The sequence below is a fragment of the Lynx rufus genome, unplaced genomic scaffold (assembly GCF_022079265.1).
Source record: "Lynx rufus isolate CCGP_SWC_20201006 ecotype Redwood Valley unplaced genomic scaffold, mLynRuf1.p SCAF_19, whole genome shotgun sequence".
Lineage (NCBI taxonomy): Eukaryota > Metazoa > Chordata > Mammalia > Carnivora > Felidae > Lynx > Lynx rufus.
The window spans coordinates 14,678,996-14,750,515 of NW_025814833.1; the positions used below are offsets into that span (position 1 = coordinate 14,678,996).

Here is a 71,520-nt window from a genome sequence, read left to right on the forward strand (position 1 = left end):
CTGCTTTTCACATCAGGGTTGTAATTTTCTTCTCCTTCTACTCGTTCACGTTATCTCTAGAGTGCAGGGTATAAATGTGTTTGCTTTCTGGTTTTGTGACTTTTCTTCACGTGTGATCTGCCGCTGTTGTTTCCTCTCATTAGGGTCCCAAAAGGAAACGACTAGTCAGGTGTCTAAAAAAAAAAAAAAAAGCAGGGGGTGGGGACGGGGCGAGGGGAAGGAGGAAAGGGGAAAAAAACCAGATGCTGGTTAAAATATAAAGGGTAAGAACTCATGGTTACCATCTTAATTATGAAGTTTAATGATCCGATTTTATTTAGGATCCGGTCTTAGTATCGATTTGGTTTTTGTTTCAGTGATGATTCTTTTTCTAGAATGTCACTTATAAGTTCCGATAGCCCTCTCTTGGGTCATTCATTTTCATAAACATTGTGCAATAATACTTTCTTTTAATTGTAGGAAAAAAGGGTTGCCTATTATCGGTATCAGTGGAGTTTGATGCAAAGAGACAGGCGCATCTCTGGAGTTAATCGTTACTATGTGTCAAAGGTAAGATAGCTCTGATGCTAGCCATGTGTCAGTTGAGATGGGTTCTAGTAATGTTTTGCCAAATGTCTTACAGTGCTCATTTCCTTTGTGTCTTTAATTCTGTGGATTGTCTGCCTGTGCCCTTTGCTTGTTCTTTTTATACACGCACCTACACATATATGTTATTTACATGTAATGGCTATTAATCTTTTGTCTGTTGCATATGTGGTAGATATTTTCCCCAGTCTGGCTTCTTCACTTTATGATGTCTTTCATCAGATAGGTTTTAATTTTGGTGTTCAGTTTATCATATTTTGTCATTCTGGATTTTGGCTCACAAATGGCTCTCCTACCCAAGATTATTTATATATTTTAAAAATTCCTCCAAAATATATATATGTGTGTGTGTGTGTGTATGTGTGTGTGTGTGTGTGTGTGTGTATATATATATATATATATATATATATATACACACACACACATATATATTTTTTTTTACATTTGGTGCTTTGACCCATCTACAGGTCATTTGGGGGTATAATGTGAAATCAGATTTTAACTGTACTTTTTTCCAAGGGATAGCCAGTTGTCACAATTGTCCATTTGTAGAACAGTCCATTTTTTTTCTTAACATTTATTTTTGAGAGACAGAGAGATAGAGCATGAGCAGGGGAGGGGCAGAGAGAGAGAGGGAGACACAGAATCCAAAACAGGCTCCAGGCTCTGAGCTGTCAGCACAGAGCCAGATACCGGGCTCGAACTCACAAACCTGTGAGATCATGACCTGAGCCGAAGTTGGCCGCTTAACTGACTGAGCCACCCAGGTGCCCTGAACAGTCCATTTTTTTTTTTTTTTAATTTTTTTTTCAACATTTATTTATTTTGGGGACAGAGAGAGACAGAGCATGAACGGGGAAGGGGCAGAGAGAGAGGGAGACACAGAGTCGGAAACAGGCTCGAGGCTCCGAGCCATCAGCCCAGAGCCCGACGCGGGGCTCGAACTCACGGACCGCGAGATCGTGACCTGGCTGAAGTCGGACGCTCAACCGACTGCGCCACCCAGGCGCCCCGTGAACAGTCCATTTTTTAATTTGAAATACCATTCTAATAAACTAAATTTCCACGTACACATGGTCCTGTTTCACAAATACACTCTTCCGTACTCCATTAGTTTGCCAGTTCCTGCACCCAATGCCATAGGTTAAAGAATTACTCTAATTTTAAATTTGATTGAATCCTATGGAATTGCAGTTTTTTGTAGATACAAAATGGCCAAGCAATAGCATTTTAATCTGATAAACCTAATAGTATATTCCTACATCTTGTAGGAGTTCATCTCCCATTATTCTTTTAAAAAATTGTAGTTACTTTTTAATATTCTCTCCTGGCTCATTTATTCTTCACAGTGAACCCAGGTTAATATTAGTTTCATTTTATAGATGAGAAAACAGGGTCGGTGACTATAAATAACACTCTAAGGACTCAAGCTAGGTGATCTGCCTGTCAGTAGAGTGCTATTTGAGAATCTAATGTAATGAACGTGACGATCGATCTCTACTCAACTAAAGCAGTATTTCTCAAAGCACGGTCCAATAACCATCACAGTCAGTTGGCGTAGGAGATAAAATGAAGATTCCTAATTAGAATTTCTACAGGGTGGCTCCCTGGGCCGTGCAGTTTTAATTTCTCGCAAGGTGATTCTTCCCGCAATAGTAAACAAAATACCTGGACTGTGTTATTTTAACACTTGGAAGAAATGTCATCGCTGATTAATCTTTTACTCTATGGTTTCTGAGGTATTTGGTTGTGAGCTAAGTTAGAAAGAGTGGGTCTTCTGAATAAACAGTGTCTTGCTTACAGAGCAAGAGTTCTGGAGGTGGGGGTCCCTGACCTTGAATTCTGGCTCTGCCACTTTCTTACTGACTTAAGCAAGAGACTTTTAAGCAGTCTCCATTTGTCCATGTGTAAAAAAGTAGAATGAGGTTGACAGTATTTTCCTCACGTTGGCTGTTATTATTTTTTTTTTAAATGGTTTTACCTTACTGTCCTCTGACTCTCTGAAGGATCCAGATGGTAAATAGTTGCTTGACTTTAGTTCTGATGGGGTGGGTTGGGGCGGGGGGGGGGGGTCTTTTCATATAAAGTGATATGTTTGCTGCTGTCAGAAAATGAAAACTAGACATCCTTAATAGCTTACTCTTTTTACTTTAGTGATTATAACATTCAGTTCACTTTATTGTTGCAGTTAGAGAAATAAGGGATGTGCAAGTACTTTCTTTAATAAAATGCCATTTGGGGACACTGGAAGTAAGGGTACAGGCATACCTCATTTTATTGCACTTATCGATACAGTACTGTGCTTTTTTACAAATTGAAGGGTTGGGGCGGCCCTGCATCGAGCAAGTCCGTCAGCGCTATTTTTCCAACAGCATCTGCTCAGTTCGTGTCTCTGTATCACATGTTGGTAATTTTCGAAATATTTCAAACTTGTCATTATGAATATATTTGTTACAGTGATCTGTGATCAGTGCTTATGACTCACTGAAAATTCAGGTGATGGTTGCATTTTTTAGCACTAAAGTACTTTTTAATAAAACATTTTTTAGCACTAAAGTACTTTAAAACTAAGGTTTGTACACTGTTTTTTTAGACCTAATGCTATTGCACAGTTGAGACCACAGTATAGTGTGAACATAATTTTTATATGCACTGGGCAACCAAAAAATTTATTTGACTGACTTTACTGACGTGGTCCGGAACCAAACCTTCAAGATCTCTGATGTATGCCAGTACATGCACATCTTTGGTGGGAACAGAATTCTCACATTTTCCTTTTTATACTGTTTTTCAGGGTTTGGAAAATATTGATTAAAGAAGCCTTTTCCTGACCGATGAAGATTAACTCAGTTATGCTCATCTGCCCTTTCTAGAAGGTTATGCAGTCTATCAATGTAGTACATAATAAAAACAAAAAAGCAAAACTAAAGGCTTTCTTTACTTTTTTTTTTTTTAATAGTACTAAACAATCTCAAGCAATCTACCCAGTGTAGCTTTATCACTTTAAAAAAAACTAGGGGCGTTGGCTGGCTCAGTCCGTGATCTCACAGTTCATGAGATTGAGCCCCATGTCAGGCTCTGCGCTGACAGCACAGAGCCTGCTTGGGATTCTCTCTCTCTCTGTCCCTCCCCTGCTCGCTCTGTCTCTCTCTCTCTCAAAATAAATAAACTTAAAAAAAAAAGGATCTTTCCTCTTAAAAAAAAGTAGAAGGCAGCTGAGGCTTAAAATGATAGATGTAATGTACACCAAGCACCTGTCAGTGCCTAATGTGTCATAAATGGTAGTTGTTACTATTGGAGTAGATAGGAATACATGAACAAAGACCTCATTCCTTCAGCGGTTGCTAGTAAAATATAGTTCCTTTCTAGTTCCTTTTCTGGGTGATTCCTATTGTGTTAAGTTCCAGGTAGAATGCTTTTATATGAAGTTTAAAGTGTTTAGTGATCTCTACACCCGACATGGGGCTTGAACTCAGAACCCTGAGATCAAGGGTCGCACGCTCTTCCTACAGAGCCGGCCAGGCGCCCCCAGGTAGGATGTTTTTAAAGCTGAGCTTGCACCTTGAACTTCCATGCACTCTGCATCTGACACATAGGATTCACTCAAGTGCCGATTGTTGTCTTAGTGGGGAGCAGCGGCAAGACTCGTCATTCTATTAAAATGAGTACACTGACTGCTTGAAATAAACACTTGCACGTTCACCACTAAAGGTAAGCAGATAATCTGAAAAGCTGTAACCCCTAGAGACATGGTGCTGTCCCGTGTGTGTAGATGTGTGTGTAGATCAACCCCCAAGGCGGCCACAGGACCTGTTCTCTTCTCCATCTTAACGTCTGACGTGACCTGGCCCGCTGTCGCACTGTGCGCTTTCCATTGAACTCCTGCCACCGGGCAGGGCTTACGGAGGAAGCAGGTGGCGGCGTTCGTGCTTCGAGCGTTATTCTCTATTGTGCTGCCCGGGGATGAGAAACTGTTCAAGGAAAGCCACGGCCCCGATGACACGCTTCATGCAACCTCTAGTCCGCATTTAGCACCACACAGGCCTCACTTTGTTGACTGTCATGAAAACCATCTCTGGGACGGAAGAGGCAGGGAGTAAGGATGGGGATGTGGAAGACCTTGACAGCATTACTAAATCCATTGCTAAGTCTCTGGATTTTTAGGTCTGTTCTGTCTACTGTGCCTCAAGGTGGGGATCATCCACTAAGGGTATCTGCTTAGATGGATTCAGGGCTGTTCAGTGGAGGGCCACAAAATGACAGGTAGAAATCAGTCGGTCAGGTTCAGCATGAGGGTCTGAATCCTTCACCTCCTTCTTTTCTGGAACCTGCCATGAAATTTCACTTCATCATTATAGTCTGCGGCCAGGGAGTGAACCAGGTGAAAACACCGTAGGTAGAAGATGACAGTCGTGTTCGGTAGCCTGCGTCTCCCTCGATTCTTTGCAGGTGCAATTAGCCAGAAGTGTTTTCTTCCAGCAGCTCTGACAGGTGGTCAGGGCACTGACCCCTCTCCCACCCCTGGTCCATAGCCATCTGCTCTTCAGGTTGAAATGATGCTCGGGAAATGACGCCATTCATTTGGTTTTATTCACTATCTTTAATTTTTTAAATACTGTAGTCACACAGCTCAAACATCTAACAATATAAGGTATTCAGTGAAAAGACTTGTTCCAACGCCCTGCCCAGCCCCTCCCCATCGACACACCACCCTGAAGGGTCTCTCTGTGTGCGCATACATACAAACACACGTCGGTAAGCGCGTAACAGCTGACACACAGTTTACCTTTACGTCACTTGTTTGGAAGAATGGTTCTTGCTTGAAATTACATCTGCCAGGCTGCTGTAGTTGTTTCTAGGGTCAAATAACAGTCGATAGGAAAAGACTTTGAAAAAGGTTAAAGGTCCTACACGTTCAGAAGGGGAGGAAGAGGATGATCCTGCCCTTTGGGAAGCATTTTTAAGTGGAACATTTTTGAGAAAACCTTCTAGAATCAGCAGTCCAATTCCTTTTTCTTTTTTTTAAATGTGTTTTTTTTTTTTTTTTTTGAGACAGAGCGCGTGCGCAGGCGTGGGCAGGGGAGGGGCAGAGAGAGAACCCCAAGCAGGCTTTGCGCTGTCAGCGCAGAGCCGGATGCGGGGCTCAGGACGCTTAGCCGACAGCCACCCAGGCGCCCCAGCAACCCAATTTCTAAGGACCCTTAGACATTTCGTCCAAACTCCCGTTCCTCAGAGGAGGAAACAGAGGCTCAGGGGCGGGAAGCAATCACTTAGCTGGGGCGCAAGTGGGAGCAGACTCCTGGTGTTCTCACTCCCAACCCAGCGTGCTTTCATCTGTTCTCGGGGGTTCGCGTCTGTAAACACCGCTGAGTAAATGCTGCCTGCCAGGCACTGTGCCTCAGACTCGAATAAGACACAGCCTCGCCCTTCAGGAGCTCCCAGTAGCGTGAAGCGCAGTTGATGACAGGATGGGGTGAGGCGTGCTCGGAACGGAAGCTGCAGAAGGTGCGGGAGCACGGAGGTGGGGCTTGAGGAGGGGGAAGGGAAAGGCCACGGGCTTAGGGTAAGTTTCCGGGCGATGCCTACGCTGCTAGGCACGTCTTGAAGGTTGGGTAGGATTTGCGAGCTAAGCAAGCGAGGGGGAGGGCACGGCACGCAGAGAAAGGGCACGAGCGTGGGCGCACAGACTGGCACGGCCGTGTGGGAAAGAGCTATGAGCGGTTGTGCCCTGGAGCGGAGCGTGGGGCGGGAAGGAGGAGGCCGGCAGCGCCCAGAACCCGAGGGGCCTGGTCTCCTTCGGGCTGTCAGACTCCCTTCCTGGGGTAGCTGGGAGCCCCTGCAGGGCGGGAAGCAGGAGTGAGATGGTGACGGGCCCATTCCGGCCTGGCCGCGCTGCAGAGCGAGGGACAGAAAGCCGTGCTTCAGCCCCGCCCCCGCCGCGGAAAGTTTACTTTTCCTGGGGCGCTGCTGACACCTAGTGGAACGAGGCCAGCAGTGCTTCTAAACCTTCTAGGATGCACAGGACGCCCGACCCAGGACGGCTCCTTTCCCGAAAGGCTGACGTGTGCCGTGGAGCCTCAGCGCCGGGGATGTGTCAGGCGGCCCCACCGCCTGTCGGCTGTGTGACCTTACGCAAGTCACTTCACTGCTCTGAGCCTCAGGTCTCCCATCTCTCACGTGAGGATAGTATGTGCCCCGCACACGTCCCTGCGGATATGAGACTGCCACGAAGTCGTGTCCGTGAAATGGTTTGCACCCACAGCCCCGCACATGCGGAAGGGATCGTTGCCGGCACTGCACGCACCCCTCGAGTGGCTGGCCAGTCCACCCCTAGGTCCCCAAAAGTCACCCAAGTGTGGCGTCGGGGGCCCCTGAGGCCCAGCGTGTAACCAAGTGCAGGGAGCGGTCTGGGGGTTCCCTCTTAGAATGAGGGATCGCAACTAAGGTCTTTCCAGAGCACTGCAAAGACAACAGGTCTTACAAAGCTCAACAAAGACACTGATCGCTCTGAAGGTATTTTCTGAAAGCAGAGAGGAGAACCGGCTTAACGCCACCGCCACCGTGAGAACCAAGTGCTGGCTTACCCCTCTCAGCAGCTGCCACTCGCTCCCTTCCAAGGGAAGGTGACGAGTGGCTGGGATTGGAGCCGGCCATCCTCGACAGGAAGCTTCTGGATGAAGGTAGGGGGTGGGGGCTGAGCGCTGAGCACCACTTGCTTTTCCAAGATTTCCCCTCGTGCTGATACTTCTGTGACCCGAGAACACACATTTTTATACTCTCCTTTTGTGAGACACAGGACACAAGGAACAGTTACAGAGCTTTTTCTTCCCAGGTTATGTCGATGTGGACGTCAGATACCCAGAGTCTGGCTCTCAGCTTCTTGGCTGGGGTCTGTGTGTGCTTGTGGAACGCCCCTCTCCTCCCCGTAACTCATGCACAGCCCGCGGGCATACTGCGCTGGGGTTCACCATGCTCTTAGAACCTTCACGTTTTGGGTGCACTGTTGCTCAAAGACAAGAGAAGGAAATTTCTGTGAAGAAATCCAGGGCTGTGTTTGCACACTCTGATTGCTAAGGGTCTCCCTGGCATATCTGTGTACCCTCGGTGTCCGATGCTGTTGGCTGGAATACGCTTCCCCACCTGCAAAGGCCCTTTTGCAACAAAGAGCCAAATCGCCGCTTTGGGGATTTCCACAAATCTTCATTCGTGATTACAGCCCTAATTGTTCTTTTCTGGGCACGGCTTGAGAAAAGGGCCTAGCCGATCTTACTTGTGTAAACCCATGCAACTGGGAAGAAAAGGCCCTGTAACTGTTCCGTGCTTTATTAGTTGGGATACACTTTGTTTCCTCTGTTGTCCTGTTTCTTGGCAGATGTTCTTCAGTCCCAGAAGACAGGAAGATAAGATTTTGCCTTCTGGGCCTAATACCTTGTGTTTCTAAAGGCCCGAAAACAGGGTAGCCCCCTAGAAGCCCACTGCCCTCTCTTACCTGTAAGAGCCCCCGTCTTGGGGCGCCTGGGTGGCTCAGTCGGTTGAGCGTCCGACTTCGGCTCAGGTCATGATCTCACGGTTCGTGAGTTCGAGCCCCGCGTTGGGCTCTGTGCTTCGGATTCTGTGTCTCGCTCTCTCTGCCCCTCCCCTGCTCATGCTCTGTCTCTGTCTCAAAAATAAATAAAACATTAAAAAAATTTTTTTTAAAGAGCACTGTCTTTGGGGCGGGGTGGGTCAGGTCTCTACAGCAACCTTGGAATTTGTATCCAGGGCCTGTAAGAGCGGCCCACCGTACTTACGACCGTGGATGAGAATCAAGGCATCACCGTCAAAAAGTCCAGCGATCCGAGGGGTGCCTGGATGGCTGTCAGTTAAGTGTCCGACTCTTGATTTTGGCTCAGGTCATGATTTCAGGGTCGTGGGTTCGAGCCCCACATCGGGCTCTGCACTGGCAGTGCAGAGCCTGCTTGAGATTCTCTCTCTCTCCCTCTCTCTGTTCCCCCCTGCTCATGCTCTTTCTCAAAATAAATAAATAAACTTAAAAAAAAAAAAGCCCAGCGATCCAGAAACCGCTCTGCCACAGTGCTTTTGTTCTGAGCAAGGCACTGTTCAGTGAGGCACTCGCTCAATGGCAGACCTGTGTGCTCAGGATGGCTGGAACGTTCTGAGAGGTCACTGGGCAGCACAGTGCTCAGGGTCCCTGACCTTTAATGTTAGGGGATGGGCCTCAGCTGGGGAAAGGCCCTGGGCCTCCTACCTCCTCCTGCCCCTTCCTGGGACAGTCTGGTGGCCTTTTAGACTCGGAGCAAGAAGGTCATACAGCCATTCTGGCTTAGAACCTGCCCAAACCCAACGTGCCCTGCCACATTTGACTTACTAGTTGTCTCTCTTTTTAAAAATATTTATTTTAAGGGAGAGAGAGTGCAAGTGAGGGCAGAGAAGAGAGAGGGGGACAGAGGATACGAAGCGGGCTCTGCGCTGACAGCAGAAAGCCCGACGTGCGGCCCGAACCCACGGACCGCGAGATCGTGACCCCATCCGAAGTCGGACGCTTAACCGACTGAGCCACCCGGGCGCCCTGCTAGTTCTCTTCTCGCGTGGGCCTGCCTTATCTTCCCAACTAGACCGTCAGCGCGCCGAGGGTGGGGGCCTTGTCTTCTCCCCTTCACGCGCCCCCAGTGCCTGCCGCCGTGCTTCACAGATAAGAGGATAAATGAGGCAGAGGGTGACGAGGTGAGCGTGAGGGTATTAGCGGAGGGGAGGGCAGAGACTGAGCGGGAACGAAAATGACTGCAGGGACAGAGGGAAGAATCCAATTCGGGGCCCACGGTGTGGACTCCCTCGGAGCGGGCCCCCGACTTGAGCTCTGGCCTCTTCCCTGTGCTCTGATGTCACCCACCTCCCCCCGGAGGCCTGTCCCCACCCTGTGCTCAACTCGGGGAGAAGCTAACAGAGACCTGGGTCTCCAGAGCAACTCTCTCTCGGGAGCACCATATCCTTGGTACAAATTCACCCCCACTTCCCACACGCAGGGCCAGTGAGGTGCCTACCTCCCTCTCCGCTGCCGCTGTGTCCCGTGAGGCAGCCTCGGGACGCCCGGATGGACAGGGCGACGCCTGTCCAACAAGCTCTGCCCCTTGGTCTCCAGGGAAGGGGATGCAACACCCACTCACTGCGGACTGGCCTTCCGGCGGCCAAGAAGGCGCCCTTGGCGCGTTCTGGAAGAGCCCCGTGGGCTTCTGTGGCGGCACGTCTGTGGGCACGGGCTCCGCGTGCTCTCAGGTGAACACAGGCGCGTCACTGGACCGCACGCTGGTGTCCGAGCCGGGAACCAGGGCTTGGGGGCTCCGAGGAGGCAGGGCTAGGTGAGGGGAGGCCCGTGGAGAGGTGGGGTGGGGGCAGCAAGGTGCGGACTTGGGGCTTCCCGGTCCGCCGCATCCATCTGCTTCCTGGGGAACCAGGGGCTGGGCTGGGCTCGTCCTCCACCGTCCCGCTCGCTCCTCTGCGTCCGTCTCCGGGCCGCACACACCTGCGCCAGGGAGAGCGAAAGCATCCGGCGTTTGGGAGAACCTGTCGCCGGCACTGCCCGAGTCCAATCTGGAGAGCCCGGGGCCGGAATCTGTGGCTTAGGTCAGGGGCTTGACTGGGGGAGGAGGTCAAGTCCTGGCCCACGGAGTTCAAGCTCCCACTTCAAGGAGGCGCCTTCTCTCCCGGCCTCCCCCATGAAAGCATCTTGCCTACAAGGAGTTTCTCGTCACCTGGCCGCCTGTCCTTCTGCTCCGGGCGTGAAGGATCCCAGCACCCGGCCTCCTGGGTCGGGTTCTCACCGCACGCCTCTCACCAGCTCCCCCCACCCCCCCTGCTTCTTAGGAAAGGCCCTGCTGCCTTCGGCCACGAAACCTTGACACAAAGGAGGCCGGAGCTCTGCCCTTTGGGAACGCGGCTGCCGTGGATCCGGGCCCACCGTGGCCCTCGAAGGTTCACGGCGGTTGGTCTGGCGGGCCGCATGGGAGTCAGACCAGCGAGTGGCACTGAGGCCGGTCATCAGCACCGGGAGTGTTTTTGCTCTGGAGCCCGCGTGCTCACCAGCGACAGTGTCACGCAAATCCCTTCCTGGCTTGGCTGCTGGGCCTTGGGCCTAAACGGCGAGAGCTAAACACACGCATTTGTCCCAGGCAAATTCGCCCAGCGTTGGGGGAGCACTGGACTCGGACTCCTCTACTCCTCTGTCTCTGCCGTCACGACGGTGCTACCTACTGCCTGTTGCGCACTTTCGGTGTGCCTTTCCTTCTTGTTTTATTTTATGTTTTTAATGTTTTTACTTATTTATTTTGAGAACGAGAGAGAGTGGGGGAGGGGGAGCAGAGAGACACAGAGGGAGAGAGAAAATCCCAAGCAGGCTCCACTCGGTCAGCACAGAGCCCGATGCGCAGATTCATCTCACAAACTGTGAGATCACGACGGGAGCCGAAATCAAGAGCCAGTCGCTTGGGGCGCCCGGGTGGCTCAGTCAGTGAAGCATCGACTTCGGCTCAGGTCGTGATCTCACGGTTCATGAGTTTGAGCCCCGTGTCTGGCTCTGTGCTGACCGCTCAGAGCCCGGAGCCTGCTTCGGATTCTGTGTCTCCCTCTCTCTCTGCCCCTCCCCTGCTCGTGCTCTGTCTCTGTCTCAAAAATAAATAAAAACATTAAAAAAAAAAAAGATTCCCATTGCACACATGAGGCTCAGAGAGGTGAAACAACCTACCTAAAGTCACACAGCCAGTACGTGGCAGAGCTGGGACGTGAAACCCTCTGTCTGCGATCAGAGTCCGAGTCCCTGTAAGCCACAGTACCTACCCCCTCGTCCCTCCCCAGTCCCGTTGCTCTGCCTCCCGCACTATCTTGGGGGCAGGCTCCGTGCGTGGGACCTCGATGTGTGTGCCAGCTTCCGGGCAGTGAGCTGAGCGTTTCATCCTGGGTGAGGAGGGGACACTCGGCGAATCACCTTCCTTTCTTTACTGCGATTGAGACGGATTGTCCGAGGGGCGAGGAGCCAAGCACTTCATACACAAAGCACAGTGGTTAAAAGCAGGGGTTGTGAGACGGAGGGACTTCACAGATCAATCAAATTAATAAAACTGGGTCCTAATGTAGGGTCAACAACTTTTGATTTCACCGCGTAAAAAAACATTTTCTACTACTACCGCTATCAATAATAATGCTAGAAATAGTATCTAACCATCGTAAAGACAGCTTATGATGCACCAGGCACTGTTCTCAGTCTTTTTTTTTTTTTAAGTTTATTTATTTATTTTGAGAGAGAGCAAGCAGGGAAGGGGGGTGGGGAGAGAATTCCAAGCAGGCTCTGCACTGTGCAGAGCCCGATGTGGGGCTTGAAGTCACGAACCGTGAGATCACAACCTGAGCCGAAATTAACAGTTGGACTTCAGTTCAGGTCATGATCTCACGGTTCGTGGGTTCGAGCCCCATGTCGGATTCTGTGCTGATGGCCCAGGGCCTGGAGCCTGCTTCGGATTCTGTGTCTCCATCTCTCTCTGCCCCTCCTCCACTCATGCTCTCTCTCTCTCTCTCTCTCTCTCAAAAGTAAATAACATTAAAAAAAAAAGAAATTAAGACTCAGATGCTCAACCAACTGAGCTACCCAGGAGCCCCACTGTTTTCGGTCTTTACATGAATTGTCTGATTTGATTCCCATAAAAAACCTTACTCCATAGGCATTTTGTCGATGAGAAAACTAAGAAATGTTACGTCAATTGCTCCTGGGTCTATGCTGATAACCATTATGGCAGAAGCTCATCCTGGATTCATAAAGGGCATCTTTGAAAACAATCAAGCACACAAGGGAGGTCACCACCTCAGAATTTGGGTATAAAGAAGTAAGAAGGCACCCGGGTGGCTCAGTCGGTTAGGCGTCCGACTTCAGCTCAGGTCATGATCTCACAGTTCGTGGGTTCGAGCCCCACATCGGGCTCTGTGCTGACAGTGCGGCCCCTGCTTGGGATCCTCTCTCCCCCGTTTCTCTGCCCCTCCCCCGCTCGCTCTCTCTCTCAAAATAAATACATAAAAGAAGACATAAGGAGCTCAGTCAGTGTAGTCAGGCAGCACTGGGTTGAACCCTCTCTCTGCCTCAGTCTGTTCCCCTGTAATGAAAATATTAACACTTGCCTTATGGGTTGTTGAGAGAAATAAAAGACTTCACACATCCAGAGCCCCTTTGCACAGCAGCTGGCACATAAAAAGGACCCCTGTAGTTACCAGCCGTGAGGCTTATCGTCGCTGTTCCTCCTGGCACAGCCCCGCAAGAAGTACTGGGCACGGATTCTACTGTGTGGGCCTGCTCTGGAGGTCATGCTGTTGCGTGACCGACTGTCCCCCTCCTTCACTAACAGAAACAGCCAGAAATTGTTTCTCGTTGGTGGAAACTGGTGTTGCCCTGGCAGCATTTGTAAACATTCTGCCTGGGAACCCAGGGGAAAAGCAGCTGGGAATCTCTTTCTGAGGCTTCCTTGGCCAGTACTGTTCCAAACAAGGATGTGGCCAGTCAGGTACCTGGTGTTGTTAAGGGTGGGAGGGCCTTGCCAATGGGGCGTCCCCAGTCATCACCCAGACCCCAGACTTGACCACACCCTGGCCCTTTTCACCCACCCTTGCGCATCTGGCCTCTCGTTAGGAAGGGAAGGGGGGAGAAAGAACTAGGACAGGCCAGTGGGAGGGATGCTTAAGAATGATTTGTGCCCAGGGGCTCCTGGGTGGCTCAGTCGGTTAAGTGTCCAACTTTTGGTTGTGGCTCAGATCATGACCTCGCGGTTTGGGAGTTCGAGCCCCACATCGGGCTCTGTGCTGACGGTGCACACCCTGCTCGGGATTCTGTCTCCCTGTCTCTCTCTCTCTCAAAAATAAATACATAAGCATTAACAGACTAAATTTACCGGTTTACCAAAAAACTCCATTGTTGTCTTTAACTGCGGAGTTTATAGCAAATTGCTGTGGCCGCATTGGCACAGCCCTTAGGGTGGGGAGAGCCAGTTCTCCAGGGTTAAGGGCCTTCAGATCCCCTCGTCTGCCAGCCTCCAGTCTCTCCTCACTCTGGGACGGACAGCCTGGGGAGACTCCGTTCCCCCAGCACACGGCCTTGTCCACCCGCTGGATGCAGCAACAGGGCACCGAGGCAGATGCAAACGGAGCTCCAAATGCTAATGTGAAGACTCAAATGCACACGAGTCAGCATTATTACTGAATGTTTAAAAGGCCGCTCAATCCATTCCTGGGCTGATGGCCACAGCAACCGGGCTGCCCCACGCAGCACCCGCCACGCCCCGGAACCAACGATGACACTGAGAAAGGGAACAAAGAGTGACCCTTCTTGAAAGAGGCCCACGGAAAGCAACTGAGCCCATTCTGGACTTCAGATGGAAATGTGAGAACAGGGCCCCACAACCCTTTGTGAATCCTGGAGGGAGGAGAGCCGGGTGGCTAAGCGCTCTGGCTCTCGCTGGGACTGTGGAGCCAGATAGTCTGGGTGTGAACTTGGCCTTCTTCTTTTCATGTGGTAATGAGAGTCTCTCTCTTTATGACTCAGGGTCCCAGCAGGAAACTTGGCATACTAAAAGTAGGGCAGGTAGAGAAGGGTTAAGTAGAGGGAGTGTTTACAAAGGCGTGGGCAGAACTAGGGAGACAAGGGCAAGTGCAGCTCCCCGGGGGCTAGAATGGCGGATCCACTGGGCTGGGGGGGGGGGGAGGTGAGGATAAACTCCTTTCCGAGACTGAGAAGTGAGACAGCTACCCTGGGAATATATAACTTGCCCGCACTCTCCTCTCTCATCCTGGTCTCTACATTGTGCAGAATCTCCTGGAAGCCAGAGGACATGGGAGAGCCCACAGATGCAGTCCAGTGAGGTCAGCCTTCCAAGGCAGAGAGCAGGGTGCACGGGGAGGAGTGGATCCGAAAGGGGCAAATGAAAGGTAGCCAGTGCACAATGTCATGGGGCCGGGGGTGAGTTAAACGAAATGTACATTAAACACCCAAAATTGGGAGTTGCTATTTATAGAAAAATAAAGGGAGAGAGAGATCTACTTTTTTTAAATTAAAACAAATTTTTTTTAAATGTTTACATTTGAGAGAGAGAGTGAGCGAGTGAGAAGGAGAGGGGCAGAGAAAAAGGGACACAGAATCCGAAGCGGGCTCCAGGCTCTGAGCCCGTCAGCACAGAGCCTGACGTGGGGCTCGAACTCATGAACCATGAAATCATGACCTGAGCCGAAGTCAGACACTTAACCGACTGAGCCACCCAGGTGCCCCTGGAGAGATCCACGTTTATGCAGCACCCCACCATGTAAGGACTGCCTGCAGGGATGTTTAACTGTGCTAGAACTGATTTCTCATAACTGAAGAGACTTAAGTGGTAGCCAGGGAAGACAGAGAAGAAAAGATGTGAAAAAGACGGAAAATGTGCAGAAGTTCCTAGCGCTGTGAGGAAGCCTTGTTCGCAGGCCTAATAACTATAACTTTCACAATCTCCACAGATGTTAAAGACATATGGAAAATTTTAGCGATCATCTATGACAAACGTTGTACAAAAACAGAAGCAAACGTAATTTCTTGATGTGATAAATCTCCAGCCATAAACCAGCAACATACTTTGTGATGTAGCAGCAGAAAGCACGCGCCCTGAAGTCAGACGCAAAAGAAGGATGCACATTGTCTCCACTTTCACTTAACATTTGTCTGGTAGTGTTAACCAAAGCGAATACTTAGGAGAGGTATACGTGTCAGGAAAAAAAGATGGTAAAAAATGATAGTTCCTGATGGATGGTATAATTCGTACACCTGGAAAATCCAAGAGAAAAAACTGAAAATCCACCCCTCCTAGGCTATATTGCCTCTAATGACTTTAATTCACTTCATTTTTTTAATGTTTATTTATTTTGACGGGGTGGGGCAGAGAGAGGGAGAGAGAGAATCTCAAGCAGGCTCCACACCCAGCTCAGAGTCTGACATGGGGCTCGATCTCACGATCAGGAGATCAGAAACTGAGCAGAACTCAAGAGCCAGACGCTTAACCAACTGAGCCACCCAAGAGCCCCTAATTCACTTTAAAGAGCCACATGCCCTGAGTCACCTAAGTAGGGATTGAGACTCAACTAGAAATCAATATTGTTAGAACTCCAAAGAAATTAGGACTCATTCTACTACATATATATATATATATATATAAATTTTTTAAAGTTTATTTGTTTTGAGAGAGACAGAATGTGAGCGGGGCGGGGGCAGGGGGAAGGGGGCAGAGACAGAGAGGGAGAGAGAGAATCCCAAGCAGGCTCCGCAGGGTCAGTGCAAAGCCCAACATGGGGCTCGAACTCAAGAAACCGTGAGATCATAACCTGAGCCGACATCAAGAGTCAGACGCTTAGTCGACTGAGCCACCCAGGAGCCCCTCTACTACGTCCTGATGAAGGTGTTCATGATTATGGGAATCTGAAAATCCTTGGTTTTCAGGAAAAATAGATCTCTGAAGCCAGGCACAAAGGATAAACCACAATGCCTTATTCAGGGTCCTATCCTGAGCCTTAAGTCCCTGTTGCCCCCTAGAGGCAACAACCTTTTCCTATGTCTTGTTATTCTTCACGTGATGGTCCGTATTTAGAGGAGTGGGTTCATGCGCACATGCGTAAAAGGTGTCTTCTTGAGTTCCTTTTTTGCAGGCAAAAGAAAATGGTTGGGACTAAAAGAGTCACAATCCAGGAGAAAACGGATGTGACTGAAAGTTCCAGGCGCCAGAAGACGGACACAGAAGACAGCAGCAATGTGAATGAACTAGCTCTGGAGATAGTTAAGCGTGCCATTGCTGCTGCTATTAAGTTTGTGGAAGGTAGTAATCCTGTTTGGCTATTTGGAGGAATGTCTCATTCTACAATGGCACACTACCAGGCAACTGACAGACTCTCCCCTTTATTTCGCAGAAACTAAAAACCCCATCAAGAACATCCAGTGGCTCACCCATGGTGAATTCACAGCAGAGAAAGGCCGTAGACAAATTGAGAAGTTTGTTTTGGTAAGTTAGTTGACCACTCCAGGTTGGCATACGAGGGCAAAGAACAATGAAAAGGAGTGTTTTATGAAAAGTTTGAAATCCAGGACCCCTAGATGATCTCAAAGGTCGCTAAATACATAAACACTGTCCCCATCTGGGTTCCAAAACCAACATGGGATAGTCTTTGAAGGTGAAAGGCACAATCGTATTGCCCTGTTTTTATCGTCCTAACCTTACATTTCCGACCAGGAAAGCCTGATACTCCCAGTTAAGCAATTTTCCCACGCTGGTGCTCTAAATGGGGGCCTAGTGACCTAAGGAGGGAGCTGCTCTTCCAAAACAGGAGTTCTCCGTCACCAACCTTAGAAATCGCCTCGTTAACAAAGGGGCTGCCGATGGAACTTTTAGATTTAGTTTGGGAACATATTGCCCGCACGCTGTGATGTACCTGCCTGTGAATTCCTTTTTCTTTTCCGCCTGTGCCTGGCTCTGAACCGTTCGTGTGGCTTATCCTGGCAGCTTTGGAGAGAAGGCCCTGGGCTGCTTTGCCTAACTGGCAGGGTGGAATAAAAAATGGCTTGAAATCCCTACTCACTGTATTTCCTCAGAAGAGAGACGAGTCGAAATAGATGGAGGCAAGCTCCCCAGCCCTCGGAGAAGACTCCCCACTGTCTCTGTTCCTCTGGCCGGCTCCATCTAAGCCTACAGCCCCAAGGGCAGTTTCCTAGGCCCCAGGAAGGCCTGGTCAGGTGGAAACGAGGTGGCTCCACACCCTCTTATGTCCCAGCAGGCACAACTCACCCTTCCAATGACAAGGGGTATTTAGAGCACAGTGATGATGTGTGGTGCAAGGTACTACTTACTCTTGGACCTTCTTGCTCTGGAGAATGTCTCCATTTGGAGTTGGGCGAAAGCCTCCGCCTACTGCACCCGGGGTTTGTGAATCGGGCTGGAATGGGACACAGAACAGGCAGAGACACTTCCCCCCACAATGCCGCCGGTTATTCTGAGTAAAAGGCAAACACAGTCCTGACAATGGCCTAGAGAGCTTGATGGGATCTGAGTCCCCTTCTCCCTCCCAACTTATTGCTCAGACTCATCACCTATGACCTACTGCCCTTTCACCTTTCTCACTCCAGCCACACCCGTCTCCTTCCCGTTCAACTGCCACGCATGCTCCCACCTCAGGGCCTTTGCACTTGCAGTGCTCTCTGCCCGGAACCCTCTCCCCTGCGACCTATTCTCATGGTTCATGCCTTACCTCTCTTCGCTCACTCTGAGGACGACCTGAGGACTAGTAGAAGAGCTCTTCCGCAGCTAAATATATAAAGAAAAAGCCATATGAAGAAGGGTAGCAGGGACAGAGGCAAAGTCGGGAACTAAAACCACAAATGGGAGGGACAGCACAGGCGTGCAGGTCCTCCCTGGCCTGGGGGGGGGCGAGGGGGGGCGGTTCAAGCCCCACATTGGGCACCACTATCCACCCTGGAGATCTGCACCAGGAAGATGAGGCCCCATAACATCCGGCCTTGAAAATCAGCAGGGTTTAATCCCAGGAGCTTTGAAAATCAATGGGGCTGCTTAACTGTGGGAGAGCCAGACTGTTGTAGGAAACCAAGACTCTGCTCTTAAAGGGCCCATACACAATCACCCTAAGACCAAGCACAGAGGCGGTGATTTGAGTGGTGCCTGGGCTAGAGGTGAACCTTTATCGACTAATTCTAGGGTTATGTGCCAGAGGGGCGGGGATCTGTAGGAACTTCCTCCGGGAATGAAAGTATGGGTGGGTACCAGTTCTGCCACTCTCTATCTACCTTGCTAGCACTGCTGACCCCACCCTGGCATTGCCCTGCAGACAGGCCCTGGCAGCCGCCCCTCTAAAGCAGCTCCTGCCCCACCACAAGTGGCAGGCAGCCTCACGCGGGACCAGCATCCCCCCAAAGCAATTACCACCCTGCCCCACCAGGTGGGGAGCACTGGCCAAGATCGGTGTCCCCTCCAAAGCAACTCGTGCCCCGGGGAGGGGGCGCCTAGCCCCATCCACTAGCACACCCACAATAGTCACCAGGCATTGCAGCCAGCAGGGCCGAGGGCCAGCCCGCTCACCAGCGCCTCCACAGCAGTCACAGCTGAGTCACAATAGGACCGTGCACACAGCCCACACGTGGGACACCCCCCTGGAGTGTCTCTCGTTCTGGTGACGAGGGGCGATTACACTACTGGGCCCCACAGGGCCCTTCTACATAAGGCCACTACTTTCAAGAGCAGGAGACGGAGCTGACGTACCTAATACATAGAGACGAACACACGGAATCAGACAAAATGAGGAGACGGAGGAATATGTTCCAAACAAAAGAACAAGACGAAAGCACAGAAAAAGACCTCAAATAAAACAGAGATAAGCAATTTACCTGATAAAGAGTTCACAGTAATGGTCATAAAGGTGCTCACAAGAGTTGGGAGAAGAACGAATGAACTCCGTGAGAACTTCAACGCAGAGATAGAAAATAGTTTTTAAAATTGAAGCTTAATGGGGCGCCTGGGTGGCTCAGTCAGTTAAGCGTCCCGCTCTTGATTTCGGCTCAGGTCATGATCTCACGGTTTGTGGGATCAAGCCCCGTGTCCGGTTCTGTGCGGACAGCACGGAGCCTGCTTGGGATTTTCTCTCTCTCTCTGCCCCTCCCCTGCTCATGCTCTCTCTCTCAATATAAACAAACTTAAAAAAAATCAGAGCTGAAGAATACAATAACTGAAATAAAAAATACACAAGACGGGATCAACAGCAGATGAGGAGACACAGAAAAACAAATCAGTGATCTGGAAGCCAGGGTAGTGGAAATCATCCAAGCTGAACAGCAAAACCAAAAAGGAATTCTTAAGAAATGAGGGTAGGATAAGGTACCACTGGAACAACATCAGGCATCCTAACATTTGCATTATAGGGGTCCCAGAAAAAAAAGGAGAGAAAGGGGCAGAAAACCTATTTGAAGACATAATTGCTAAAAACTTCCCTAGCCTGGGGAAAGAAACAGACATCCAGGTCCAGGGGGCAGAGAGACGGAGACCTCCAGATAAGAGGAACCGAAGGAGGTCTACATCAAGACACATAATAATTAAAATGGCAAAAATTAAAGATAAAGACAGAATCTTAAAAGCAGCAAGAGAATACAAATAGTTACGTATAAGAGAACCCCCAGAAGGCGATCGATCGGCTGCTTTTTCAGCAGAGTTTGGAGGCCAGAAGGGAGCGGCACAATACATTCAAAGTGCTGAAAGGAAAAACCTACAACCAAGAATACTCTACCCAGCAAGCTCATCATTCAGAATTGAAGGAGAGATAAAGAGCTCCTAGATAAAAGTTAAAAGAGTTCATCACCACTAAACCAGCCTCACAAAAAATGTTAGAGGGACTTGTTCAAGTAGAAAAGAAAAGGCTATAACTAGAAGTGAGAAAATTAAGAAAGAAAAAATTTCACTGGTAAAAGCAAACATATAGTAAAGGTAGGAGACCAGTCACTTATAAAGCTAGTATGAAGGTTAAAAGACAAAAGTAGTAAGATCAATAATAGCTACAATAATTAGTTAAGGTGGTACACAAAAAGATGTAAAATATGATGTCTACATAAAATAGGAGGGAGTAAAAACGTAAGCGCTTTTAGAATGTGTTCAAAATTAAGTGACCGTCAACTTAAAATATGCCGATATATATATATATATATATACATATATATATATATATATATATATATATATATATCATGTGTCGTATATAAACCTAACGGTAACCACAATCCAAGAACCTATGCTAGACACATGAAAGATCCAGGAATCCAAACTGAACACTAAAGAAAGTCATCAAATCACAAGGGAAGAGAGCAAGAGAAGGAACAGAGAAGAACTACAAGAACAACCAGAAAACAATTAACAAAATAATAAGTACATGCCCAGCAGTACTCTCACTGTAAACAGATTAAATGTTTCAATCGTAAGACACAGGGTGACCGAATGGATAAAAAACCAAAACCCACCTATATGCTGCCTATAAGAGACTCACTTTCAGACCTCAAGACATATACAGGCTGAAAGGGAAGGAATGGGAAAAGAGATTCCAAACACATGGGGGAGGGGGAGGAAAACTGGGGTAGCAATACTTATGCCAGATAAAGTAGTCTTTAAAACACAGCCTATAACAAGAGACAAAGAAGGACATTACATAATGATAAAGGGATCGATCCAACAAGAAGATATAACACTTGTAAATATCTATGCACCCAACACAGAAACACCTAAATGTGTAAAGAAAATACTGACAAATATAAAGGGAGAAATTGACAGTAAGACACCACAGAAAATACGGAAACAGTGACTTTGAATGACGCATTAGACCAGATGGACTTAACAGAACATTCCATCCAAAAACAGAACACACATTCTTTTCAAATGGACATGGAACATTCTCCAGGACAGATCACATGTTAGGCCAGAAAACAAGTCTCAATAAACGTAAGAAGACTGAAATCATATCAAGCATCTTTTCTTACCACAATGGCATGAAAATAGAAACCAGTTATGAGAAGAAAACTAGAAAAAAACCACAAACACCTGGAGGCTAAACGTGATACTAAACAACCAGTGGGTGAACAAAGAACTCAAAAAGAGGAAATAAAAATACACCTTGAGACAGATAGAAATGGAAACACAACAGTACAAAATTTATGCAGTGCAGCAGAAGCAGTTCTAAGAGGGAGGTTTACAGTGATACAGGCCCAACTCAAGAAACAAGAAAATCTCAAATAAACAATTTAATCTTACATCTAAAGGAATGAGAAAAAGAACAAAGCCCCAAATTAGTAGAAGAAAGGAAATAATAACTATCAGAGAGAAAAATGAAACAGAAACTGAAAAGAAAACATTAGAAGAGGTCAATGAAACTAAGAGCTGGTTCTTTGAAAAGATAAAATTGGAAAACTTTTAGCAAGACTCATCAAGAAAAAACGAGAGAGGACTGGAATGAAGAATATGATCAATGAAAGTTACAAATGACACCACAGAAATACAAATGATTATAAGACACTACTGTGAAAAATTATTTCTTGCAAACATTTTAAACAACCTAGAAAAAATGGATAAATTCCTAGAAACAATCTTCCAAGACTGGAATCAGGAAGAAATGGGGGCGCCTGGGTGGCTCAGTCAGTTAAGCAACCAACCTCGGCTCAGGTCATGATCTCACGGCTCATGGATTTGAGCCCTGTGTCAGGCTCCGTGCTGACAGTGTGGGGCCTGCTTGGGATTCTCTCTCTCTCCCTCCCTCTCTGCCCTCCCCGACTCTTGCTTTCTCTCTCTCAAGATAAATAAATAAGTAAACTTAATTTTTTTTAAAGAAGAAGAAATGGAAAATCTGAAAAACAAATTGCTAATAATGAAATCGAATCAGTACTCAAAAAATTCCCAACAAACAAAAGTCTGGGACTAGATGGCTTCACATGTGAATTTCACCAAACATTTCAAAGAGTTGATACCTATCCTCCTCAAACTATTCCAAAACATTAAAGAAGGAAGGCTTCCAAATCACTAAGACCAGCATAACCCTTATACCAAAACCAGACAGACACTACACAAAAGAAAATTCCAGGTCAATATCCCTGATGAACATAGATGAAAACATCCTCAACGATATATTAATAAACTGAATTCAACAATACCTTAAAAGGATCATATACCATAAGTAGGATTTATTCCAGGGATGCAGGGATAATTTAATATCCACAAATTAATCAATGTTATACACCGTGTTAACAAAATAAAGGATAAAAATCCTATGACCACCTCAGTAAATGCAGAAAAAGCATTTGACACAATTCAACATCCAAATATGATAAAAAAGCTCAACAAAGCGGGCACAGAGGAAACATACCAGCACAAAAGAGAGGCCAGATATGACAAACCCAGAGCTAACATCATGCTCAAGAATGAAACGCTGAAAGCTTTCCCTCTAAGATCAGGAACAAGACTAGAATGTCTACTCTTGCCCCTTAAAAGAAATTTTTTTAATGTTTATTTGTTTTTTGAGAGAGAGTGTGAGTGAGGGAAGTGCAAAGCGAGAGGGACACACAGAATCTGAAGCAGGCCCCAGGCTCTGAGCTGTCAGCACGGAGCCCGACACAGGGCTTGAACTCATGAGCTGTGAGATCATGACCTGAGCCGATGTCAGCCGCTTAACCGACTGAGCCACCCAGGTGCCCCATCACTTTTTTTTTTAAATGCTCATTTTAAAATTTATTTTTGAGAGAAAAAGTGAGAGAGCAGGGGAGAGGCAGAGAGGGGGAGGGGGCGGAGAAAGAGAATCCCAAGCAGGCTCTGCGCTCACAGCACAGATGTGGGGCTCAAACTCATGAACCATGATATCATTACCTGAGCTGAAATCAAGAGTTGGATGCTTAACTGACTGAGCCACCCAGGCACCCCTTAAATGTTTACTTTTGAGAGAGAGAGAGTGTAACCAGGTAGGGGCAGAGAGAGAGAGAAGGGGACAGAGGATCCAAAGTGGGCTCTGTGCTGACAGCAGCAAGCCCAATGCGGGGCTCGAACTCGCGAACCACGAGATCGTGACCTAAGCAGAAGTCGGACACTTGACCGACTGAGCCACCCAGGTGCCCCTACTCTCGCCACTTTTATTCAACATATAGTGCAAGGCCTAGCTGCAGCAATGTTACAAGAAAAAGAAATAAAAGGCATCAAAATTAGTAAAGAAGAAGTAAAACTGTCATGATTTACAGGTGACATGATACTATATATAGAAAACCCTAAAAACTCCACCAAAAAGCTACTAGAATAAATGAATTCAGTGAAATTGCAGGATACAAAATATATAGCAATCTGTCTATACACTAAAACAAACTATCAGAAAGAGAAACTGAAAAAGCAATCCCACATATAATTGCATCAAAAAGAATAAAATAAATTTAACCAGGGGGTTGAAAGACATATACTCTGAAAACTAGAAGACAATGATGAAAGAAACTGAAGATGACAACTACATGGAAAAATATACCATGCTCATGGATTGGAAGAATTAATATTGCTAAAATGTCCACCCTACTGGGGTGCCGGGGGTGGCTTAGTCGGTTACGCATCAGACTTCAGCTCAGGTCATGATCTCGTGGTTCATGGGTTCGAGCCTCGCATCGGGCTCTGCGCCGGTGGTGCAGAGCCTGATTGGGGTTCTCTCTCTCTCTCTCTCCCTCTCTCTCTGCCTCTCCCACACTTACACACACACTCTCTCTAAATAAGTAAACTTAAAAAAAAAGTCCATACTACCCAAAGCAATCTATAGAATTCAATACAATCCCAATAAAAATACCAATGGCATTTTTAATATTTTAGAACAAATAATCCTAACATTTACACGGAACAACATAAAACCCCGATTCGTTACAGTAATCTTGGGAAAGAAGACCAAAGCAGGAAGTATTATGCTCCCAGATTTCAAACTATACTACGAAGCTACAGTAGTCAAAACAGTATGGTACTGGCACAAAAACAGGCAGATCAGTGGAACAGAACAGAGTCCAGAAATAAACCTACACTTAGATGGTCAATGAGTCTACGCCAAAGGAGGCAAGAATGTCCGTCCAATGGGGAAAAGACAGTCTCTTTAATAAAAGGTGTTGGGAAAAGTGGACAGCGACCTGCAAAAGAAGGAAACTGGACCCCTTTCTAACACCAGACATGAAAATAAAGTCAAAATGGATTAAAGACCTAAATGTGAGACCTGAAGCCATAAAACCCCCAGAAGAAAGCACAGGAAATAAACTCTTGGACATCAGCCTCAGCAATATTTTTCCGGGTCTGTCTCCTCAGGCAAGGGGAACAAAACCAAAGATAAACAATTGCAACTACATCAAACTAAAAAACTTTCATGCAGTGAAGGAAGCCAGCAAAATGAAAGGCAACCTACTGAACGCGAGAAGATATTTTACACATGATATGTCTGATAAAGGGTTACTATCCAAAATATATAAAGAACTCCTGTAACTCCATACCAAAACGAGAATCGACTTAAAAAACGGGCAGAGGGCCTGAATGGAAATTTTCCAAAGAAGACATACAGATGGCCAAGAGACACATGAAAAGATGCTCAACATCACTGATCGGGGAAATGCAAATCATAACCACAGTGAGATGCCACCTCACACCAGTCAGCGTGGCTGGTATCACAAAAACAAGAAATAACAAATGTTGGTGAGAATGACGAGAAAGAAGAACCCCCGGGCCCTGTTGGCGGGCATGTAAGTTGGGGCAGCCATTATGGAAAACAGGACGGAGGTTCCTCAAACAATTTAAAATAGAAATACTCCAGTTCTGCTTATGTATCCAAAGAGAACAAAAGCACTAACGTGAAAAGGTACACGCATCCTCTGTTCATGGCAGCATTCTTTACCACAGCCGAGATGTGGAAGCAACTTAAGTGCCCATCAATAGATGAGTGGATAACAAAGATGTGGTATGTATATACAATGGAATATTATTCAGCCATAAATAAAACTGAAATCTTGCCACCTGCGACAACATGGATGGACTGAGAGAGTATTATGCTAGATGAAGTAAGTCAAAGACAAATAACGGATGATTTCAGAGGGGAGAGGGGTATGATTTGGGTGAAACAGGCGAAAGGGATTAAGAGGGACAAGTTTCCAGTTATCAAATAAACTAGTCACGGGGAAGAAAAGCATGGCAGAGAAAACACAGTCATTGATATTGTAGTAGCTTTGGATGGGGACAGACCCACCGTGATCATTTTATAATGTATATAAATGTTCAATTACCATGTTTTATGGCTGAAACTAATATAATACTGAATGGCAACTATAGTTCAATTTAAAAAAGATCCCACCTGCTCACCGAGGCCTTTCCTGGCCATCTCATCGAAAATTACAACCCTTTCTCCTTCTCTGATTTACTTTTCCGCTTAGCATTCAGCTCTACCTAAGACACTAGATTTTACTTATTCACTCTTTGCTTTTCTTCTACCTCTGGATCATATGGTCCGTGAAGGAGAGGCTTTTGTCCCTTTCTCTGCCCTCAGCCCCTAGAAAGGTCAGGTACGCAGAGATGTTGCCTACATGAACAGATTTCTTCTCTCCATACCATTATTTGTTCACAGATGAAGAGCTTACCTACTTTGTAGGACTGTTATGAAGATAAGACAATTATAAAGTAGAAGGTGATGGGGCGCCTGGGTGGCCCCGTTGGTTGAACATCCGACTGGCTCAGGTCACGATCTCATGATTCGTGAGTTGGAGACCTGTGTCTCTGTCTCCCCCTCTCTCTGCCCCTCCCCTACTTGCACTCGCTCTCAAAAATAAATAAACATAGGGGCGCCTGGGTGGCGCAGTCGGTTAAGCATCCGACTTCAGCCAGGTCACGATCTCGTGGTCCGTGGGTTCGAGCCCCGCGTCGGGCTCTGGGCTGATGGCTCAGAGCCTGGAGCCTGTTTCTGATTCTGTGTCTCCCTCTCTCTCTGCCCCTCCCCCGTTCATGCTCTGTCTCTCTCTGTCCCAAAAATAAATTAAAAAAAACATTGAAAAAAAAATAAACATTAAAAAATGCTTTTTAAATTAAAAAAGGAAAAGTAGAAGGTGACTAAAAAGCTGAAAGCCCTATATAGCGACTGACATAAAATCACCTTGTTCCCAACCCTGCTAATGAAATGAGTCCTACAAGTAGAGTCTCCCGTCTAAGTGTCAGATATTTCTTTTTTGTTAATGTTTATTTATTTTTGAGAGAGAGAGAGACAGACAGACAGACAGACCACGAGCAGAGAGGGGCTGAGAGACAGGGGTGGGGGACACAAAATCCAAAGCAGGCTCCAGGCTCTGAGCTGTCAGTACAGAACCCGACGTGGGGCTCGAACCCATGAACCGCAAGATCACAACCTCAGCTGAAGTTGGATGCTTAACCGACTGGAGCCACCCAGGCGCCCCTAAGTGTCAGCTATTTCTGATGAAGAGCTTTCTCAAGCTTACTGCACATTTCCCAGAATCCACCAGACACCAGGGGATGGCAAATTAGTAGTTACCGTTTGTTGCGCGTTACCACATGCCAAGCACTGCTAAGCACGTCACATGCACGATCTCATCTAATCCCCACAACAAACCTGTATGTAGGTACATCAATGTGCCCATTTTGCAGATGAGAAACCCCGAGGCTCAGAGAGGTTGGACAATTTGCCCAAGGTTTTTCTGATTAAGCAGCAAACTAAAGTTCTGGATCACAGGTCTGGTACAGTTTTGCTAACAGATAGTAAGAACCAGTTCTTTTTGATGACAGAAATAATGCAGAGTTTTACTATGAGTGAAAAATGCAAATTCAAGGGATTTTAAGGTACTGCAACGTGAATAAGAATGGTTAAACCTGGTATCCGAAGTCTTGTGTGATTTGGGGAGGGAACAGGTATACTCCTACATTGCCAATGAGCACAAGTAGTTTATTCTTTGAAGAAACACAATCTGGAAACAGGAATATTACAAATAAGTTCTTTCTAAGAGAAAAGTTGGAAAAAAATAAAAACCATTAAAAAAAAAACAAATAAGAGTTGGAAAATCCCCAATGCCTAACGTACAGTTACAAATTATTGTTATAATAGAAATAAGACGTCATTATAAAAAAGCCCCAGTGAGCAAAAGGACAGAGTAGAAAATGAAGGTTCCCCTTCCGCCCCCACAATACCCAGTTCTACTCCCTCAGAGGTCACTTACCGTTGATAACAGTTTTGTGCATATACTTCCAGGTGCCTGTTGATTTTGAGTGTCCAATAATATGTAATTGGCTAAGCCATCCATGGTAGAGTAGCACAACGACATATTGTTCCCTGGAAGCGAGTATATGAAGCAACGTTATGTAAAAATTACAAAATACCAGGACAACACACACTCACTGGAGCTACACAAAATCAGCTGCCTGAACACTGATAAAAATGGGAAGAGATTGGCCTGATGGAGATAGCTGAATTTAATGTGTCTAAGGCTGGGGTGCCTGGGAGGCTCAGTCGGTTGAGCATCCGACTTCGGCTCAGGTCATGACCTCACAGTTTGTGAGTTCGAGCCCCGCGTCGGGCTCTGTGCTGACAGCTTGGAGCCTGGAGCCTGCTTTGGATTCTGTCTGTCTGTCTGTCTCTCTCTCTCGCTGCCCCTCCCCCGCTCACTCTGTGTCTCTTTCTCTCAAAAAAAAAAATTAAAAAAAAATTTAATGCGTTTAAGGCTGCCTGAGTTCACAAAAGGAAAAAGAAAAGAAAACAAGACCAACCACTGCGACGCCACACGGGGGGGAAGAAAATCTTAGAATTGAGACGTCTGGTCGGGTGGAGAGAGCACTGGGCCGGCCGCTTGGGAGCCCCGGGTCCCAGCCCCAGCTGTTATGGGCCGTCCCTTGCCGTTTCTAGGCCCCAATATGCTCATCTGCAAAGGGGCCTCCTTAAATGAGGTCTAGGGACCTTCCGATGGTCCAAAGTCTTTGTGTGCCAGAGGAAACATTAGGGCTGAAGAAATAGAATAACATAGAATAACATAGAAAGGCTGGAAAGAAAGGCATTGCTCCAGTGGGGCCACAAAGGGTGACCTGTCGGGCCCCTTCATTAAGAGGAACGATAATCTGTGTAAAACACAGTCCCTGATCTCAAGGAATCTGGTGCCTGGTGCTCTTGTGTGGCTGACTGAAACAATCGGTTGGGTGTAAGTCTGAAATAAAGTAAGCCGACCCCCCCAGTCTGCTTTTTTTTTTTTTTAAAGGAGCACCAGAAATCTTTTTGCCATCAGCCTCCTACTGTCCCTCCTCACATCACTGAGACTGTTAAACTATCTCACTCCCTTCCTTCTGTGGACCTTCATCTTAATTCAGGATCTTTTTTTAAATTTTTTTAATTTTGATTTGGAAGCTTCCTGTGCCCCAATAGCCAAGCCAAGGGGACTCAGTTGAATTGAACTTGTCGAATACCAATAGCATTCGAGGCCCCGTACAGCGAAGCAGGGCTGCGTTATGACTTCTGTGGGCCCGAGGCACTAGGAAGATGCATGCTTGGGGACAGAAACATCTCGGAGGGGGGAGACAGGGATCTGAGGGGTCGGATGATCCTCGTGCCTGACCCGTTCCTCTTCTGAACTCACTTTCTATACTACCGATGGCTGCCGTGAGGCGAGTCTGCTTTTCAGAAACAGCTTGTGAAATCAGCCTCATTACATTTTGTTTTTCTTTTTGAGAGACAGAGAGACTGAGGGCCGGGGAGGGGCCGAGGGAGAGGGAGAGAGAGAATCCTAAGAGACTCCATGCCTAGCGTGGAGCCTGATTCGGGGTTCGATCTCACGACCCTAAGATCACGGCCTGAGCCCAAATCAAGAGTAGGAGGCTTAACCGACTGAGCCACCCAGGCGCCTTGCGGCCTCATTACCCTCTAGTCATACCTTTACGCGGAGTGGGCAGAACACATGTTCGAACCACTTTCTAATTATTCTCCAAGGAGCCAAACTGGCCTCCCAAGCCAGGGTCTGGACGGTCAGTGCGCACGCCGTGTGTGGCGGGCACGTACACCTACGCATCTGAGCATGTGCCTCTCTGTGTTCCAGAGCCCGCTCTTAGGCGATGTCGCGTTATTGACTCATTTCGTGTCCGCTTCCCCTTTTCCCTCCTCCCGTGTGGAGTTGACTCCGGTGTGAATCTTAACAATGTTAAGAACGGATGACAGAAGCGGGGCTGTGACCCCTCCTGTTGTGCGCTGCCTTTGCCTAGAGGACTTGCATAGAAGCGTGCTTTTCGTTCTGAGTGCTCTTTTTCCCGTGAAACAGACTTGGGAGTATCAAGAACGCTGGGTGCACCACACACAGTTCATAGAGAGGAAAGACGTGGTTCACAGCTACTACTACCTCTACTGCGTACGCTGGAGTATCCCGACCGCTATGAGACCCATGCTACAAGTCTCTGCCTCTGCCTACTTCACCGTCAAGATCACCAAAAACAAACCTCCAGTAAGCTCTTCCTTTTCTGCCCTGTTCACGTCGATGAGACTCCAATGAGAACGGAGACCTCTCTTGTCAAGGTCATCGATGACCTCTTTTTTTTTTCTTTTCGGTACACCTTAATGGTTTTACAAACTAGTTCTCAACGGTTCCTTCTGTCCTCATCTTGCTTGGCCAATCTGTAGCACTTGCCCTGGCTGCGCACTCCCTTCTTCAGGAAGTGTTCCATTTGGCTGCTAAAACACCATACTATCCTGGCCTTGCGCCCGCCTCACCGACCATTCCTTCTCAGTCTCTCCTGGCCTCGAGCCTCTCCTCTAGACTCATTTCCTTGGGGAATCTTATGGTCTCCGGGCTCCAAATGCCACCTTTAGCTTACGATTCCCAAATTTATATCTCCAGCCCAGACCTCTGCCACTGCTTAATACACATCTCACTTCTTGTATCCCAAACTGAACTTGCCATTTACCCTTCCCAACCTGACCTACCTGCAGACATCTCATCTCGGTTCACGGCCCACATCCTTGGCATCACCTTTGACTTTCGCATCCCTGATGCAACACACTAGGAAGTCCTGTTGGCCCTATCTTCAGAAACAGGTCCTGAATCCAACAATTTCTTACCACTCCACTTTTACCACCTTGGTGCAAGACCCCATCGACTCTTACCAAGAGTATTTCAATGGCCTTCTAACTGGCCTCTCTGCTTCCACCCTTGCCCTCGTCGTGTATCTTTTCAACCCAGCGGCCGCCAGCGTGAGCCTTGTGAGATGAATTTATGTCACTCCTCTGTTTACAATGTGTTTCTCAAACTTCCAAGCACATGCAAATTAATGGGGGATCTTGTCGAAAGAAGGTTCCGATTCAGCAGGTCTGGGGTAGGGCCGGAGATTACTAACAAGATCCTAGGCGGTGCTGATGCCACAGGTCCACAGAGCACAATTTGAGTATTGAGGGCCTACAAGGCCTTGCGTGACCTAGTCCCTTGTTATTTCTGCTTTTTTCCCTCTCCTCCTTCTCCTCCTCCTCCTCCCTCACTCCCCTCTAGCTACTGTGATCTTGCTATTCTTTAACAATCCAGGTATAGTCCCGCCTCTGCGCCTCTGCATTTGCTGTTCCCTCCGACTGGACCGCTCTCCCCTTGGTATGTGCATATCCTGCTCTCACCTCCTAGACCACACTTTGTAACACTTTATTACCTTCTGATAGTCTACGTAATTTATTATCTTGTTACGGCCTGCTCCCCCTACCAGAATGTGAGTTCCACAAAGGCAGGAATGTTTGTCTTGCTGTAAAACGAGGCCTGGCAAACAGTAGGCACTCAGTAAATACTTGAAGGAATGACTGCCTGTAGCCACCATGTAGACGATGAATATGAAATATTGATAGCTAGTGTGAAAGGAGTTAAAATAACACCCATGAATCTAGGGCTCGGGTCATCAGAGGAGCAGGGCTGGTACCAAGCATAATGCCCGGAACACAGCACACATAAAAATGTGATTTCTCCCCTTGTCTTCCATCCTTTCACAGAAATTATCTGAGGCTTCGTCTGACTCTCAAGCTTTATATATGGCTACACAGTGAGCCAACTATGTCTTATGTTTATCCTAGCCTAGTACAAACTTACCTATTTGAACCTGCAGTAATGTAAAAAGGTAAAGTAGGTGGAGCTCTCCCTTCCCCTGGTCATATATCCTGCCATCAGCTGTCTTGCTAAGTGGCAAGGTTGGAGATTGGAAAGGAAGGCTGGTGGAGGTAAGTAAGACCATGATCAGTGCCCATGCACTGAGTGCTTAGGAGAAGGGCTCTTGATTAGAATTCCAAGTATAATTTTGGAAGGGAGAATGGGTGGGGGCCACTGAGACAATTTTACACCCTACATTTTTATGTGGCTTTAAAAACGTTTTCAAACTTGTTTACCTATATTACTTCGTTCTTACTCTATTCCTAAGAGGGAAATACGGCCAACTGAGTAAAGTGGAGCATGTAGAGAAGGTAAATGACTATTCATGAAGAACACAAGCCTGTCCTGACTTGTTTTCAATTTTTATGGAGATTCTTTAGGTTATTTGTTGCCAAAAAGATCTTTTGGGGAACAGAGATTTGAAGTGACAAAGAACTGATAGACATCCCGATAAGGAGGGTAAATTCTAGAAACTTAAGAGTATACATATATGGACAAGGGTAGGGATGGAAGGAATTATGAGTTGGTATGATTGGTCTAGGCTAACAGTTGCCCTTTTCTCTCTTAGGATATGCCCATTGAGGTCTCTTACGTCTTTGAGGGCCATTCGTTAGTTCACAGGTAACGAACAGTTGGAGGCTTTTTTTTTTTTTCTCATAATCTCTACCCCCAACGAGGCTAGAACTCAACATCTCGAGATCAAGAGTCGCATGCTCTACTGACTGAGCCACCTAGGCGCCCCTAGAGACTTACTTTTAAAAAGGTGGTGGGAAAAGGTCATCACACCCCAGGAACTTAGCAGGCCCATAGCCACAGATAATTCACGTAATGGTTACTTTTCTTCTTTGAACCACCTACCCCATTACGATGGGCTAAAAGTAGGATTCTGCCCTTGTTCTAGAAAAACTTTTTTAATGGCTTGGTTTTCAGCAATTAGAAACTTGAGGACTAGTTGCTGAAGTAGGGTGGGAACAAAGTGGGTCATGTCTGTTGTTTCTATGGGAAACTTCACAATCACATGGAAGTAAGTCCTATATAATAATCTTTTATTTGTACAGGACCTCTTTTAAAGAATCTTTCCATATCAACTCAATGCTTTTATTGATTGGGTCTATGGAATAGAGACAACCTTCATTCCCCACCCCCAAAAGACTTTTTGCTTACTAGGAATGTAACAGAATAAACAGGGAATCCCTGTCTCAATGTTTTGTTTTATTTTAAAAGGTTTTAGTATGTTTGTTTTTCTTCCTCTGCAGACCAGGAATGACTCGCTTTCGAGAAAAATGGCTGAGGGACATTACTGAGGCCAAAAGTATTTTAATGGAGTCAATTGCCTTCTAATTCAATGGTGTCTAATTCCTATAGAATGTTTTAGGATTGGATTTCTAATCACAATGTATTAAAAATACAATACTGCACATCAAACCACAGAATGTTTATTGAATAATAAACTTTTGGCAAACAATCCAACTGTATTTTTTTTTTTTTGCATTCATTCATTTTCCATTTGGCAACTTCCATCACATTAGCAGAGTAACCAGTAAGTTGTTTTCCATTTTCTAAATGGTTTTTCCCATCACTACCTGTATCACTTAGTCTTAACAGGTATAGAAGCCAAGTTTAGAGATTTGTAAAATTCACCTGTCAGACTAAACGGAGATGGACACTTGGCTGCTTGTTCCCCCATATGAGCCCAATTCTCTAGTGCACACATACCTCTTTATGGGCATAACTGGGGAAAAGAAAAGTGGTGGTAGTTCTACAGCTCATAATATTTCCCTACTCACAGACCCCTTCCTTCACTTAAGTGAGTAAGTTAAATAATACATTCGGAAACTCTGAAACCGGGCATGCCGCCTACCGCAATACAGCATCACAACTGTGACGGCAACAGGGTGGCCTGAGGACAGGAGGCAATAAAACAGGGAATGTTCGATAGCCACCCTTACTTTGTCTTCTTCCCAGCCTAACACCAGATCATCACTTGTTCTTACCATCCCTATGAGGCTGTCTTACCTGGCTGTAAAGTTTTAAAACACCAAAGACAAGATAGCATTACAGGTGATTACTTACAAGTACGTCAGAATACGTATTTACGTAGATAAGCACTGGAAGGGAACACAGAATACTAAAGGCAATTGATGTGGTAAGACTGTGGGTAATATTTTTCTTCTTTTTTTAACTCTTATATTTGTGCAACAGATACAAAAGGAGGGAAGATCTGATCAGAACAACAGGCAAGGAGGTGGAAAACTAGATAAGTCTCCCTGAAGAATAAAACATAAATTTCAAACACAACACCCCTCCTATTTGATTTATGGCTCAGATGACTAAGCACAGTTTGAAGCAGTAACTCTCATGAGCTCAAAATAAAATACTTTTAGCCCTTTTCTTCTCCCCTCCTCTTCCCCAAAGAATACGCTACTGAAGCTGTTCTTTGGTAGATCTTTCCTGAACAAACCCCTGGTGAAAGAAATGAAAAGTTCTGAAATACATTAATATATTTTTTTCATTTAGTCAACAAGCATTTGTTGACTATCTAGTCTGTGGAGGAGACAGGAGAATCCAATAAAAATCCACAATAATCCTAGATCAGAGCTGTTGCATTTAAACTACGTTGCCTACTGAAAATAAGAGTGTCAACTCATTCAGTCTCTAGGAACCAGTAATAAAAAATAATGTTCTTAGAGAACAAAATTCTTGAGTTGGGATTATAAATTTCGGTTTTATTACACAGGAAGTAAATGGATTACAACTCATAAATTTGGAAACTTAGTTTCCTTTTGTCTTTTGGAAGTAAGAGATTTACTAGGTTAGGCAGCGGCAACAACGATAAACAGAAATCACTTCAGATTCAGGGGTCATAAATGTTGCTACACGCCAAATGGTTTAGCTGTGGGTTAAAGGTAGACACTTTCCTAGAATATATGTTAGATAGTAAAACTTTTCATCTATACTTTGAAATACGACTGCCTTATTTTAAAACTTTGGAAAAAAACACTTTCAACTATTACAAGGAGAAAGGGCATTTTATAAGCTCAGAGTTAGAACTTCCCCATCCCCCAGGTAATTTAGATTTATCCTAGACACATAACAACACAGCTCAAAACAAACTTAACAAAAACAGCCAAAACTTCCCTTGTCCCCTTTCCCCTTCACTCTTGTGACCTAACAACTCAAACTGAACAAAATAACGGAAGAAAAAGATCGTGAACTAGTCCCAGAATTTTCCATTTCTCCCAAACTTAAAAGTCAACAGTAGCCATAAAAAGTGATAAAGTGAGGAGTTCTATACAAAGTTAAACTGAATGACAGATGTAAAAAATAAACTGAAAGGTTTAACAATGTTTAAAATAAAATATGCTTATTACACAAAGGACAGACTTAAAATACGTTTACTATCATTTTAGCTTCATCCTTACGAAACAACGATGTTAAAAACAATACTTCATTAAATTTTTTCCTATGAAACTCCTAACTGCAGTGGACTCCCATTCATTTCCAGTATTCAAATAATGACCTAAGCACAACTTAGATGGAAATAATGTACTCACACTGGCACAACAGTAGACTTCCTAACATTTTATACTCGGAAGAACCATTTTTAAGTAAACCTTTAAGAATTTAAAACACTAATGTTCACGTCTTCAACTCAGTACGTCTGTGGGTTAGTTTGCTTTTTGGCTTGTTTGTTGGATTTGGGGATAGAGAGGTAGGGACTGAAAACAAAATACATTATTTCCAGGGCGGACTATGTATTATACAGGTCAATTTTCAAATTCCAGGTTTCCTCTTTTCAGCAATGCCTTCATCTTATTAACACAAGTGGCCTCCCGTATGTTTCTATCAAGACCATTTATAACACATTCAACAGAGAGAAGTGATTAATTTCCCACAAGTTCAGTTGCAGTGGGGGTAGGGGTAAGGGTGGAGGGTGGGCACGATGTAGAGCTAAGAGTAGCACTGGCCCATGGTGTGAGAGTTAAGTTTCTTGTCTTATTGACACTTCCTCTCAATGCCACCTCCCCGAATACAGTATGATCTCATTCGTAATTTGGATTTTTAAACCAGAAAGTTATTACGGTCAATCCAAAAACAACCTAAAGATCTTGCTAAAATTATATCAATAAGCAGCTTTTTATTGAAGGACTAAAAGAATTAAATAGAAGGCACAGTAGCACTGTAAAGCTTTTTCATTTTTCAGATCATAATAATCTTTTTGTATGTATATGTGGAACCCAGACTTTTTTTTGTTGTTAAAAATGTCTGCTGAACAATCAGAAAATCCTTATTTGTCATCTTTCCCTTTAGTTTTTCGGTATACCATCTCTCGAAAACTGGCCAGAATCTTGTTTTCTCTCTTTCGCCTCTCTTCTTGGTTAAAGGACGCCAGGGCTCTCTTCTCATCAGCACTATAGATCTGGTTCTCTTTCCGCAGTCGCACGGCCTCCATTCGGCGATGCCTGGAGATAATTTTATTTTTGGCTTAATTTCTCAGTAATTATTCTTATAGTACTTCCCCACTAATCCTGTCTTAATACAGAGAGGCCTAGTTAAAAAACTGACCGACAGAAATTGTTTTGGTCATGGGTCGGATTTTCAAAAGATCATTCATTTTATCTGCCGATGTGTCCTTTGATTCATTTGTAGTATTCAAATAATGATCTGATGCTCTGTCAACATCACGAAGGTTATCAACTTCAAATACTAAGGGCGTAAAAACAACCAAAACTAGCAAACTATTAAACTTCCTATGTGATCTGTGGAATTTACCTTTGGGGAACTGACAGTAAGACAGAAGAAAGATTTAACTTGTCATCGATCAGGTGGAACTTCCTCAGGGTTCTAATTTATCACACAATCAAAAGAACCAGGTCTAATACTACAATAGAATTTGAGGAATTTCGTGAGTGGATTTAATAACTTCCTTAGAATCCAGCAGCAGCTCAAAGAAAAGAAGGGATTTAGCACAAGGGCCAAATAAGGAACATGGGGGGCCGGGGCTGAGGGAAACTATTGTATCATTTTCAAAAGGTCTCCTTGCTTAGAGAGAAAACTTCAAGAAACTCTTTTATGTATATGTAAACCAACCCTACACAATCGGTTTGGGATCAGGCTTGAGCTATGTCTAGAAAAATAGAGAAAACTGAGTAAGGAAAAGGGGAGAACCATTTCAGGTTAGTGTGAAGGTGGGGGAGCAGCAGGATGGAAAGACAAGGAGATGACAATGTATTCAAGGTCGCTCAGGGTACAATGAGTTTATTTGGAACACAAAGTGCTATGTGAACAATGCTATAAAACATCTATGTACCCGTCTCCTAGTACGTGGGAAAGATGTTCTCTTGGGTATCTAGGAATAGAGTTGTTAGGTCATAAAATATATGAATGTTCAACTTCCCAAGATGATAGGAGACTTTTCCAAAGTGGTGGTACCAATTTATATTACCACTAGCAATATTTAAGAGATCCTGTAGATCCACATCTTCTCCAATGCTTGGTATTGTTAGAACTTTGAACTTTTGTCTATCAAATAGATGTAAAATGGTATTTCGGTATGTTCTTGATGTCTATTTCCAATGATAATGAACATCTTTTTATGTATGTGTAAGCCATATATTTTTCTTCTTCTAACAAATGCTTGTTTGTGTCATTTTCCCATTTTTCATTTGGGTTGTTTATAGGTATTTAAATATTCTCAATACTATCAGTTGTAAGATCTTGTCCCAGCTTGAAACTTGTCTTTTTCCTTAAGTGGTGTCTTTTGATGAACAAAAGTTGTTACTTTTAACCTAGGCAAATTTATCACTATTTTATTTTATGTTTAAGAAACACTTTCCCACCCCAAGATCTATTAGATATCTACTCATATTTTATACTAAGAGTGTTAAAAGTTGTTTTGACATTTAAGTCCTTTATCTAGCTGCACTTTTTTTAAAAGTTTATTTATTTATTTTTGAGAGAGAGAGAGAGAGAGAGAAAGAGAGAGAGACAGACATAGGGAGGGAGGGTAAGAGAGAACCCAAGCATGCTCCATGCTGTCAGCACAAAGCTGACACGGGGCTACATCCCGCAAACTGTGAGATCATGACCTGAGCTGAAAGCAAGAGTCGGACGCTCAGCAAACTGAGCCACCCAGGTGCCCCTGCACTGATTTTTAAATATGGTGATGCAGGGTTCTACTTTCATCTTTTTCCAAACGGATAACCATTTTTCTCCTGCTCCATTTACTGACAGTTCTTTCTTTCCCCAATGATTTGACATACCATCTCTTTCATATAACTTAAGTTCCACACATGTATGGCTCTGCCTCTGGGCTCTGTATTTTATTCCACTGAACAATTCATTTGTTCCCCTGTGCTTTCTAAAGTTCTGTAAATTTCTTAAGTCCTCATATCTGGGATGGCACATCTTACCTTCCTGTTCTGCTTCTTCAAAGGTGACTGGGCTATTCTCAGCCCTCTAGTCTAACTTATAAAATATTAAGTTTCACATAAAACTGTGTTGTGATTTTGACTAGAACTGTACTGAATCTACAGATCAATTTGGGAAGAACTGACAACTTTATATAATGCCTTCCTCTTTAATGTCTCTTAATAATGTTTTATAGTTTTCTCTATAGATGTCTTAGACATCTTTTGTTAACATTTATTCCTAAATCCTTAATATTCTCTGATACTATTATAATGTTGGCTTCTTTTTATTTAATTACATTCTCTAATTGTTTCCTGGTACATAGAAATGCAATTCATTTTTATGTATTAACCTTACATTGAACCATTTATTAAACCCTCCTATTATTTAGAATCATCTGGATTCTTAAGGATTTTCTATGGAAAAAAAAGTCATATCATTCACAAAAAATGACAGTTATATCCTCCTTTCCAATGCTTATGACTCATTTCTTTCTGTCATACTGTGCTAGTCCTCAGAATTCCAAGATTCTGGAGTAGCTTCAGGTGTTCTGCAAATATTTGCCTCCAACTTTATTTTAAAATATTTAACTATTTTTAAAAGTTTATAAAGTTTTTAAAAATCCGAAATTCAGGTTGATCTTGGTACTGATGCCCTGTTAGTTCACTCTAATCATTCTTCTTCGTACTTTGCTTTTTCTTCCATAATTTTATTTTCATTTCCCTATGCTGAACCTGATGTCTGTCATAATCGTTTTCTGCTCTTCATTCTCAGAGTCCACAGAGAATTAGAGACTCCACATCCTCTGACTCTACAGAGAACTAGAGGCAAACTCAGAAAACAGGAAACACTGTCTCACGAAAATGATTTCCTCCTACCAGAATGCCACATTCTTCATGGAGCAGTGTTAAGTGACTGAATTAACTATATCCTCTAGAAAACAAAACTATCTGTACCAAAATACAAACTAGGAAAGGACACTGGAAAGACTGATTCTTTGAAGTTGGAGAGAGAGCTGATTTTGAGGCTGAGTTGCACACATAGTTGCAACTTTAGACAACCATGTTTATACCAATAAACCAGTAAAACCAGTACTATATAAACCAAATAAAACCAGGATTAAACCAAAACGGTTTATGTAAACCAAATAAAACCAGTATTAAACCAAAATGTACACTCTACTTTTCATTAGGAATGATCACTTAATGAAAATCAATTACCAAAATACAATTATGATAGTGAGAAAGGAAAAGATCTAACCATGGAAACTGACCTCGATGCCAATAACTTACCTGCTACCACTCATTACATAACCCGAGCATTCGAATGATGCAATTTCTTCACTTGTCAAGCCAATTTCACCTCTTCTTGGGATACGTTTCCCAGCTTTTACGTATTCAGCCATAGCTGCACCCTCACCAGGCAACAGTGCATGGCCATAGCTACAAAGTAATTCAGAATTCAGAAAAGTTCATTATAAAAAACTCATCATCTAAAGAGAGCACAAAAACATCTCTCAGAAAACAGCACAAAAATAACAGTTGCTGGGCAGCAGCAGGCTGGGAAGCCCAATGTGAATTACTTTAATTAGTGAACATTGCACTCTGATCTACATAACTAACCCAGAAATAAAGACATGCTTTGGAAGAACAAAAGAACTGAAATGAGTGAGTACAGATTCATGGTTTACAATTATGGATCAATTTATGTCTATAAGCACTGCCTTTACAGCTTCTGCCCCCAGCTAATTCCTTTCCCCTTCTTTCCCTTTGAAGAAAAAAAAAAAGAAATATCTCAAATTAACATACTTTTTAGGCTTATAACCAGTAATAATGCTATCCAGTAACTATTATCTATTAACTTTTATTTGAGGGGACTTTAAAAACTACCATCCCGGAGAGAGCCAAAGCATAAGAGACTCTTAAAAACTGAGAACAAACTGAGGGTTGATGGGGGGTGGGAGGGAGGGGAGGGTGGGTGATGGGTATTGAGGAGGGCACCTGTTGGGATGAGCACTGGGTGTTGTATGCAAACCAGTTTGACAATAAATTTGATATATTAAAAAAATAATAAAATAAAATAAAAACTACCATCCCTTCATTCAATTCATTGACTGCATCTTAAATACACAATTAAACTCAAAGCTTAGAATACAAAAATAATTTCTGTTCTTGTGGAATTTACATCCCAACAAGGACATAACTGCAATACAAGGTAGAACACATGAAACAACACACAAAAGAAACAGAAAATACTTTGAGGACGAAAGGGTTAAAGAAGGGTAGGAATCACATCTACTTGTGGAGGGAAGGTACTGGGAATCAGCACATGATCCCTCCTTTTGAAAGGGGTTTTAAAAGATGGTAAGGATTTTGACAGGAAGAAATTGGAAGTAGTAAAGAAACTAGGGCTGGGAAAAAAAGGGAAGGCATGTTGGGGGAAGCATAAGGTAAACAAGGCATGACGTGGGAAAGTGCACAGTAAATGCAGGAAGTTTTAGTTCCGCTCACTTGGAACCTGGGGTGTAAATAAAGGAGTAGAGGGTGATAGGGTTGGAAAGGTAAGTTAGGGCCATACTTTGATGAAGGGACTTTAGTTATTTTAAGTACACAGTTACTTACTTCAAAGGTTTATCATCCTGAGAGGCAAGTGTTTTCGGAGCCTCTGGGCCGATTAAGTCTGAGGGTTCTTCAGGCTCTGCAGGAAAAGATGTTCAGAAACAGATTCACATTTTGACTAATCAGTTAATTTAATGTTTTTTTTGTTTTTTGGTTTTTTTTTTTTTGGAGAGAGAGAGAACGCATGCGTGCATGAGCAGGGAAGGGGTAGAAAGACAGGGAGAGAATCTTAATCATGTTGGGCATGGAGCAGCCCAACACAGGGCTCGATCTCACGACTGACTGACATGGGATTCGATCTCACAAATGTGAGATCACGACTGAGCCATCCAGGCACCCCATGTTAATTTAATGTTTTTTATCTGTTCTGAGTCAAAGTCTACCAGAAGAACCTACTTGATCGATCCTTCCAGGGATTCTCCAGAAACTCTTCTTGGGAATCTTTAGAGCTTGAATCACTGGAATCTTTTCTATTCTTCTTAGACTTCTTTTTCTTATATTTCTTCCTGTAATGATTATAATTTTATACAAATACAATTAATAGCCCCACATTAAAGGGAATCTCATTTTTTAAGGCAATGAAAGACTGATAAAAATATTTAAATTTTCAGCTCATTAAAATTTTTAGAGAATTTTAATTAAAAAATCTTAACTTATTTAACCAAATCATGTTTCACTATAAAAAAGATCCCTCAAGGGAACAATGAAATACAGTTCTCATGTTGTAGAAAGATAATAAAGCGGTTTAAAAACCAGCTCTTACCAATTTGAGCATCAATAATTTGAAGTGTAATGGATTAAAATACGTCAGATATGTCTGAATCCTTGGGTTCATAATGATACTAAAAAAGTCCAAATCATTATTTTGAAAATTCATAAAACAAAAAAAGTTTTTTAAAAAAGTAATTATCTTGCCTTTACTATACAAACTGTACTTCAGGGCAACCAAATAGTTGATGAGGGTTGATTTCTCTTATAAAATTATTCTACCTAAGAAAGCCAGAATTATACTATCACCACTTTGCAATCCCTAATGAAATAAGGGATCTAGGCAATGACCATCCATGGCTATTAGGACAAAAATAGACAATCAGACATTATCTGCCTCCTGATGAAGTATGCACCACCTATGAAGTATGTGTGCCAAAGACTCAAATCTGAACCTTATCAAGTCTCTAGACCTTACTATCAAAATATATGAAATACAGAGGACAGAGAACATGTTACAAAGCACACAATTAAAAATATAATCAGGGGTGTCTGGCTGGCTCAGTCAATGGAGCATGTGACTCTTGATCTCAGGGTCATGAGTTTGAGCCCCACACTGGCTATAGAAATTACTTAAAAATAAAGTCTTTAAAAATAAGAAGAATTTTAAAAAACAGAATCAGGGGCACCTGGGTGGCTCAGTTGGTCAAGTGTCCAACTCTTGATCTCGGCTCAAGTCATGATCTCATGGTTTGTGAGATCAAGCCCCATGTCAGGCTCCATCCAAACTGAGCTTGGAGCCTGCTTGGGATTCTCTTGCTCCCTCCCAGGCTTGTGTTTGTGCTCTCTCTCTCAAAATAAATACTTAAAAGTACAATCAGCAAAACCCATACTATAGGAAACTCTACAGGTAAATGATTTGGTTTTTTAAAAAGTAAACAGCAAGAACAAAAATGGAAGGGGAATCAATTGATTTAAAGAGATATAAGAGACATATCAATAGTCACAATTTATGGGCATCATGCATTTATTTATTTATCTGCTATTTTTTTTATTTTATATTTGAGAGAAAGAGAGAGAGAGTGAGAGCGAGTGCATGAGCGGGGGAGCAGCAGAGAGACAGAGACAGAATCTGAAGCAGGTTCCAGGCTCTGAGCTGTCAACACAGAGCCTGACGCGGGGCTTAACCCACCAGCTATGAGATCATGACCTGAGCCGAAGGTGGATGCTTAACCAACTGAGCCACCCAGGTGCCCCTATGGGCATTATTTAGACCCGGATTTGAATACACTGTAATAAAAATCTGCTGAGAATTGAGGAATTATTGCTAAATTTCTTAGGCATGATAACAGCTCTGTAGTTATGATTTTCTCTATCTTTTAGAGAAACATGCTAGATTATGGACAAAATGACACCTGGGATTGGTTCTGAAATAATGGGGGGTGGGCAGTGGAGACTGTCAAAGAGTTGAAATTGTTCAGCTAGGTGATGATTATACAGGGTATCATTATACTATTTTATTTATCATTATTTACTTATAACTTTATGTAATTTTATATATATTTTAACTTTTCCATGATAAAAATTGAAGAGAAAAACTGACGATCTGTGTTTCTTCTTCTTTTCCTTTTTCTTGGCTTTCTTTCCTCTTCTTTTTGTATCTTCATCTGCAAATTAAAGCATATTTTAATTAAAAACAAAAACTTAACTCTAAAACCCTAGTAATTTTGATTAAATATCCTATTGCTGCCCTATTTGCTGTTACAGAGAAATTTATCAATTCAAAAATTTATTGCTACTGATCAAAATATGTGCTAGGCACCAGGGATACAGGAATTAAAGTCATACTAAGCCTTCAGTGATAGAGGTGTTATTATTAACTTCACTGTGTGAGATAACAGCAGGGTGATAAGTAGGAAAATGTCATTTTTTAGAGATGTACACAGAAATCTTTAGGGTGGCAGTATGATATTTCTACTTTACTTTGAATATCTCAACAAAAAAGATGATATTTAAAGCAAATGTCAAAATACTAATCCCACGAACCGTGAGATCATGACTTGAGCCGAAGTCAGAAGCTTAACCGACTGAGCCACCCGGGTGTCCCACTAGTTTTTTTTTTTTAACATTTATTTATTTTTTGAGAGAGAAAAAGTGCAAGCAGAGGAGGGGCAGAGAGAGGAGGACAGAAGATCCAAAGCAGGCTCCGTACTGACAGCAGAGAGCCCAATGTGGGGCCCAAACTCACAAACCGCGAGATCATGACCTGAGCCAAAGTTGGGACACTCAACCGACTGAGCCTCCCAGATGCCCCAAGCTAGTTCTTTTTAAAGTCAGTTTTATTACAAAAGCACTGCATGCCCGCTGTTGAAGTGAGGAAGGCACGCCGCACGCAGGGAGAGACTGGCATCACAGGCAGATGGACTTCTGTACCAAGTAACAGAAGCGAGAGAAAGAACACGGACTACTGAGGAGACGGAAAGCACGTCTCAGGCTACAGAGGACGCTGCAAGAGTGACAGGGCACGTGTGATTAGACAGGGAGCCAGCAGGGTCCAAACTTTACCCTGAAGGCCACAGAGAGCCACTGAAGGATTGTAAGCAGGGGACAGACACGCTCACACTTGTGCTCTAAGAAAGTTCGCTCTTCCAGCAGCGAGGAAGAAAAGTGACAACGGGGGCCAGGAAACCCAGGTGACATCAGAGGAAAAGACACCTTCATGTCATGTGTCCCCAGAGGTGGCACCCTCTGTCAATCATCAGCCAGGAGAGGACACAAAAAGGTGGCTTTTTGAGAGGCACCACCCCACAGGGGGTGTCTTCCATAAACCAGCTGCTGGCCCGAAAGGGTCCTTTATGATGTGCCTTTTTATTTATTTATTTATTTATTTTTAATTTTTTTAATGTTTATTTATTTTTGAGAGACAGAGAGAGAGAGAGAGATGGAGTGTGAGCGGAGGAGGGGCAGAGAGAGAAGGAGACACGGAATCTGAAGCAGGCTCCGGGCTCCGAGCTATTAGCGCAGAGCCCGACGCGGGGCTCGAACTCACGAACTGCGAGATCATGACCTGGGTCGAAGTCAGACACTTAACCGACTGAGCCCCCCAGGCGCCCCTATGATGTGCCTTTTTGAAAACGGCACCGAGGTGCCCACCGAGCGTGAGGATGACACACAAGGGCCGCTCCTCGGGGCCGATGAGGCCCTATGGCTTGCTCGCTGCCACACGTCTCCCAGCCCAACCTCGCCCCGGTTCGCTGCCACACGCCTTGTGCAGCCACACACAGCCAGTCGGGAGCCACGCTGCTCAGGCTTGAATCCCAGCTGTGCGACCCTGAGTGCAGTGCTTACCAGCTGCTCTGGGCCCCGCGTCCCCGGCTCTAGGACACATTCTACAGTTACCCCGCGGGGCAAGCAGCGACAACGAACACCGAGCGCTAGGCAGGGTGCCTGGCACGGAGGCAGCGAGTGTTCCACAACTCTTGGCTGCCGTTATTGCGTTTAAGAACCTTCTTTGGAAATAAATTCTAAGTAGAATGAGTCGTGAAGCCAGGCTTGCAGAGCGATGCCGGCCTTCTTACCACTGGAGTCCGTTTCAGAGTCAGAGTCACTGTCGCTGTCAGAATACTTCTTGCGTTTTCTTTTAGATGATTTTTTCTTTCTCTTTTTCTTGGACCTTTCTTTTGAATGACTAGACTTCCTCTTCTTCTTCTTCTTCTTTTCTTCTATATAAAACACGGACATAAAATTAACTTCTAAATATTATGATTATCAATTTTATTGTATTTGAAATACTGATAAAGAACAAATGATAGGCCATTTGAGTAAAAGCGAAGTATATTCAGCTATTTATAAACACTTTTTTCAACTTCTCAATTAAAAAGCTCTGTATTTTAAAAATACCTTCTGAAGTAGAAGCTGAAGTAGTGCTTTTCTTTGGCTCATCATCCTCTACTGGTGTGTGTTCATCAGAGCTGAATTTAAAGAAGATGGTTATAAGAATCAGAAAAGTGATAAAATGAGGAATATAAAAATATGGAATTAAAAATTTTGGGGGTGCCTGGGTGGCTCAGTCCATTAAGCGTCTGACTGTTGGTTTCGGTTCAGGTCATGATCTCACAGTTCATGAGTTTGAGTCTGCATCAGGCTCTGTGCTAACAACAGGGAGCCTGTTTGAGATTCTCTCTCTCTCCCTCTCTGCCCCTATCCTGCTCACTCTCTATCTCTCTCTCTGTCAAAATAAGAAATAAAAAAAATTTTTCAGTAATGACACTGATTGTCCAAGAACCATTAAAAGCAAACACTGAAATAACTTGGTAAGGATATAGTTTGAGGGTCTATCACATTCAAAATAATATAATAATCACTTACATTTGCATAATGCTTTAGAGTTTACAAAACACTATTCAAACTGAAAGCAATATGTACGATTTATATTTTCAGAAGAAATCACAGGGCAAATGTATGGAACCATAAGGAAAGATGGAAAAAACTAGAGACAGGAAGGCTAAAGGAAGACTTCATGATTTTAATCTCAGTGTATAAAGGACATATGGTAGAACAGCAACCGTTCTGTCTCCCCAGAGCAATTAGAACCTAACACACTACAAGATACAGAGATTTAATTCTATTGTAGATAATTCTGAAAATGAATATATTAAAATTCTATAATAGTTTAGAAGAGAAGTTTTCATACCATATAATCTTTTTAAAAAAGTTTTATTTGGGGCGCCTGGGTGGCTCAGTCAGTTAAGCGTCCGAGTTCAGCTCAGGTCATGATCTCACACTCCGTGAGTTTGAGCCCCACATCGGGCTCTGTGCTGACAGCTCAGAGCCTGGAGCCTGCTTGGGATTCTGTGTCTCCCTCTCTCTCTGCCCCTCCCTTGCTCATGCTGTGTCTCTCTCTGTCTCAAAAATAAATAAAAAACATTAAAAAAAATTTTTTTTAAAGTTTATTTATTTTGAGAGAGTGACAGACATATAAAGAGAGAGCATGAGAGCATGGGAGGGGCAGAGAGAGAGAGAGAGAGAGAGAGAGAGAGAGAGGATCCCAAGCAGGCTCCACACTGTCAGTGCAGAGCCTGACTTGGGGCTCAATCCCACGAACTGTGAGATCATGACCTGAGCCAAACTCAAGAGTCATATGCTTAACCAAATGAGCTACCCAGGTGCCCTTATCATATAATCTTTTAATCTGAAGATCACATCTGGAATAATTTAGGTATTGCCTGGAAATTATTTTTAGGGTTCTTTCCAACTCATTCTTTCAGTTCAGATTCTTTGACCATTTTCCAAGGTATCTATAAGAACAAGTTTCAGATAATAATGCTATCACTGTCACAGAATACAAGTTTACCTGTCAAGCACATTGTTTCAACTCAAAGTAGACACAGATAGAGGAGAGGGAAGAAGAACCTCATGAACAGCACCAAAGGGGAAAAAAATAAGGAAAAAAATAATTAGGCCTTCAGATATTGTATTTTTTAATTTTAATTTTATTTTTGAGAGAGAGAGAGAGAGAGAGAGAGTGCACACATGCAAGCAGGGAAGGGGCAGAGAGAGGGGAACAGAGGATATGAAGTGGGCTCTGTGCTGACAGCAGCGAGCCCAACAAGGGGGTTGAACTCACGAACTGTGAGAGCATGATCTGAGCCAAAGTCAGACACTCAACCAACTGAGCCACCTAGGTGCTCCCAGGTACTATTTAATACAAGAAAACTAACTAGGGGCACCTGGCTGGCTCAGCTGGTTGAGCATGAGAGTTTTGATCTCGCCATTGTAAGTTTGAGCCCCATGCTGGGTGTAAACATTTCTTTTTTTTTTTTTAATTTTTTTAAACACTTATTCATTTTTTTTTTAATTTTTTTTTTCAACGTTTATTTATTTTTGGGACAGAGAGAGACAGAGCATGAACGGGGGAGGGGCAGAGAGAGAGGGAGACACAGAATCGGAAACAGGCTCCAGGCTCCGAGCCATCAGCCCAGAGCCGGACGCGGGGCTCGAACTCACGGACCGGACCGCGAGATCGTGACCTGGCTGAAGTCGGACGCTTAACCGACTGCGCCACCCAGGCGCCCCAAACACTTATTCATTTTTGAGAGACACAGAGACAAAGCGTGAGTGGGGGAGGGGCAGAGTGAGAGGGAGAAACAGAATCTGAAACAGGCTCCAGGCTCTGAGCTGTCAGCACAGAGCCTGACGTGGGGCTTGAACTCATGAACCACGAGATCATGACCGGAGCCGAAGTCAGATGCTTAACCGACTGAGCCACCCAGGTGCCCCTGGGTGTAAACATTTCTTAAAAATAAAATATTGGGGGGAGCCTAGGTGGCTTAGTCAGTTAAGCGTCTGAATTTGGCTTGGGTCATGACCACACGGTTCACGAGTTCAAGCCCTACATCGGGCTGTCTGCTGTCAGCCTAGGGCCTGCTTTGTTGGATCCTCTGTCCCCTCTCTCTCTGTCCCTCTTCCTCCTCAAAAATAAACATTAAACAAAAACCTTGGGGGGCGCTTGGGTAGCTTAGTCAGTTGGGTGTCTGATTCTTGATCTCGGCTCAGGTCACAATCTCACGATTTATGGGTCTGAGCCCTACATCAGGTTCCTTGCTGGTAGCGTGGAGTCTGCTTGGGTTTCTGTCTCTCCCTCTCTGCCCCTCTCCTGCTCTTTCTCACTCTATCAAAATAAATAAACTTCATTTTTTTAAAGTTTATTCACTTGTTTGAGAGAGATAGACACAGCATAAGCGGGGAGGGGCAGAAGGGGGAGAGAGAGAATCTCAAGCAGACTCTGCTGTCAGTGCAGAGCCTGATGCGGGGCTCGAACTCATGAACCATGAGATCATGACTTGAGCTGAAACCCAGAGTCTGACACTTCACCGACTGAGCTACCCAGGCGCCCCACGCCTATTGATAGCAGCTCAGGTCCTGATTTCACAGTTGTGAGATCAAGCCCCCTGTCAGGCTCTGCGCTGGCAGCACGGAGCCTGCTTGGGATTCTTTCTCTCTCTCTGCCACCCCTCAAAATAAATTAAAAAACATTAAAAAAAAAAAAAAGGAGGGATGCCTGGGTGGCTCAGTTGGTTAAGTGTCCAACTCTTGATTTTGGCTCAGGCCATGATCTCATGGTTTGTGGGTTCAAGCCCTGCATCAGGCTCTGTGCTGAGGGCATGGAGTCTGCCTGGGATTTTCTCTCTCTGCCCCTCTGCCCCCCTCTCTCTCAAAATAAATAAACATTAAAAAATGTTAATACATTAAAAAAAAGAAAAGATGAATCCAAAGAGACTTACACCAAGACACGTTATAGTCAGTGTCAACAGTTCGAGATAAAGAGAGAATCTTAAAAGTAGCAAAAGGAAAACCACCAGTTATATACCAAAGAACCATAAGAACCATAAGCCCATAAGGTGGTTTCAGTAGAAACTTTATAGATCAGAAGAGAATGGCATGATATATTCAAAGTGCTGAAAGGAAAAAACTTACAGCCAAGATTACTCTACTCAGCAAGGTTCTTGCTTAGAAGTGAAGGAAAAATAAGGAGTTTCCCAGACAAGCAAAAGCTAAAGGAGCTCATCAATACCAAACCAGCCTTACAAGAAATGTTAATGGGACTTCTTTAAGTAGAACAGAAAATCATAACTAGAAGTAAGAAAATTATGAAAGGAAAAATCTCATTGGTAAAGGTAAACATATATTAAAGGTAGAGGATCAACCACCTACATAGCTAGTATGAAGGTTAAAAGACAAAAGTAGTAAAATCAGCTAGACCTACAATAATTAGTCAATGGAAACAAAATAATGAGATGTAAAATATGATATCAAAACAAAAATTTGCGGGGGGGGATGTAGTTCTTTTAGAATGCATTTGAACTTAAAAGTGGGCATCAACTTAAAATAGATTACTATATACCTAAGACATTATATATGAACCTCATGGTAACCACCGACCAAATACCTAAAACAGATACACAACCAATGAAAGAATACAAACATAACACTAAGGAAAGTCACCAAATCTCAAGGGAAGAGATCATGAGAAAAAGAAAGGAAGAGAGCAAGAGAAGAAAGGAACAGAGAAGAGCTACAAAAATAATCAGGAAAAAGTCAACAAAATGGCAATAAGTCCATACCTATCAATAATTACATTAAATGTAAATTTATTAAATGCTCCAATTAAAACACATAGGGTGGCTGAATAGATTTAAAAAAACAGGAGATGCTGCCTACAAGAGACTCACTTCAGAGACATACAGACTGAAAGTGAAGGGATGGAAAAAGATATTCCACACAAATGACAACAACAACAAGCTGGGGTAGCAATAGTTATATCAGACAAAATAGACTGGAAAACAAATTCTATAAAAAGAGACAAAGAAGGACATTACATAATGATAAAGGGATCGATCCAACAAGAAGACATAAAACTTGTAAATATCCATGCACCCAACATAGAAGCACCTAAATACATAAACCAAGTATTAATGGACGTGAAGGGAGAAACTGACAGTAATAGAATAATAGTAGGGGACCTTGACACCCCGCTTACATCACTGGATAAATCATTCAGACAGAAAATCAATAAGGAAACAGTGGCCTTGAGTAACACATTAGACTACATGGACTTAACATATATATACAAAAACATATATATCCAAAAACAGCAGAAAACAGATTCTTTTCAAGTACACATGGAACAGTCTCCAGGATTGATCCCATGTTAGGCCACAAGACAAATCTTGATAATTTTAAAAAGACTGAAATCATATCAAGCATCTTTTTGGAACACAACAGTATGAAACTAGAAATCAATTATAAGAAGAAAGCTGGAGGGGTACCAGGGTGGTTCCGTCGGTTAAATGTTCGACTTCAGCTTAGATCATGATCTTGCAGTTCATGAGTTTGAGCCCCACATCGGGCAATCTGTTGTCAGCGCAGAGCCTGTTTCAGATCCTCTGTTCCCCTCCGTCTGCCCCTCCCCTTGCTTGTGCACTCTCTCTCTCTCTCTCTCTCAAAAATAAATACACTTAAAAAAAAAAAGGCTGGAAATACACAAACACATAAAGGCAAAACAACTTGGAATTAAACAACCAATGGATCAATGAAGAAATCAAAGAGGAAATTAAAAATGGAAACTCAACAGTACAAAATCTATGGGATGCAGCAAAAGGAGTTCTAAGAGAGAAGGTTATAGTGATACAGGCCCAACTCAAGAACCAAGAAAAATATCAAATAAACAATGTAATCTTACACCTAAAGGAACTAGAAAAAGAACAAAGCCCAAGGTTAGTAGAAGGAAGGAAATAATAAAGGTCAGTCGGTTAAGCATCTGACTCTTGATTTTGGCTCAGGTCATGATCTCATGATTTAGGATATTGAGCCCTGTCACAGAGCCTGCTTGGGATTCTCTCTCTCTGCCTCTCCTCCAAGTGCTCCTCCAAGCACACACGTGTGTGCACATGCTCTCTCTCTCTCTCTCTCTCAAAATAAATAAATAAGCATTTTTTAAAAAAAAATTTTTTTTTTCAACGTTTATTTATTTTTGGGACAGAGAGAGACAGAGCATGAACGGGGGAGGGGCAGAGAGAGAGGGAGACACAGAATCGGAAACAGGTTCCAGGCTCCGAGCCATCAGCCCAGAGCCTGACGCGGGGCTCGAACTCACGGACCGCGAGATCGTGACCTGGCTGAAGTCGGACGCTTAACCGACTGCGCCACCCAGGCGCCCCTCAAAATAAATAAATAAGCATTTTTTAAAAAAAGATCAGAGTAAAAATAAATGAAACACAGACCCCCCCCAAAAAAACAATAGAAAATACCACTGAAACTAAAAGTTGGTTCTTTGAAAAGATAAAATTGATAAAACCTTTAGCCAGACTCAGGATGAAGAAAAGGGAGTGCCCATATAAATAAAATAAGAAATGAAAGAGGATAAGTTACAACCAATACTACAGAAATACAAAAATAATCATGACACTACTAAGAACAATTACATGCTGACAAATGGAACAAACTAGAAGAAACAGATAAATTTCTAGAAATATAACAATTGTCCAAATGAGGAGGATTACAATACAGACTGATTACTACTAATGAAATTGAATCATTAATAAAAAAACTTTCAACAAAAGAAACTCCAGGACCAAATGGCTTCACAGGTAAATTCTACCAGTTATTTAATGAGATAATACCTATCTTTCTTAATTCTAAAAAACTGAAGAACAAACTCACTCACTCACCGACTTACTACAAGGCCAGCATTACCTGATACCAAAGCCAAAGACACCACAAACAAAAAAAATTAGAAGCCAATATCACTGATGCACGTATATATAGATGCAAAAGTCTGCAACAAAATATTAGGAAACCAAATTTTATACTACATTAAAAAGATCATACACCACACTCAAGTAGGAATTATTCCAGAATTGCAAGGATAATTCAATATCCAGAAATCAATGTGGATATACCACATTAACAAAATAAAGGATAAAAATCATATGATCATTTCAATAGATGCTGAAACACCATCTGACAAAATTCAACATCCAAATAAGATACAAACTCTCAGCAAAGTGGATATAGAGAAAAAATACCTCAAATTAAGAAAGGCCAGATACGACAAACCCACAGCTAACCTCATACTCGACAGTGAAAAAGCTGAAAGCTTCACCCTAAGATCAAGAGCAAGACAAGGATGCCTACTCCCACCACTTTTATTCAACATAATACTGGAAGTCCTGGCCAGAAGACAAGAAAAAGAAATAAAAGGCATCCAAACTGGTAAAGAAGAAGTAAAACTGTCACTATTTGCAAAAGACATATTACATACAGAAAACTCTAAAGACTCCACCATCCATGTTGTTTGTCAATTGTACCTCAAAAAAAATTTCTTTGTGGGCACTTGAGTGGCTCAGTGGGTTAAGCATCCAATTCTTGATTTTGGCTCAGGTCCTGAACTCACAGTTAAAGGAGTTTGAGCCCCATGGTGGGCTCTGCACTGACAGCACAGAGTCTTCTTGGGATTCTCTCTCTCTCTCTCTCTCTCTCTCTCTCTCTCTCTGCCCCACCCCCCAATAAATAAACATTAAAAAAAATCCCTTTTAGGGCACCTGGGTGACTCAGTAAGTTTAGTGTACAACTCTTGATTTCGGCTCAGGTCATGAGCTCCTGGTTGGTGAGTTCGAGCCCCACATCAGGCTCTGCATATCCAGTGCAGAGCCCGCTTGGGGTTCTTTCTCTCCCTCTCTCTGCCCATCCGCTGCTCACTCTCTCTTTAAAAAAATAAATAAATACACTGAGGGAGAAGCAGGGGGACCAGGATTTTCTTCATCCTTCAAACACAGCTGTATTGAGGTCAGATCACTTGGAACACCCAGGAAATCAATCTGTGGAGTGGCAGAAGGCTCTCCACGGGTGGAGAGAGACAGCTTGGCAGGATCAAGGTGCGTGTATGTGAATTGGGGGAGACAAAATGGCACAGGCATGGAGGGGAGGGAACCCCTTCTGTGGAGAGACAAAAGGGAGAGAAAGAGAGAGGGGCTGTGAAACCTCTCCGGACCATGGACTCGGGAATGAGAAATACGGCGAGTGCCAGTTTCTATTCTGCAAACAGGCTTAGGAGCTGAAACTCAGAGGTTTCAAAAGTGCCCGACTTTTTCCGGAGTGAAGCCGGAGCCGCGTGCACGCACCTGGAGGGGAAGGAGCCGGCCCCGAAGTGCTGTAGCCATCCCAGGGGCGCACCGGGAGAGAACAGTCCCCTTCCTCGAGTACCGTGAGAAGAGGGTTTATTGCCTCCCTAAGAGCAAAAGACCCGGCAGGCGCCAGCCAAAGGCGTTTTACTGGCAGGGCTGAATGGCACTACACCGGAACAGGGACCGTGCGGCGCGGGATTCTTCAAGACATCGGGTTTTGAACCGCAGCCGAGCGCCTAGGAGGAGCGGGAGACTGTGGATCAGGACAAGCTGACCGCCCGCGCTGCCCTGTGAGGGCTGCCTGAACAGCGTGGTCCGAGACACCGGGTCTAGGGAGGAGAGACTGGGGTGTCACCATTTTTCTCCCCAACACCAACACGCTGGGGCTTCAGGGAGCAGCACAACGGCCCCCAGGGGAGGTGAGACCCGCTTACACCAAACCCCACCCCTCTGTGTCTGGTGACTGCTTATCTACTGGAGGAACACTGACACTGGGTGAACCAGAGCGCCTCTCTTCCAGGCCATCATAGCCACTGGTCCCAGGCACCAACAAAACGACTGTTTTTTTGTCTGTTTTTGTCTGTTTGTTCTTTTCTTCTCTTTTTTTCCTTCTACCCTCTCCTTTTTTTCTTTTGGAATCAGGCTCATAGTTTCTGATTTGTTTTTGGTCAATTCTTATTTTATACACACACACACACACTTTTTTGTTTTGTTTGTTTAATCCGGCATTTTCACTCTATTCTTTCTACACCTTTTCTATCTCTTCTTTAATTTCCTTTCTCTTTCTCAGGATTTAGCCTTATAGTTTTTTTCCTTTGCTTGGTTTTTTTCCCTTTTCATTCTTCTCTTTGAATGGGATCAGGCTTCCCCCCCTTTCCTTTTTTTTCAGGGTTACTTCAATGAACAAATGAAAACACACCTGGTGGAAGGTCCAAACATTCCACCACTACAAGCAAGGAGGAGCTTTGCAGAGGACTGACCAGTGGGACAGAGCAGCGAAATACACAACAGAGTGCACACAAAACACTCCATAACACTTCGTGAAATGCCAGGCCCTGGACAGTGTATGACCCCCTTTTTAATATAGTAGTTCTTCCACATAACGAGCTATTAAAAACATGCAAAAGACAGAAACTTAGCCAAAATGGCAAAACAGAAGAATCCTCCTCAAAAAAAAAAAAATTCAGGAAGAAATCACAGCCAGAGAATTGCCCAAAACATATATAAAAAATACATGTGAACAAGAATTTAGAATCACAGTCTTAAGACTAATAGCTGGGCTTGAAAAAACATAGAAGACAGCAGAGAATCTCTTGCTGCAGAGATCAAAGACCTAACAAATAGTTGTAATGAATTAAGAAATGCTATACATGAGATGCAAAAGAAGCCAGATACAGTGACATGGAGGATGGAAGGAGTAGAGGAGAATATAGGTGAAAAAGAAGATAAAATTACAGAAAATGATGAAGCTAAAAAAAGAGGGAAAGGAAATTACTAGATCATGAAGGGGAGAATTAGAGAGCTAAATGATTCCATAAAACAAAACAGTATCCTTATCATAGGAGTTCCAGAAGAAAAAGAGTGAGAGAAAGGGGCAGGTTTATTGAACAAATTACAACTGAGAACTTCCCTAATCTGGGGAAGGGAACAGGCATCCAAGTCCAAGAGGCACAGAGAACTCCCTTCAAAATCAACAAAAACAGGTCAACACCATGACGTATCATAGACAATCTGACAAAATACAAAGTTAGAGAATTCTGAAAGCAGTTAGGGACAAACAGGCCTTAACCTACAAGGGTAGACACATAAGGGTAGTAGCCGACCTGTCCATGGAGATTTGGCAGGTCGTGAGGGAGTTGCAGGAAATATTCAATGTGATGAACAGGAAAAATATGTGCCAAGAATCCTTCATCCAGCAAGGCTGTCATTCAGAAGAGAAGGACAGATAAACAACAAAGCAGAAAAGAGTATCCAACTGGAAAAAGACAGTCTCTTCAGCAAATGGTGCCGGGAGAACTGGACAGCAACATGCAGAAGAATGAAACTGGACCACTTTTCTTACACCATACACCAAAATAAATTCAAAACGGATGAAGGACCTAAATGTGAGACAGGAAACCATCAAAATCCTACAGGAGAAAACAGGCAGCACCTCTTTGACCTCAGCCACAGCAACTTCTTACTTGACATGTCACAGAAGGCAAGGGAAATAAAAGCAAAAATGAAATACTGAGACCACATCAAGATAAAAAACTTCTGCTCGGCAAAGGACAATCAACTAAACTAAAAGGCAATCTGATGGAATAGGAGAAGATATTTGCAAATGACATATTGGATAAAGGGTAGTATCTAAAATCTATAAAAGAACTTATCAAACTCAACACCCGAAAAATAAATAATCCAGTGAAGAAACGGGCAGAAGACATGAACAGACATTTTTCCAAAGAAGACATCCAGATGGCAAACAGACAAATGAAAAGATGCTCAACATCACTCATCATCAGGGAAATACAAATCAAAACCACAGGGAGATATCACCTCACAGCTGTCAGAATGGCTAAAGGTAACAACTCAGGAAACAACAGATGCCGGTGAGGCTGTGATGAAAGGGGAACCCTCTTGCACTGCTGGTGGGAATGCAGACTGGTGTGCAGCCACTTTCAAAAACAGTGTGGAGGTTCTTTAAAAAATTACAAATAGAGGGGGGCCTGTGTGGCTCAGCGGGTTAAGCGTCCGACTTCAGCTCAGGTCATGATCTCATGATTCGTGGGTTCAAGCCCCACGTCGGGCTCTGTGCTGACATCTCAGAGCCTGGAGCCTGCTTCAGATTCTGTGTCTCCCTCTCTCTCTGTGCCCCCCCCCCCACTCACACTCTGTCTCTCAAAAATAAACGTTCAAAAGATTTTTTTAATTATAAATAGAACTACCCTACAACCCAGCAATAGCACTATTAGGAATTTATCTAATGGACACAGGAGTGCTGAATCGAAGGGGCACTTGCACCCCAACGTTTATAGCAGCACTTTCAACAATAGCCAAATTATGGAAACAGCCCAAATGTCCCATCAACTGATGAATGGATTAAGATGTGGTATTTATATAATGGACTACTACTTAGCCATGGAAAAGAATGAAATCTTGCCATTTGCAACAACATGGATGGAACTAGAGGGTATTATGTTACATGAAATAAGTCAGTTAGAAAGACAGATATCACATGATTTCACTCATAAGTGGAATTTGAGAAGCTTGACAGATAATCATAGAGGAAGGGAAAGAAAAGTAAGATAAAAACAGAGAGGGAGGAAAATCATAAGAGGCTCTTAAATGAAGAGAATAAACTGAGGGTTGATGGGGGTGGGGTAAATGGGTGATGGGCATTGAGGAGGGCACTTGTTGGGATGAGCACTGGGTGTCATATGCAAGTGATGAATCACCGGGTTCTACTCCTGAAACCAAGACTACACAGTATGCTAACTAACTTGAAAATAGATAAATAAATACACAAATAGAAAAAAAAAATTTTTTTTTAAAGCCCTTTGTAAGGCTAACATGTGACATGCAATCTGCTGTTAGGCTGAGAAAAAATAATTCAAAATAATATAAACACATTTGTTTTAATACTGAGCCCTTCTGTGAATAGGAAATTAGCACCCCCATGAATTACAATTTAAAAAGAACAATTAATAAGTTAAGATCCACTAACAACATATTTTAATCATTAGGTAGGTTCAATGTTTTTAAATGTTAAGGGGTAGAATAGCATAAATCACAAGATGAAAAATGTGAGCTATACTTAAAGTTCTTCACTTAACAAAAATTTTTACAATAGTCTCTGGATTTAAACAAATGTTACAGTTTAAAAGTATATTTTCAAGTCACTTACTCTGGTTCTGGATTCTTTGGAGAAAGTCCCCATACTTCAGGAGCTCCCAATTCTCCAATCCTCTCTCTCTCACTTAATCTCCTAGAAGATACAGGCATACAAATTATTAACTCCATGGCCAAACTGTCTCCTAAATTGATAATCAATTCAAAGGGGTCCAGTTAAGTTCTATTTTCCCTTTACGTTTTAAAATTTAAATTAATAAATTAAGTGTAAACTCAACATTTATGATCTCATGTTCTCGACAGTACTATTAAATGGTAAAGACTATAGAGAGCCTGAGAGTCCAGGCCAGACAGCCTAAAAGACTGTCAAGTGCATCTGTTCTACCTCATGTATGACACAGCTCCTAACTGCTCATTTCATCTTCTGCAATAGTGGCACAGTTTTCTATTTGGAAATAACTTCTTTGTTTATACACATTTATGAGAGTAAAGAGCAGTCTCTACTTTTGATTTAATCAAACCCATGTTCAGAAACCCAGGAATTAATAAAGAAAATAAAAATGAAGCATTAGAAGTAGAAAATAAAGAGAGCTCTGAAAGTGAAAGAAAAGTTTTATTTTGACTAAAACTGTCCTCAATGCGATACGGGGTTTGTTTTCTCTATTTTCCCTTTAGGTCCTTTTTGGAAAAGGGATATATCCTCCATCTACTCTTGGGAGGACATGAAAAAAATTTTTATGCTGTGGTTCCTTTTAGTTTTGCTCATAAACAAACAAACCCAAAAAACTAAGGCTCAATTCCTCAAAGTTTAGCTGCTTGTGACTCCATTTGTTAAAAAAGACAAAAAACAAACTTTTACAAAATAAATTGATTTGATTGTTTGAATATACTAGTTTTTACATCTTTATTCAGGGGAAAAGGTGTTATAATCATGCAGAATTAGACTCAGGTTTCCCTTTTGAAGAAACAGCCTAAAAGGGTCATACTTAGGGGCGCATGGGTGGCTCAGTCGGTTGGGCATCCAACTTCAGCTCAGTCATGATCTCACGGTCAGTGAGTTTGAACCCCGCACCGGGCTCTGTGCTGACAGCTCAGAGCCTGGGGCCTGCTTCGGATTCTGTGTCTCCCTCTCTCTCTGCTCCTCCTCTGCTCACTCTGTCTCTCAGAAATGAATAAACATTAAAAAAAAAAATTAAAAGGGTCATATATAACCCAACTTGGAATATATGCATACAGGGGGAAGAATGACACGCTGTAGGAACAGTCAAGTTCTCATCCCCACTGCCACCAGCTTCAACTGTACCCTTAAGATAAATTATTCATCTCCTAAGTGTACAAATGCAAATTTCATCCAAGAAGTTCTGACATCTTTTGGTGAGGGTTGTCCAGTAAGAAGCTGGTTGCTTTCTGACTAACACAGCCAGGAGATAACTTGCTGACAAATTTAATTTGGAGAGGTAGGTCTCCAACCTAAGTCAGTACTGTTTGTATCGTTTCTGCTTCCATGCAGGAAACTCTAAGACCTAACACTCAACGACTATTTATTAGGTTCCAGGCACTAAATCATTACAACAACTCTAAAAGCCTTGGCACTAATTTTATCCTTTTTTAAATGGTTAAGAAATAAAGCTCAGGGAAGTTAAGAAACGTGCTCAAGGTCACACAACTATTAAGCAGCAAAACGGGGCTTCAATAATAATTAAAAAAAAAAACCAAAATGTGTGTGGATAAAAGGGAACACTGCTTATAAAGATAATCAAAGTTAATAATAATAATAATAATAATAATAATAATAATAAAGCAGAGCTTCAAACTCAGGCAGTCTGATCCTGGAGCCTGTCCTCTTCATCAATGCTTTATTACTTCCCATTCTTGGAAGAAAAAGATTTATGGAGACCTCTCCCCGCGGTCGGAACCTTAACCTCCTCCTCAATGCCTGTGAAACTTTTCAATTTCTTTTCCAACACAGTACAGGTAAAGCACTTAATATAGTGCCTGGCATAACTTAACAGTCAATAAGCATCAGCTATGAAGGCTTACACAGTAATAATTATAACCTTTTTTCCTTTCTCTTTCTCAAACGATTCACTTTCCCTCTCCAATACTCACTCTCCTGAGAGGACACTTGATTTCGCCCTGACCCCGTTTTTCATGGCCAAACTAGAAACCGTTTAACAAGACCCTTTTCAGTGTAGCCTAATCAACAGTTCCGCCGATCACTTTCCCTACATGCAATCGTCTCAGTCTCAGAGGTTTTTCTCCTCTCCGACATAAACTCTTTGACCTCAAAGCTTTCCCACCTCTCCGCCAAACGTTTCCGCTTCCACATCCCGTTATCACCTCCAACCCGTCCCATCATTCAACGAGCAATGGTTCTGCGCCTACAAAGTGCTAGGCACTCTGCTAACTTTGTGATCAACAAAACGGGGCCGTTCTATTCCATGAGCTCAACCCAGTGCCAAATGAAAGCCCGCTCCACGGGGGGATGGCTCAGTCCGTTAAGGCTTCGGCTCCGCTCGCGAGTTCGAGCCCCACGCAGCCCGCCGCCTGCCGTCAGCCCGCACGGAGCCCCGTTCAGGTCCTCTTTCTCCCAGTCTCTGCCCCTCCCTCCACTCGCGCCCGCGCGCACTCTCTCTCTCTCTCTCCGGCTCAGAAGTAAACATTTACAAAAGAAAAAAAAAAGCATGCTTTACACGTAATAATGACAAAACCAAGTAAATACTGTAATCCCGTTAGGTCTGAGGCTCTGCACAGCAGCGCTGCACGCCAGGAGCCAGAGGTAGGAGACACCAGGGCGCTGAATGAAGGGGCCGCGGGGAGGGGTGAAAACCGAAGGGAAGAAAAGGGCGAAAAAAGGCGTCGTGGTGGGTGGACAGAAGGGACGGAAACGGGCGCCAGGCAGGCAGAGAGCGAACCGCGGACAGTCAGAAGGGGGCGCGGGGGGGGGGGCGAACCGAAAGTCCGACTCCGGAGGCAGGTGGGCTCCCGCAAGAGAAGGCGTGCCCGTGTCACTCACTTTTGCCGCAGGCTCTCCTCCCTCTCCTTGTCCAGAAGGCTAGGCCACGGCTTGTCGCTCCCGTAGGGGCGTGAGTAGCCGCCATAATACGCGGTCGATGAGGCCGAAGTGAAGAGGCTGCCCCGCGGCGCCGAGGGCCGCTCTCGGGAGCGTGACCGCGAGCGGGATCGGTAAGACTGGTTTCGGGACCCTTGGCTGAAGCCACCTAGCTGATGGCTGACACCATTCCGGTCCCCAGACCGAGAGCAAGAGTGCGAGCGAGAGCTCGAGCGGGAGCGGCGGCCCCGCGGGGAGCGGGCGGATTTGCTGGGCTTAGGGCTCTTGGACAAACTGCGACGCTTCCCCCCAAAGCCCGAGGCCTCCCCCTCCGGGCTGCGCGAACGCGACACCGGAGCCATCGCCGCCGCCGGGTTCCCCGAGCCGCCGGGTCCCCCGAGCCGCCGGGTCCCCTCAGCCGCTAGAGAAGGGAGCGCTCTCGCGAGCTAAGGGAGATCTCGGTTGCTTCGGATCCCAGAGCCCGCCGTCGCGCCACCACCGAATGTGAGGAAACCTTGGAAACAGTTCCGGGTACGTCGGCAAATCCCTTCCCCCGACCTAGGTGGTTCTGCCGTCGGGACAGGATGTGTGTATATGTATAATGAAGCCGGTGGGGCAACCGGATCCACCTATCCTTCCGGTCCCGGGTGAAGCGGCTCAAATCTAAACCGGACTAGAGACCTTGTCCTTTCTTCAGCCTCGAATCGAAATACTTAAAGGGAAGGGCGAGAGGCCCCAGGAGACAGTCCACTGAGCAGCCGTATGAATAACAAACCCAGTATGACTTTATATGTATATGTTTGTGTTTATGTACATGCATGTAGGAGTATACTCACCCCCACACGCGTTTTTTTTCTTTCTAATCTCACACAAAGTAAGGAGTGTTTATCAAAATTGGTGGTAAGCTATGATGTCAGCCCCATTTTGCCCAGTTAGCTTAGAGGGCACAAATTCTGTGTTAATAACTTGAGCATGGGGGTGCCCGGGTCGTTCAGTGGGTTGAGCCACCTACTCGTGATTTCGGTTCGGGTCCTGAGTTGGGATTCTCTCTCTCTCTCTCTCCCTCTGCCCCTCCCACACCCATTCTCTCTCTCTGTCTAAATAGATAAACAAACAAACAAACAAACATTTTTAAAAAAAATTACTTGAGCCTGATACACTATAGTTAAGTTTGTAGCCTGGAGAAAACTGCATATTTCATCCCCAGAAATTCATCTCCTCTAATGTGCTCCAGCAAAAGGAATTTGTAACCCATTTCTTGTCAGGCCCCATAAACTAGTCCCATCATATGCTAGCTCAGCAATACATGGTTAATGGTCATTTTTTCGATTCATTTTATACTGTTTTTTTTTAAATGCTTATTTATTTATTTTGAGAGAGAGAGGGAGAGGGGAAGGGCAGAGAGAGGGAGACAGAATCCCAAGCAGCCTCTGTGCTATCAGTGCAGACCCCAACTCAGGACTCGCTCGCACAATCTTGAGATCATGCCCTGAGCTGAAATCAAGAGTCGAATGCTTAATGGACTGAGCCTTCCAGGCGCCCCTTTTATACTGTTTTTAAATGAAAGTCCACTAGGTTGTGGAAATGGGCATTAAGGTAGTGGGAGTCAGGGGGACTCTTTTATACCAATAATTGTTAAAGAAGGTGCACTATGGGGTGTCCGGCTGGCTCAGTCGGAAGAACGTATGACCCTTGATCTCGGGGTCGTGAGTTCTAGTCCCACGTTGGGTGTAGATATTACTTAAACTTACGTAAGCTTAAAAAGAAAAAAAGTTGCAAGACTGAAAGTTTTGGGTTTTTAAAAATTTCTTAATGTTTATTTTTGAGAGAGAGAGAGTGCGCGAGCGAGCATGGGGGAGGGGCAGAGAGAGGGAGACAGAGGATCTGAAGCAGGCTCCAGGCAGAGAGCCTGGTGTGGCCCGAACTCGTGAGCCAGGGGATCATGACCTGAGCTGAAGTCAGATGATTAACCGACTGAGCCATCCAGACGCCCCCAAAACAAAGTTTTTAATCTCTGATCTGTTTTTGAAAGGAGTTATGAGCTCAAAACCTGAACTAAATAATTGTTTTGTTTGTTGTATAGATTTATTTTCAAAGGACAGAACAGATAATTTAAATACAAGTCTATAGGCACATGGGTGGCTCAGTTTGTTAAGCATCTGACTTCGGCTCAGGTCATGATCTCACAGTCCGTGAGTTCAAGCCTCTCGTTGGGCTCTGTGTTGACAGCTGGGAGCCTGGAGCCTGCTTCAGATTCTGTCTCCCTCTTTCTCTGCCCCTCCCCCGCTCAAGCTCTGTCTGTCTGTCTCTCTCTCAAAAATAAAATAAACATTAAAAAAATTAAAAATAAGGGGCACCTAGGTGGCTCGGTCAGTTAAGTGTGGGACTTCAGCTCACGTCATGATCTTAGAGTTCATGAGTTTGAGCCCCACATCGGGCTCTCTGCTGTCAGCACAGAGAGCGCTTCGGATCCTCTGTCTCCCTCTCTCTCTTCCCCTCCCTCACTCACAAAAGTAAACATTTCTCTCTCAAAAGTAAACATTAAAAAAAAAAAAGAATTACTCTGTCAAAGGCAGCGATCATGCCAAAACATGTTCTCACTTACAGACACTCGCCAGCATCTTTTGAGTCTTTGAGAGCTCTCAGTGAAAAAAAAGGGGTCTAATATTTTATTCATATACATCCTTCTTCTCTGCGATGTAATCTACAGTTTCTTGTGGACACATTAACTTCTCCACATCTGTATCAGGAATTTCAAACCCAGATTCATCCTCCCTGACCATGATAATCTCCACTTGTCCAAACTGTCTAAGCCCAAGTCTTTCATAAAGTGGGAATTTACCAAGAGCTTTTCTGGGTCAATCTTGCTATAGAGTTTCAAGACGTAAAGAACACGGTCCTTGATTTCCTCCCACGTCAAAGTGCATCACTGTGCAGGTGGCACACTTGTGTAACTGGGACCTGCGGGAGCACTGAGGTGGGCTGCAGAGCCTCAGGCCTCCTCCAGGTCCCTGCGCCGCACAGGGTGATGCTGAGGGACAAGGCCACTGCCAGCGTGAGAGCCCCCAGGCAGCGGTGTCAAGGCTGAGGACAGTTGGCAGACACAAGTGGAGAGGATGTGAGCCACCATGGTTACGCCAACCCCAGATTTGAACTAAATACTTTCACAAAATAATTTTCTTCCCAAATACTTCTTGTTCCTGGTTCAGACTTGTGATCTCTAGTGCTGGCTTTGACAGTCCCTCAAACTCGTGGCTCACTAGGATTTCTCCTTTGATGATGAACTGGTGCTCCATTTATGGGAAGGGGTTTGATGATATTAGGCCTCTAGACGTATGGAAAATTTCTCCAACTCTTGGATCAGCCCATAGGAATTTCACATTGGAAAGACTGAGCCCCTAATGGACAATTATTTCTAATTTAACCTCACTGAGAGGAGCTGTGTCCGCCAACAGGTAGAAATGTGGCCAGAGCTTGTGGGAGTGTTCTGATGACTGAAAATAACACAGGATGAAACGGAATGATATGACCATTCCGGCGTATATTTGAGGTGAAGATTCTGCTGGGGTGTGTGTGCGCGCGCCCACACGGGCCCAAGACAGGGAGAAGGAAGAGCGAATGACGCCCTGCCCAGTGTGTGACTTGGATGGAGAATTTGAGTGCTTTGCTGCCCATTAGGTCCCTATGGGACTAGGATGTTGGCCAACTATGCCAGTGGCTAATGTTGAGTGTAATGAAGCTCGCGGTCAATATCTGAGAGGGGTGGAGAATAAGGAAGTTCCAGAACTTGGCAAATAACCCAGATCCCGAAGCGCAGCCAGTGCCCGTGGTGTCACAGATTCCAAAGAAAATCGAACAGCTGTCTATTCACACCTATGTATGAAAGAGGAGGAAAGGGAAAGAAGGTTTAATACAGAGATAAAGATTATACAGCCCTCTGTTCCTGCGTTGCTTTCCTCCAGTTCACTGACTTTCTTTATTTGTGGCATTTAGGGTACAAAACTTCTGTTGTGATGACATTAAGAGAGAAACGTGCTGCACATGTGCTATTTCTTTAAGAGAAAATGTTAAGTGTGGAACTGTGGCATTTGATTTCCTCAGGCTGCCACCTTTTTCTTCTCTTCCTCTTCATTCTCTTTCTCCAGTTCCCCAGGTCTTCCTTCCTCCTTCCTTTGCTTTAGAAATGAAAAAACAAGGGCGCCTGGGTGGCTCAGTCAGTTAAGTGTCCAACTTCGGCTCAGGTCATGATCTCACTGTTCGTGGGTTCAAGCCCCGCGTCGGGCTCTGTGCTGACAGCTCAGAGCCTAGAGCCTGCCTGGGGTTCTGTGTCTCCCTCTCTCTTTCTCTGCCCCTTCCCCGCTAACGCTCTCTCTTTTTCTCAAAAATAAATAAACACCGAATTAAAACAAACAAACAAACAAAGAACAGGAGTGCCTGAGAACACAGTTTTGCACAAGTTAACCAACACTACATGAAGTACTTCTTTATTATCAGATAAACCAGACCAATAAACCAAAAACCTAGAATAGGCATATCTTGAAAACATTGGCTTCATATGAATGGAGATGTTAGCAGCATTCATGTTTTGATCTTGTCTTGCTTTTTTTTTAAAAAAAAATTAATAGGCTTTATTTTTTAGGGCAGTTTTAGGTTTACAAAAAAACTGAGCAGAAAGTACAGAGAGTTCCTGTTATATTTTGCATTGGGTGTGGTACCTTTGCTACAATTGATAAACCAGTATCGGTACATTTTAATTAAAGTCTATTGTTTACATTAGGGTTCACTCTTTGTGTAGTGTTTTCTATCAATTTTGTCAAGTGCTTAATGTCCTGTATCTACCACTACTGTATATACAGAATAGTTTCATTTCCCTAAAAATCCCCTGTGCTCCACCTACTCATCCTTCCTTTCCTGCTCTCTTCCCCTCCTCCTAAAAAAAAAAGGTTTCCCCTTCCTGGGAAACTACTGATCTTTCCGCTTTGCTACCACTGTACCTTTTCCAGAATGTCACATAGTTGGAATCAGACTGGCTTCTTCCGCTTAGCAATATGTACTTAAGTTTCCTTTGTGTCTTTTCCTCGGTTGACAGCTCATTTCTTTTTATTGCTGAATAATATTCTGTTGTACCAATGTATCACACTTTACCTATTCACCTGTTGAAGGATATCTTGGTTGCTTCTAGGTGTCGGTGATTACGAATAAAGCTACTATAAACATTCACATGCAAGTTTTGTGTAGATATATACTGTCAAGCTACTTGGGTGAATGCCTAGGGATGGGATTATTGGATCATATGATAAGAGTATGTTTAGTTTCATAAGAAACTGCCAAATTGTCTTCCAATGTGGCTGAACCATTTTTGCATTCCCACCAGCATGGAATGAGGGTTCCTGGTGCTCCACATCCTTGTCAGCATTTGCTGTTGTCAGTGTTTTGGATTTTAGCCATTCTAATAGGTGTGTAGTGTATCTTGTTGTTGTAGCTTTTAGTTTATTTAATTTGAGAGAGAGCGTGAGCAGGAGAGGGGCAGAGAGAGGGAGAGAGAATCGCAAGCAGGCTCCGTGCTGTCAGTGCAGAGCCCACAGTGGGGCTTAATCTCACTAACTGTGGGATCATGACTGGAGCCGAAATCAAGAGTCAGACATTTAACTGCCTGAGCGACCCAGGCACCCCAGTATCTTGTTGTTTCCAAATTACACATAACGTTAGGCATCTTTGCATATGCTTATTTAGCAACTTTACATCTTCTTTGGTGAAGTTTCTGTTCAAACCTTTTGCCTACTTTTTAACTGTATTGTTTGTTTTCTTATTGTTGAGTTTTAAGAGCTCTTTCTATATTGTGGACACAAGTCTTTTATCAGATAAGTGTTTTGCACACATTTTCTTCCCAGTCTGTGGTTTGTCTTTTCATTCTTTAACAGTGTCTTTTGCAGGGCACACATTTTTTTTCCCCATCAACATAAGTAAATATTTTTTAAATTAAAGTACAGTTGACATACAAGATTATATATATTTTTAATGTTTATTTATTTTTTCAGAGAGAGAACGAGCAGGGGAGGGGCAGAGAGAGAGGGAGACACAGAATCTGAAGCAGGCTCCAGGCTCTGAGCTGTCAGCACAGAGCCTGACATGGGGCTCCAGCTCACAGACCATGAGATCATGACCTGAGCCGAAGCGGGACGCTTAACCAACTGAGCCACCCAGGCTCCCCAACATGCAATATTATATTAGTTTCAGGTGTACCACATAGTAATTACACATTTGTATACATTACAAAATGAACATCATGAGAAGTCTAATTACTGGGGTGCGTGGGTGGCTAAGTTGATTAAGCCTCTGGCTAGGGTCATGATCTCACAGTTCCGTGAGTTCGAGCCCCACATAGGGCTCTCTGCTGTCAATGTGAAGCCTGCTTCTGAACTTCTGTCTCCTTCTCTCTGCCCTTCCCCCTGCTCATGCGTGGGCTCTCTCTCTCTCTCGAAAATAAATAAACATTAAAAAAAATTTGGGGTGCCTGGGTGGTTCAGTTGGTTGAGTGTCTGACTTCGGCTCAGGTCATGATCTCACAGTTTGTGAGTTTGAGCCCCACGTCAGGCTCTGTGCTAACATCTTGGAAGTTGGAGCCTGCTTCAGATTCTTTGTCTCCCTCTCTCTGCACCTTCCCCACTCTCACTCTGTCTCTCAAAAATAAATAAACATTAAAAAATTAAAAAAAAAATTAAAGGGGTGCCTGGGTGACTCAGTTGGTTAAGCATCTGACTTCATTCAGCTCAGGCCATGATTTTGCAGTTCGTGAGTTGCAGCTCTGCATCAGGCTCTGTACTGACGGCTCAGAGCCTGGAGCCTGCTTCGAATTCTGTGTCTCCCTTTCTCTCTCTCTCTCTCTCTCTCTCTCTCTCTCTCTCTCTCTCCCCCCTGCTCGCACCCTGTCGGTCTGTCTCTCTGTCTCTCTCTCTCAAAAATAAACATTAAAAGAATAAGAAAAAATTTAAAAAGAAGTCTAGTTACCGCCTGTCACCATACAAAGTTATTACAATATTATTGACTGTATTCCCTATGTTGTACTTTTCATCCTGTGACTTGTTTATTTTATAACTGGAAGTTTGTACATCTTAATCCCCTTCATCTATTTTACCCATTCTCCCATTCCCCTCCCCTCTGGAAACTACCAGTTTGTCCTCTGTATTTATATCTATTTCTATTTTGTTTTGTTTCTTCATTTGTTGGGGTTTTTAAAAGAGTCTACATATAAGTGAAATCATATGCTATTTGTCTTTCTTTTTAAAAAATGTTTATTTATTTATTTTTGAGAGAGAGAGAGAGAAAGAGAGAGAGAGAGAGAGAGAGAGCACACGAGCACAGCAGGAGGGGCAGAGAGAGAGGGAGACACAGAATCTGAAGCAGGCTCCAGGCTCTGAGCTGTCAGCATAGAGTCTGACGCAGGGCTTGAACTCACCAACTGGGAGATCATGACCTGAGCCAAAGTCATATGCTTAACCAACTGAACCATCCAGGTGCCCCTAATATTTGTCTTTCTATGGATAACTTATTTAACTTATAATGATACTCTCTAGTTCCATCCATTTTGTCGGGAATGAATGGTAAGATACCATTCTTTTTTGTGGATGATATATCACATATTTTTTCTAAGATTTTATTATTATTTTTTTACATTTATTTATTTTTGAGAGACAGAGAGAGACAGAGCACAAGTGGGGGAGGGGCAGAGAGAGGAGACACAGAATCCGAAGCAGGCTTCAGGCTCCGAGCTGCCAGCACAGAGCCCGACGCGGGGCTCGAACCCACAAACCATGAGATCACGACCTGAGCTGAAGTCGGACGCTCAACCGACTGAGCCCCCCAGGTGCCCCTCTAAGATTTTATTTTTAAGTATTCTTTACACCCAACCTGGGGCTCACACTTACAACCATGAGATCAAGGGTCACATGCTCTACCGACTGGGCCAGCCAAGCCCCCTACCACATTTTCTTTCTCCATTCATCTATCAATGGACACTTGAGTTGTTTCCATATCTTAGCTATTGTAAATACTGCTACAGTAAACATGGGGTGCATATTTCTTTTCAAATTAGTATTTTTGTTTTCTTTGGGTAAACACCCAGGAGTGCAATTGCCGGATTGTGTGGTATTTCTATTTTAAACATTTTGAGGAACCTCCATACTGTTTCCCATAGTGGCTGCACCAATTTACAGTCACACCAACAGTGCACCAGGGTTCCCTTTTCTCGATATCCTTCCCAATATTTGTTATTTCTTATCTTTTTGATTCTAGCCATTCTGACAGGTATAAAGTGACATCTCACTGTGGTTTTGATTTGCATTTCCCTGATAACTAGTGATGTTGAGTATCTTTTCATGTGTCTGTTGGCCATCTCTGTATCTTCTTTGGGAAAATGTCTATTCCACTACTCTGCCCATTTTTAAATCATTATGTGTGGGGGGTTTTTTGGTGTTGAGTTATATGGGTTCCTTAGATATTCTGGGTATTTACCCCCTTATCAGATATATCATTTGCAATCGTCTTCTCCATTAAGTACATTTCCTTTTCATTTTGTTGATGGCTTTGCTGTGCAAAAGCTTTGTAGTTTGATGTAGTCCTATTCATTTATTTTTGCTTTTTTTGCCCTTGCCTGAGAAAACAAATCCAAAAAAACATTGCTAAGACTGATGTTCAAGAGTTTATTGCCTAAGTTTTCTTTTTTTAATGTTTATTTATTTTGAGAGAGAGAGAGAGAGAGAGAGAGAGACAGACAGAGAGTGCACGTGCACAAGTGGGGGAGGGGCAGAGAGACAGAGGGAAACAGAGAATCCCAAGCAGGCTACATGCTGTCAGCGCAAGGCCTGACGTGAGGCTTGATCTCATGAACCATGAGCTCATGACCTGAGCTGAAATCAAAAGTTGGACACCTAACTGACTGAGTCACCCAGGCACCCCACTGCCTATGTTTTCTTTTAAGAGTTTTGTGGTTTCAGGTTTTACATTTAGGTTTTTAATCCATTTTGAGTTTATTTTTGTGTATGGTGTAAAACAGTGGTCCAGTTTCATTCTTTTGCATGTAGCTGTCCAGTGTTCCCCATACCATTTATTTAGGAGACTGTCTCTTTTCCATTGTATAGTCTCACCTCCTTTGGCATAGATTAATTGGCCATATAACTGTGGGTTTATTTCTGGGCTCTCTATTCTCTTCTACTGATCTATGTGTCTATTTTTATGTCAGTACCACACTGTTTTGATTATTACAGCTTTGTAGTATAGTTTGAAATCTGAGAATATAATACTTTCTGCTTTGTTCTTTTTTCTAAAGATTGCTTTGGCTGCTCAGGGTCTCATGTTATTTCATACAAGTTTTAGGATTATTTGTTCCAGTTCTGTGAAAAATGCCATTGGTATTTTGATTGGGATTGCATTGAATCTGCAGATTGCTTTGGGTAGTATGGACATTTTAAGAATATTAATTTTTCTAACCCATGAGCATAGTATATTTTTCTACATATTTGCATCATCTTCAATTTCTTTCATCAATGTCTTATACTTTTCAGAGTACAGGTCTTTCACCTCCTTAAATTTATTCCTAAGTATTTTATTCTTTTTGATGCAATTGTGTATGGGATTGTTTTCTTAATTTCTTTTTCTGACTGTTATTAGTGTAGAAAAATGCAACAGAGAGGCGCCTGGGTGGCTCAGTCGGTTAAGTGTCTGACTCTTGGTTTCAGCTCAGGTCATGAGGTCAAGCCCTGTGTCGGGCTCTGTGCTGACAGTGTGGAGCCTATTTGGGATTCTCTCTCTCCCTCTGTCTTTGCCCCTCCCCTGCGTGCACTCTCTCTATCTCTCTCTCAAAATAAATAAAATAAGCTTAAAAAAAAGAAAAATGCAACATATTTCTATTAATTTTGTATCCTTCAACTTACTGAATTCATTTATTAGTTCAAATAGTTTTTTGGTGGAGTCTAGGGTGTTCTATATATTGTATATCATGTCACCTGCAAATAGTGACAGTTTTTCTTCTTCCTTGCCAATTTGGATGCCTTTTATTTATTTTTATTTTTATTTTTTTGTTAATCACCACAGCTAGAACTTCCAGTATTATGCTGAATAAAATTGGCAAGAACGGGAATGGGCATCCTTGTCTTGTTCCTGATCTTAGGGTTGAGTATGGTGCTAGCTATGAGTATGTCACATGTGGCCTTTATTACGTTAAGGTGCGTTCCCTCTATACTCACTTTGTTGAGAGTTTTTGTCGTAACTGAATTTTGAATTCTGTCAAATGCTTTTTCTTAATTTATTAAGATGATCATGGGTGCCTGGGTGGCTCAGTCGGTTGAGCGTCAGACTTTGGCTCAGGACCTTGTCTCAGGCCATGATCTCAGTTTGTGAGTTCGAGTCTCGCATTGGGCTCTCTGCTGTCAGCGTGGAGCCACTTTGGATCCTCTGTCCCTCTCTCTCTGCACCTCCCCTGCTCGCTCCCTTTCTCTCAAAAATAAACATTTAAAAATTAAGGAAGATGACCGTATCATTTTTATCCTTCATTTTGTTAATGTGGTGTATCTCATTGATTGAGATAAGGATGTTAAACCATCCTTTCATCCCTGGAATAAATCCCACTTGATCATGGTGTATGATCCATTTAATGTATCGTTGAATTTAACTCGCTAATATATTGTTGAGGATTGTTGCATCTATGTTTATCAGGGATATTAACCTGTAATTTTCCATTTTGTAGTATCTCTGGTTTTGGTATTAGGGTAATTTTGGCCTCATGGAATGAATTTGAAAGCATTTTTTCCTCTTCAAGTTTTTGGAAATAGTTTGAGAAGGATAGGTGTTGACTCTCTTTAAGTGTCTAATATAATTTACCTGTGAAGCCATCTGGTCCTGGACTTTTGTTTGTTGAGAGTTTTTGACTATTGCTTCAATTTTATTACTAGTAAGTGGCCTGTTCAGATTTTCTGTTTATTCACGATTCAATCTTGGAGGTTTGTATGTTTCTAGGAATTTATTATTCTTCCAGGTTGTGCAATTTGTTGGCATTTGGCATATATATATATATTTTTTTGTAGTACTCCCTTAAGATGCTTTGTGATTCTGTGGTGTCACTTGTAACTTCTCTTTCATTTCTGATTTTACTCACTTGAGTCCCCTCTCTTTTTTCTTGATGAGTCTGGCTAAAGATTTATCAATTTTGTTTATCTTTTCAAAGAACTAGCTCTTAATTTCACTACCTTTCGTATTGCTTTTTTAGTCTCTATTTCATTTATTTCTGCTCTGATATTTATTCCTTATTATTATTATATATTTATTACTTTGGACTTTGTTGTTTTTCTAGTTCCTTTAGGTGTAAGGTTAGATTATTTATTTCAGATTTTTCTTATTTCTTGATGTAGGCTTGTATTGTTATAAACTTGCTTCCTAGAGCTGCTTTTGCTGTGTCCCAAAGATTTTGGAATGTTATTATTTTCAACTTCGTTTGTCTTATTTTTTAATTTTCTCTTACAGTGCTTTTGTCCTAAGGAAAGTTCCTACAGATTCCTGCCCCTCAGCACACCCCCTGAAATTAGTCAATAAATCTCCTTCATGTAAGGGCCAGCTGCCTTTCAAACTGTTGCCTCTGTGCTGGGTCTGAGTTCACGCACAGACCCTTTAGTAATGGAGCCTGTTTTCTATAGCCCTCTGGCTCCCCTAGGAGATTCCCCTAGCAATTTCTACCTAGACAATCATGTCATCTGTGAACAAAGACAGTTTTATTTCTACCTTCCCCATCTACATACCTTTTATTTTACTTTGTCTTATTGCATTAGTTAGGCCTACCAGTATGATGTTCAATAATAGTAGTTAGAGGGGACATCCCTGCTTTCTTCCTGATTTTAAGGTGAAAGCATCTAATTTCTCACCACT

The 71,520-nt window shown here is 43.7% G+C and overlaps 3 protein-coding genes and 1 pseudogene across 3 annotated transcripts in view; 2 read left to right on the forward strand and 2 right to left on the reverse strand.

The window, feature by feature from the left end:
- Nucleotides 1–3,514, forward strand: part of NDUFA1 (NADH:ubiquinone oxidoreductase subunit A1) — a 4,216-nt gene extending 702 nt beyond the window's left edge. The window contains exons 2-3 of the mRNA XM_047082061.1: nt 460–549; nt 3,380–3,514. Of these exons, the coding sequence (XP_046938017.1) occupies nt 460–549; nt 3,380–3,400 (111 nt within the window). The 3' untranslated portion in view covers nt 3,401–3,514. The remainder of the gene's footprint in view (nt 1–459; nt 550–3,379) is intronic.
- A 10,930-nt stretch (nt 3,515–14,444) lies between these two features.
- On the forward strand, nt 14,445–29,677 carry AKAP14 (A-kinase anchoring protein 14). The gene is made up of 4 exons (XM_047081767.1): nt 14,445–14,470; nt 16,282–16,448; nt 16,540–16,631; nt 29,450–29,677. Exons 1-4 carry the CDS (start codon nt 14,445–14,447, stop codon nt 29,675–29,677), a joined length of 513 nt encoding a protein of 170 aa, XP_046937723.1.
- A 3,046-nt stretch (nt 29,678–32,723) lies between these two features.
- Nucleotides 32,724–60,135, reverse strand: NKAP (NFKB activating protein). The gene is made up of 9 exons (XM_047081891.1): nt 59,572–60,135; nt 56,611–56,691; nt 44,941–45,011; nt 44,619–44,762; nt 42,644–42,707; nt 40,729–40,838; nt 40,336–40,411; nt 39,007–39,156; nt 32,724–35,766 (listed from the first exon to the last, which is right to left on the reverse strand). Exons 1-9 carry the CDS (start codon nt 59,967–59,969, stop codon nt 35,592–35,594), a joined length of 1,269 nt encoding a protein of 422 aa, XP_046937847.1. The 5' UTR covers nt 59,970–60,135; the 3' UTR covers nt 32,724–35,591.
- A 2,141-nt stretch (nt 60,136–62,276) lies between these two features.
- LOC124513889 (acyl carrier protein, mitochondrial-like) lies at nt 62,277–62,737 on the reverse strand (annotated as a pseudogene).
- Between the last annotated feature and the right edge of the window lie 8,783 nt (nt 62,738–71,520).

Bases quoted from the DNA above. Each gene is read 5' to 3' on its own strand.
- AKAP14 (XM_047081767.1), top strand. From the start codon at position 14,445: ATGGGAGAGCCCACAGATGCAGTCCA. The intron at 16,449-16,539 runs GTAGTAATCCTG...TTTATTTCGCAG, and splicing joins TGCTATTAAGTTTGTGGAAG to AAACTAAAAACCCCATCAAG. The intron at 16,632-29,449 runs GTAAGTTAGTTG...CCCGTGAAACAG, and splicing joins AAATTGAGAAGTTTGTTTTG to ACTTGGGAGTATCAAGAACG.
- NKAP (XM_047081891.1), bottom strand. From the start codon at position 59,969: ATGGCTCCGGTGTCGCGTTCGCGCAGCCCGGAGGGGGAGGCCTCGGGC. The intron at 42,708-44,618 runs GTAAGAAGGCCG...TTTAATTTGCAG, and splicing joins CTCTGAAACGGACTCCAGTG to ATGAAGATACAAAAAGAAGA. The intron at 40,839-42,643 runs GTCAGTTTTTCT...TAATCATTACAG, and splicing joins AAGAAGAAGAAACACAGATC to GAAGAAATATAAGAAAAAGA.